General features: G+C 42.4%; 2 protein-coding genes and 1 pseudogene across 3 annotated transcripts; 2 read left to right on the top strand and 1 right to left on the bottom strand.

Annotated features, from left to right (window-relative positions):
- Positions 1-2,407: 2,407 nt before the first annotated feature.
- Positions 2,408-13,225, top strand: LOC311146236 (plexin domain-containing protein 2-like; the record flags this gene model as incomplete). Its single annotated transcript, XM_084182740.1, has 14 exons — positions 2,408-2,495; positions 4,829-5,001; positions 5,714-5,857; positions 6,093-6,162; positions 6,310-6,432; positions 6,640-6,758; positions 6,866-6,965; positions 7,101-7,196; positions 9,359-9,440; positions 9,609-9,669; positions 9,767-10,007; positions 12,260-12,298; positions 12,545-12,708; positions 12,995-13,225. The coding sequence occupies 14 exons, from the start codon at positions 2,408-2,410 to the stop codon at positions 13,223-13,225; spliced, it is 1,731 nt and encodes a 576-aa protein (XP_084038866.1).
- Positions 13,226-15,713: 2,488 nt separating this feature from the next.
- Positions 15,714-49,038, bottom strand: LOC311146281 (rab effector MyRIP-like; annotated as a pseudogene). Its single transcript has 14 exons — positions 49,034-49,038; positions 47,210-47,311; positions 39,599-39,820; positions 35,296-35,432; positions 31,356-31,433; positions 29,558-29,643; positions 29,019-29,099; positions 28,818-28,967; positions 28,295-28,394; positions 27,659-28,011; positions 24,014-24,181; positions 23,705-23,866; positions 16,616-16,711; positions 15,714-15,737 (listed from the first exon to the last, which is right to left on the bottom strand). The product of its transcript is annotated as a rab effector MyRIP-like (transcript).
- Positions 49,039-58,944: 9,906 nt separating this feature from the next.
- On the top strand, positions 58,945-64,146 carry LOC311147034 (atypical chemokine receptor 4-like). Its single transcript, XM_084183641.1, has 2 exons — positions 58,945-59,000; positions 62,226-64,146. Exon 2 carries the CDS (start codon positions 62,245-62,247, stop codon positions 63,328-63,330), a length of 1,086 nt encoding a protein of 361 aa, XP_084039767.1. The 5' UTR covers positions 58,945-59,000; positions 62,226-62,244; the 3' UTR covers positions 63,331-64,146.
- Positions 64,147-72,089: the final 7,943 nt, after the last annotated feature.

Raw genomic sequence — 72,089 nt, forward strand, 5'->3', positions numbered from 1 at the left:
AATAGGTCTGTCTAATAGGCCTGTCTAATAGGTCTGTCTAATAGGTCTGTCTAATAGGCCTGTCTAATAGGTCTGTCTAATAGGCCTGTCTAATAGGTCTGTCTAATAGGCCTGTCTAAAAGGTCTGTCTAATAGGCCTGTCTAAAAGGTATGTCTAATAGGTCTGTCTAATAGGCCTGTCTAATAGGTCTGTCTAATAGGTCTGTCTAATAGGCCTGTCTAATAGGTCTGTCTAATAGGCCTGTCTAAAAGGTATGTCTAATAGGTCTGTCTAATAGGTCTAATAGGTCTGTCTAATAGGTCTGTCTAATAATAATAATAATAATATGCCATTTAGCAGACGCTTATATCAAAAGCGACTTACAGTCATGCGTGCATACATATACATTTTTTTGTGTATGGGTGGTCCCGGGGATCGAACCCACTACCCTGGCGTTACAAGCGCCGTGCTCTACCAGCTGAGCTACAGAGGACCACGTAGACCAGGTATGTCTAATAGGTCTGTCTATTAGGTCTAATATGTCTGTCTAATAGGTCTGTCTAATAGGCCTGTCTAATATGCCTGTCTAATAGGTCTGTCTAATAGGTCTGTCTAATAGGTCTAATAGGTCTGTCTAATAGGTCTGTCTAATAGGTCTAATAGGTCTAATAGGTCTGTCTAATAGGCCTGTCTAATATGCCTGTCTAATAGGTCTGTCTAATAGGTCTAATAGGTCTACTAGGTCTGTCTAATAGGCCTGTCTAATAGGTCTGTCTAATAGGTCTAATAGGTCTGTCTAATAGGTCTGTCTAATAGGTCTGTCTAATAGGTATGTCTAATAGGTATGTCTAATAGGTCTAATAGGTCTAATAGGTGTGTCTAATAGGCCTGTCTAATAGGCCTGTCTAATAGGTCTGTCTAATAGGTCTAATAGGTCTGTCTAACAGGTCTAATAGGTCTGTCTAATACGCCCGTCTAATAGGCCTGTCTAATAGGTTTGTCTAATAGGTCTGTCTAATAGGTCTAATAGGTCTGTCTAATAGGTCTAATAGGTCTGTCTAATAGGTCTGTCTAATAGGTATGTCTAATATGTCTAATAGGTCTAATAGGTCTGTCTAATAGGCCTGTCTAATAGGCCTGTCTAATAGGTCTGTCTAATAGGTCTAATAGGTCTGTCTAACAGGTCTAATAGGTCTGTCTAATACGCCCATCTAATAGGCCTGTCTAATAGGTTTGTCTAATAGGTCTAATAGGTCTGTCTAATAGGCCTGTCTAATAGGCCTGTCTAATAGGTCTGTCTAATAGGTCTAATAGGTCTGTCTAACAGGTCTAATAGGTCTGTCTAATACGCCTGTCTAATAGGTTTGTCTAATAGGTTTGTCTAATAGGTCTGTCTAATAGGTCTAATATGTCTGTCTAATTTTACACATTTTTAGACTAAATGAAGTAGAGTATGTAGAGTACAGAGGGCTTGCATTGCAGACTGGTCTCTCTCTCTCTCTCTCTCTCTCTCTCTCTCTCTCTCTCTCTCTCTCTCTCTCGCTCGCTCTCTCTCTCTCTCTCTCTCTCTCTCTCTCTCTCTCTCTCTCTCTCTCTCTCTCTCTCTCTCTCTCTCTCTCTCTCTCTCTCTCTCTCTCTCTCTCTCTCTCTCTCTCTCTCTCTCTCTCTCTCACACACACACACACACAGAGGTTGGAAAGCACTCTTAGCCTTGTGAGATATGTCACACTCATCCAATCCAAGGAATTCTCACAGGAACTCGCTCTCATGCAGGTGAGAAAACACACACACAGTACACACACAGAGAGAGAGAGAGAGAGAGAGTGAGAGAGAGAGAGAGAGAGAGAGAGAGAGAGAGAGAGAGAGAGAGGGAGAGAGAGAGAGCGGGGGAGAGAGAGAAAGAGAGCGAGAAGGAGAGAGAGAGAGAAGGAGTGGGAGTACCTAATCTACTCAGCACGGTGGCAGACTCACTGTTTTGAGGCGTGTGCACAAAGTTTCCAACGCTTATGCACTGTCTCCACCCTCAACTTATTATAATGGAGATGACCATGCAAGATGGAGAGAGACAATAATAACTTCAGCATCGCACTCAAGTCATTGTCAACAGACGTATTATCTTAGACCTACTTAGCCCTATCAAGTGATCACACAACCTTTCCAAGACGAATAGAGTTAGCCAATTCGGATTCTTAATTCTTGTTAAATGGGCATTTCCCGGCGACGGGAAGTATTGCTATTGAAATGTTTAGTAGTTTATGTTAAAAATGCAACTACTGGATTTTATTTCATACCCTGCTCAGCGTTTTTGTTTGAGAAGTGGACAACCTTCTGATGCAATAGTACAGCCTTGATACTTCAAACCAAAAGGCCCTATCCAGATGAATAGTTGTCAAACAGAGTTTTTATTTGATAGTGTGCCTTGGGGTGATGATGACGAAGACTCTCAATTTTATCACCGGAATATTTCTAGTTTTCCAGTATCAAATAAGTAATGTGGAATTAATGCATGCAAGTGGTAAGTCATTATTTAAAATAGTATTTATTTATTGTAAGTCATCAATTAAAATAGTATTTATTTATAGTAAGTCGTTATTTAATATAGTCTTTATTTATTGTAAGTAATTAGTTAAAATAGTCTTTATTTTTTGTAAGTCATTATTAAAAATAGTCTTTATTTATTGTAAGTCATCATTTGAAATTGTCTTTATTTATTGTAAGTCATTATTTAAAACAGTCTTTATTTATTGTAAATCATTATTAAAAATAGTCTTTATTTATTATAAGTCAGCATAAAAAATTGTAATCATTTATTGTAAGTCATTATTTAAAATAGTCTTTATTTATTGTAAGTTATTAGTTAAAATAGTCTTTATTTATTGTAAGTCAGTATTTAAAGTAGTCTTTATTTATTGTAAGTCATTATTTAAAATAGTCTTTATTTATTGTAAGTCAGTATTTAAAGTAGTCTTTATTTATTGCAAGTAATTATTTAAAATAGTCTCTATTTATTGCAAGTCATTATTTAAAATAGTCTTAATTTATTGTAAGTTATCATTTGAAATTGTATTTATTTATTTTAAGTCATTATTGAAAACAGTCTTTATTTATTGTAAGTCATTATTTAAAACAGTCTTTATTTATTGTAAGTCAGCATTAAAAATAGTAATCATTTATTGTAAGTCATTATTTAAAATAGTCTTTATTTATTGTAAGTTATTAGTTAAAATAGTCTTTATTTATTGTAAGTCAGTATTTAAAGTAGTCTTTATTTATCGTAAGTCATTATTTAAAATAGTATTTATTTATTGTAAGTCAGTATTTAAAGTAGTCTTTATTTATAGTAAGTCATTATTTAAAGTAGTCTTTATTTATCGTAAGTCATTATTTTAAAATAGTCTTTATTTATTGTAAGTCATTATTGTTCTCTCTGGTGTGTTTTGTTTTTTGAAGCTCAGCCATGTGCACTAAGATTTCTGTATAGCCTTAATGTTTTGGCAAGTTATTCACCTTTTAAATAAATCAAAATATTGAATAAATTACTGTAAACATTAGACCATAAAAGTACAGGATAAAATGCTGTGATAGGCTACATCACTGCAATACTGAATCCTTAAAGAGTGGACACGGTTGTCTGGCATATAATAGAATACTTCCCAAGGGACCTTCCTAAGATAAGAGGAGAAAAGTTTAACTTAACAAGATAACAGGACTTGCTACAGAAATGTCACTTTACTGACATGCATGTAGGTTTATTACTGCTTTAGTGTCAGTTCATGGCTCATTAAATGGGCAATATGCAATTGCTACATTCATTATTGTACCCATTTATATACCCATTGATTCTTGAAGAATATAACTTATAAATGCCTCATGAGCTTAGTTCAACTGTCTTACCCCATCAGCACCCAAAATATAAGCTTGTTTTACTCTTTTGTTTGTAAGCAAAGTAATTGTAAACAAACACTGTATAGCCTCAAAACATGATTAAAACTGTTAATTTGATCTCATGGATGGTCAGTCCTTGCATCCATAGCTCTGTCTAAGAAGTTGACAGTGGCTACATTTCTCCAGCCCCATCCCTAAGCTATTTACCAGGGTGCCCGCTTTCTTATTGTTTGAACTGCAGACTGCCCATTAAACCAGTTCTTTAAGGTGTTCTATATGTCTCCAAACCACAATAACAATTCTAAGTCTGCTGTTGATAGTAGAACACTATGTGACACACTCTATGAAACTCACAACATGTCTTCCTCCATCATAGCTGCCCCCATAACCTCTGGGTTGGGCCTGCTAGTGTGAAGAATGTGCGGCAGCCTTTCACTCTCTCCTGCGAAAAGAGGGGGGAGTTTAGATGCACTGCTGTCCCTGGCAGGATGATTGAGTGGGGGTGGATGTTTGTTTTGCCCAGGGAAGAGACGTTAGTATGCTGTCTGTGTCTGTCTCATGTTGACACTGGCATGCAGGCAGATGTAGGCTAGTATATAAAGATGGGTTTAGTTCCAAGGACTGTCTCTGTCTGAAGACGTTCAACATGTCATTGTCACCCTCACATAGGAGATTCCTGGGCCCTTTTCAAACACTGGTGAGATGAAACATAACCAGCACACTATGTCATAGGGAGCCCCTTCTACTCTCCTCAGGGGTCTCCCATGCTGGTGTGCAGGGGCTGGCCCTCTCTAGAGGAGTGTCAGATCTGGATCAAATACATTATGTGTCAAATACTTTGAAGTGTGCGGTTGATTTAGCTTGAGCGAAATTCAGGGGGGTTTGCACTTTTGCATTGGTTCCATTGTATCAGGCTAAATCAAGCACACCTCATGTATCTGAACGTGTTTTTGTTTGGTCCAGGTCTGGAGAGTGTGTCTGAGGACCAGGCATCCTCCAGCCAGAGGTGGAGGAGGTGGCTGGCCACCCCCAGGCCGGGGGCCTCGAGCTGGGCCAGTGACGACCGCCACGGCCACTACAAGGACCAGGATGACCTACTGACTGAGGAGAGACATGACAACAGCTCCCAGATTGAAGTAGGAACAACAACAATAACAATAACAACAACAACAACAACCATTTTAAGGGCCAGGTGTTTTCCATCATGACCAGGCCAGTAAAAAACTCTGAGCCCTAGTTAATTAGACCCCAGAGTGTTTCTTGGCCAGGTCTTGTGTTTAGGAAAAGTCAGGACCCTGTAATGTTTAATAATGTTTCTTGTTCTAACTGTCATATTGACATGATATAGCCCCGTGTAGCTCAGTTGGTAGAGCATGGTGCTTGCAACGCCAGGGTTGTGGGTTCGATTCCCACGGGAGGCCAGTATATAAAAATAAAATGTATGCACTCACTAACTGTAAGTCGCTCTGGATAAGAGTGTCTGCTAAATGACTAAAATGTAAATATAGAACTCTACACACTCTATATCTCAATGTCAGAATCAAGCTTGAAATTATCTCTCATTGTTCAGCACATATTCAGGACTTATAGTGTATACCATCGAACACAGTGTTTCCCAACAGTACACATTTCTATTGTAACCCTGGACAAGCACACCTGATTCAACTTGTCAACTAATCATCAAGCCCTCAACGAGTTGAATGAGGCATGTTTGTCAAGGGCTACAACGAAACTGTGTACTGTTGGGAGTACTGGAGGACTGGAGTTGGGAAACACTGATTTATTCTTACATGAATGTTGTTTATCCCAGGAAACACTGAATTCTAACATGAATGTTGTTTATCCCAGGATATGAACCATAACTACTACACCTCTAAGATATACGGGGCTGCAGAGACTGCTGGTAAATCTCTGTGGGTGGACATAGACCAGCTGGACCCAGGGAAGGGGAAGATCCACGGCCTGCTGTCCAACACACACAGACAAGCAGCGGTACGCAGCCTTAGGGCAGGGGATATCAAACCATCAGGGATAACGGCATGCTCCTGTTTAGTGCATGCTGTCATGACAAGTCAGCACCTAGCTCTTGCATTTATCAGGAGTCGACTGTATGTTTACATACTACACTGTATGACTTTTACAATATAAGTGATGATTACTCATACCTTGTGTCACCTTGTCTTGTCACTGGAACTCAACTTTGTGTTTGTGGTTTTTCTTCTTTCAGAGAGTTCATCTGTCCTTTGACTTCCCTTTCTATGGTCACATACTGAGAGAAATCACAGTGGCAACTGGTGGTACGTCAAACTCTGATGTATGAGAATGAGTATGTGACCATTAGCACCATTATAAGAGACCTCCACCATCACTTCCTGAAATAAGAGCTGTGTGTGTGTGTGTGTGTGTGTGTGTGTGTGTGTGTGTGTGCGCACGCTCTCCACCAGGTTTCATCTACACAGGAGATGTCATCCACAGGATGCTGACAGCCACTCAGTACATCGCCCCTCTGATGGCCAACTTTGACCCCAGTATGTCCACAAACTCCACTATCAGTTACTTTGACAACGGTAAGACATATAGACATAGAGCCAAACAGGCAATTGTGTCTCTATAGATGCTAAGCCCTGCTCAGTCAATCAAAGGTTTTTTAGAAAAGTCAATGACAACTAACCTTATCCATGTGCAGTGAAATAACATAGCTACTGTCTTTGTGTATCAATCACAACGTTGGTGGTTTTAACCAGCCTGTGTGTGTTTCTCTGTCTGTCCTCTAGGCACAGCCTTGGTAGTCCAGTGGGATCAGGTTCACCTGCAGGACAGTGTCAGTCAAGGTCCATTTACCTTCCAGACTGCTCTGCACAGCGACGGACGCATCGTCTTTGCCTACAAAGAGGTGACGCCCCTCTTCCTCGCTAACTGTTACTTATTCTAGAGAAGTAGAGTTATTTGCCATTAGCTTTAATTGTAGTTCATTTGTACACCTCATTGTCCTGTGTGTAGGTTCCCATTGACATCAGTGAGATCAGGTCATTGAACCACCCTGTCAAAGTGGGCCTCTCAGATGCATTTGTGGTGCTTCATGAGATTGAGCAGATACCCAGTGAGTACCATCATACTTCACTACTCTACTGAGAGTGTCTCTGTGTCGTCGTTCCCCCCCCTCATCCCTGGTCCTCCAGTATGATTAGACCTGACTGCAGTCTGACCACCATTGACAACCTTCTCATTATGCCAGATGTTCGCAGGAGGACCATCTATGAGTACCACAAAGTGGACATCCTCAAGTCCAAGATCGCCAACTCTACAGCGGTTGAGATGCTTCCTCTGCCCAGTAAGTCTATAGCCCCGTTAATACCTGGTTCTAACATGTGTCCTGTTTCCTGATATTGTCCACATTCTGATTTTGCCCACATTTTCAGACTTGCGTCTACACATAGTGTTAAAATAGTGTCTCTTATCTGTCCACTGTGTCCACTGTGTGACCTGATTTCCTGGTCTCTCCCTGTATGCAAATCATTTGACAGATATTTTAAGACATACAGTGCTATCGGAAAGTATTCAGACCCCTTCCCTTTTTCCACATTTTGTTACGTAATGTATTATAATGACAAAGTGAAACAGGTTTTTTTGACATTTTTGCACATTTATTCCAAATTAAAAACTGACCCTTTGCTATGAGACTCAAAATTGAGCTCAGTTGCATCCTGTTTCCATTGATCATCCTTGAGATGTTTCTACAACTTGATTGGAGTCCACCTGTGGTAAATTCAATTGATTGGACATGACTATATGACTGTCTATATAAGGTCCCACAGTTGAAAACAAGCCGTGAGGTCGAAGGATTTGTCCGTAGACCTCCAAAACAGGATTGTGTCGAGGCACAGATCTGGGAAAGGGTACCAAAAAATGTCTGCAGCATTGAAGGTCCCCAAGAACACAGTGGCCTCCATCATTAAATGGAAGAAGTTTGGAACCACAAAGACTCTCCCTAGAGCTGGCAGCCCGGCCAAACTGAGCAATCGGGGGAGAAGGGCCTTGGTCAGGGAGGTGACAAGAACCCAATGGTCACTCTGACAGAGCTCCAGAGTTCCTCTGTGGAGATGGGAGAACCTTCCAGAAGGACAACCATCTCTGCAGCACTCCACCAATCAGGCCTTTATGGTAGAGTGGCCAAATGGAAGCCACTCCTCAGTAAAAGGCACATGACAGCCCTCTTGGAGTTTGCCAAAAGGCACCTAAAGGACTCTCAGACCATGAGAAACAAAATGATCTGGTCTGATGAAACCAAGATTGAACTCTTTGGCCTGAATGCCAAGTGTCACGTCTGGAATAAAAACCTGGCACCATCCCTACGATGAAGCATGGTGGTGCCAGCATCATGCTGTGGGGATGTTTTTCAGTGGCAGGGACTGGGAGACTAGTCAGGATTGAGGGAAAGATGAACGGAGCAAAGTACAGAGCCATCCTTGATGAAAACCTGCTCCAGAGCACTCAGAACCTCAGACTGGGGTGAAGATTCACCTTCCAACAGGACAACAACCCTAAGCACACAGCCAAGACAACATATGACTGGCTTCGAGACAAGTCTCTGAGTGTCCTTGAGTGGCCCAGCCAGAGCCCGGACTTGAACCTGATCTAACATCTCTGGAGAGACCTGAAAATAGCTGTGCAACGACACTCCCCATTCAACCTGATAGAGCTTGAGAGGATCTGCAGAGAAGAATGGGAGAAACTCCCCAAATACAGGTGTGCCAAGCTTGTAGCGTCATACCCAAGAAGACTTGAGGCTGTAATTGCTGCTAAAGGTGCTTCAACAAAGTACTGAGTAAAGGATCTGAATACTTAAGTAAATGTGATTTTTCAGTTTGTAATTTTTATACATTTGCTAAAATGTCTAAAAACCTGTTTTTACTTTGTCATTATGGAGTATTGTGTGTAGATTGATGAGGGGAAAAAACAATTTAATCAATTTTAGAATAAGGCGGTAACGTAACAAAATGTGGAAAAAGTGAAGGGGTCTGAATACTTTCCGAATGCACTGAATATTGATGCCATAAGTCAATGGTGCTTAACAAAATATAGAATAAGTGAAGGGGTCTGAATACTTTCGGAATGGACTGTATATTGATGCCATAAGTCAATGGTGCCACCTGTCAATGGTTTTAGAGGGCTGTATAATGATGATTTGAATGGTTTCACTGTCCAGATCCGACTACACTTGTAAGATATCAAGACTACCTCTGGAGGTGTTCAGGAAGATCTGATCACAATCAGACCACAATGCGTCTTTTAATTGTCTACACCTGTCCAAAAATGTGGGCACAATCAGAATGCGGATTAGATCAGGGCAAAGGACACATGTTAGAACCAGGCATAAACGGGGCTTAAGTCTACAGGGTTCTTTACAGTTAGATCTATGGTAATGATTTGTGCTGGGCTAGAGCAAAAATGTGCAACTTTTGGGGTACTAGGATCTCGCTTTTTTTCTCTCAGCTTGTCTTCAGTTCTCCAGCTGTGGACCCTGTGTGTCATCTGAGATCAGCTTCAACTGCAGCTGGTGCAGCAGACTACACAGGTAAAAGTCAAGTCCAGGTCAAGTTTGTTGTTGCCATTTGTAGGTACAGAATGCATACAGTGGAATTTTGCTGTGACATGAGTTCATAGAGAAAAGTAACAACCTATCGCTACCATATGAGTACCACGTTGTGTCCTAATGGTTGTTCTGTTCTGTTATTTATAACAGGTGCTCCAGTGGCTTCGACCGGCATCGTCAGGACTGGATAGATAAGGGCTGTCCTGAAGAGGTATTGAACAGTTCACTATTCACTTCATTTGTTTTCTTCTGCCTCAAGGAAACTATTTCAAAACTGGAAACTAATTCACGCTGTCTTGATTTCACAGGGGAAAAACCAGAGCTGTGTTCAGATGGTTCACACCAACACCAACACCACAACACCTTACAATGTTCCTAATGCTCACACTACAACCACTCCAGTTGCCACGACAAGAACAGTGCGACAACGGACTACCACCTCCATCACCACGACTACCTCCACTACCACCACTACCACTACCACTACTACAACCAGACCCATACCCAATGTCACCACTGCCCTCCCCTTCACCAGTGCTCCTACGGTGGGTAAGTAGTAGTACCACTACCTGGCCTTTTTGATCAAGACACGTTTACCATTTGGCGCCATGGGGATGCTAGGATGAGTGAGTGACATTTACCAAACCCTTTTACTATGACTTAACATTTACCAAGCCCTCGTGGGTTTACAATGACTTCATATTTTAAAAGACTGAAGTGGTGCAAGAAATAGTGTAAACTCGTTCTAGTTCACTCCTGCTTACACAATCCAATGCTTTGAAACCACTTGATGGGAAGTGAACAAGTGCACACCTGGAAGTGAACAAATGCACACTTCGGGTAGAAGGATATAGAATGGGAGTTGGGCTGCGGTTTGTGTTTGCTTTAGTTGCTCAGGAACGTAGAGATGACGAGGGTCCGGTCTGCAGCTATTTCCCAGCCTGCTGTCAGATAATTGTGCAGCCGCTTATACAACGCAATGACAAATACTGCACACTGGCACCATACTGCACACGCTGACCTTATCTGCTGAATGATGCTTCTCACTGGGTATCTGTCTATGTCGGACTGGGGAGGGTGGAAGGTACACTACCAGTCAAAAGTTTGGACACACCTACTCATTCAAGGGTTTTTCTTTATTTTTACTATTTTTTACATTGTAGAATAATAGTGAAGACATCAAAACTATGAAATAACACACATGGAATCATGTAGTAAACCAAAAAGTTTTCAACAAATCAAAATATATTTTATATTTGAGATTCTTAAAAGTAGCCACCCTTTGCCTTGATGACAGCTCTGCACACTCTTGGCATTCTCTCAACCAGCTTCACCTGGAATGCTTTTCCAACAGTCTTGAAAGAGTTCCTACATATGCAGAGCACTTGTTGGCTGCTTTTCCTTCACCCTGCGGACCAACTCATCCCAAACCATCTCAATTGGGTTGAGGTCAGGGGATTGTGGAGGCCAGGTCATCTGATGCAGCACTCCATCCCTCTCCTTCTTGGTAATATAGCCCTTAAACAGCCTGGAGGTGTGTTGGATCATTGTCCTGTTGATAAACAAATGATAGTCTCACTAAGCCCAAACCAGATGGGATGGTGTATCACTGTAGAAGGCTGTGGTAGCCATGCTGGTTAAGTGTGCCTTGAATTCTAAACAAATCACAGACAGTGTCACGACAAAGCACCCCCACACCATAACACCTCCTCCTCCATGCTTTACCACCGCGGAGATCATCCGTTCACCCACACCGCGTCTCACAAAGACACGGTGGTTGGAACCAAAAATCTCAAATTTGGACTCCAGACCAAAGGACAGAGTTCCACCGGTCCAATGTCCATTGCTCGTGTTTCTTGGTGTCCTTTAGTAGTGGTTTCTTTGCAGCAATTCGACCATGAAGGCCTGATTCACACCGTCCCCTCTGAACAGTTGATGTTGAGGTGTGTCTGTTACTTGAACTCTGTGAAGCATTTATTTGGGCTGCAATTTCTGAGGCTGGTAACTCTGATTAAGTTATCCTCTGCAGCAGAGGTAACTCTGGGTCTTCCATTCCTGTGGTGGTCCTCATGAGAACCAGTTTCATCATAGCACTTGATGGTTTTTGCGACTGCACTTGAAGAAACTTTAAAAGTTCTTGAAATGTTCCATATTGACTGACCTTCATGTCTTAAAGTAATGATGGACTGTTGTTTCTCTTTGCTTATTTGAGCTGTTCTTGCCATAATATGGACTTGGTCTTTTACCAAATAGGGCTATCTTCTGTATACCCCCCCACCATGTCACAACATAACTGATTGGCTCAAACGCATTAAGAAGGAAAGAAATCCCACAAATGAACTTTTAAGAAGGCACACCTGTTCATTGAAATCCATTCCAGGTGACTACCTCATGAAGCTGGTTGAGAGAATGTCAAGAGTGTGCAAAGCTGTCATCAAGGCAAAGGGTGGCTATTTGAAGAATCTCAAATACAAAATATGTTTTGATTTGTTGAACACTTTTTTGGTTACTACATGATTCCATATGTGTTATTTCATAGTTTTGATGTCTTCACTATTATTCTACAATGTATAAAATAGTAAAAATAAAGAAAAACCCTGGAATGAGTAGGTGTGTCCAAACTTTTGACTGGTACTGTATGTTCTCATCGTATACTGTTTATGAACGCATACATGCCTATATGGCTCTGGGGTAAACATTAACTACAGGCCTCAGAAAGCTGGTGACCAGTTTTGATTTAATTGGGCCCTTGGTGTCCAAACAAATCATTTACACATCCATATGTATTTTTCTTCTTTCAGATGACACAAAGATTTCCCTGCACACAGTAAAAGAAGCGTGTAAGTGGTTGCCAATCTCTTGCATGGTTCCAACATTCTCATGAATAAAACATATGATCACGATAGGCAGGGTTTGCACTTTTAAGACTATTACATTGGTTCCATTACACTGGCAAGCTAAATAAAACACACCTAAAGCATTTTTATGAAAACAAATATTATTTTGACCCAGATATGAGCAACAACCCAGCAAACAGTGAAGATTCCTCCAACGTTAGGTATCGTCCGTTACTTCTCCCCCTCCAGCTGCTGAAGTGGACGAGCCAGAGGAGGAGCAGAGAGACGTGCACCTACAGACTGGTCTCCTGGTGGGCATCTCGCTGGCCATGATTGCCATGGCAGCAGCTGTCATAGCAACGGTGTACATGTACAACCACCCGACCTCCAGCGCCAGCCTATTCTTCATTGAGGTAAGTAGGCCTACTGCCCCCTGCTGGCACTCACAAAGATTAATATGCCTTTATTTACACCTTGATTTGGTAAGGGAAGTCACTGAGAGCACATCTAATTTGATGTATTTTGTTAAAGGCTTAACACACTGTGACATTTAGGTCATTGAAGACCTTCATCAGACAGAACATCAGACCTTGTTTATGCCTACATGGAGTAGTTACACATTTTAGGGAAGCTCCTCTAATACGTATTTTTTTAGCACAAACCTCCTTTCAGTTCTTCTACCTGTGCTTCCGAACCCAGAGGCGGCCCGCACGCTGGCCGGTCATGAAGATGAAGTTCCGTCGCGGCTCTGGGAATCCTGTGTACGCCGAGGTGGAGGCTGCAGGGTTGGAGAAGGACAGTCTGGTGGTCATCGACCCCAAACACACCTTCATCATCTCCGGCCACGACCGCAGGGAGAGCTTCATGGACGGCAAGGACGGCTTCATCGTCCCCAACCAAAGAGAACGCTTCCTGTCAGACCATTGCTGACCGGACCTGACTGGAACTAACCGGATCGGAACTGGACCGGATCTGACCAGAACTAACAAGACCTGACCATTCAGGAGGCTTTGGGGGAAACTAGTATTTTATACTGTGGAAGGAGAATGTATGCTTTCGCTACCTTGCATTCCAACTAAGGTGCATGAATAGAGGAACAGACTGGATTTGTGAGAGACCGTATTCAGATACTTAGAGGACAAATGGACGTTTGTAGGGGGAAAAAACGTATATATTGTTAAAAACCAACATGTTTCGGCCTTCTTCAGTTGTACCGTGGAAGAACTGTGTCAAGTGGAATTCCTTGAACCAATAGATGGCCTTTTATTTAGCACATAAAAACCTCAAGGTTCAGAGCTGCTGAGGAGGAAAAACTAGCTGATTTCAAAAACAATTAAATACATAAGCTAAGAATGTCATCGGCATGTTTAACAGGTTTTGTTTTCCTGGTGGAATGCACTGCTACAGCTGACTGGAGATTGAAATGGCAGTGCCTCAGGAGAATCTCGGGCCTATGCAGAGTGACTGAACTCAACGACAGCTTCAGGACATGCTTGAACAATGTATTGATGATTCTCTACTGTAAATATGCTTTACCTGCTGTCATTTTCATGACATTTGAAACATTTCTAATTCGTGTGAGAATGCTGTGATTGCAGAGGACTGGACACATAATACATTGAACTGGACAGATGAATTTACCTATACCTCTCAGGTCATTTAGTAGTGTTTACTAAATGCAGGCAGTGGAGGTAGGATGCTGTTGAATATCTATGGAAAACAAAGGCAGGAGCACTGCTTGGGTGAAACAAGTGGATGTTAGAGGGTGCTCTTGGAAGCACTCATTGCATTTACGTCATTTAGCAGATGCTCTTATCCAGAGCGACTTACAGTTAGTGAGTGTATGCATACGTTATTTCATTTTTTTCATATGGGCCCCCCGTGGGAATCGAACCCACAACCCTGGCGTTGCAAACACCATGCTCTACCAACTGAGCTACATCCCTGCCGGGTCTCCCAGTCGCGGCCGGCTACGACAGAGCCTGGATTCTAACCAGGATCTCTAGTGGCACAGCTAGCACTGCGATGCAGTGCCTTAGACCACTGCGCCACTCATTAGAACATAAAGGTTGTGTTTAGACAGGCAGCCCAATTCTGATATTTTTTCCACTAATTGGTCTTTTGACCAATCATTTCAGATCTTTTCACATCAAATATTTTTCAGCACTGATCTGATTGGTCGAAAGACCAATTTAGTGAAAAAAATGGCTTGTGTAAACGCAGCCAAAGAACTGTTGAAGTTTGTTTCCATAAAGATGGCCTTTATTTCTCCAGAAAGAAGCCCTGGGAAGATCTCAATTGCATACTCCTCGTGTCCTCTCTCCTCATCTCCTTCTCAAAAACCCAGGACGCGAGGAGCATGCAATTGAGAGGTCCCAGGCTCCATCAGGACCGGAGGAATGTTAGACACTGGTGCCACTTCCTCAGCTCAAAAACCCAAACAAACATATTTTTCCATCTCCTTAAGGTTTGCAAAGCTCTGTGTGTGGATGAATCTCAAGATTGATTACTTCACGGCTTTAGTTCATGACTTTGTTCCCACAATTGTAATTGTGGAAGACAACTACAGGTAGCCTACACAGTGAAACATCTGTCTGTAGGAGCACAATGATAAGCCAAAAGTAATTAAATTGTTATTTTATTGTACATAAATTACAACGTAATATCAAACATCAGATGTTCAAGGTTACAAAGAACTAACAACCATATGAGACTTTCTGTCTACCTGAAAGTATAATATTCTGTATGACCCATATTAATACAGTATAAGACTAATCATTGCTGATTGTTTTTTTAAATTAAGGATGTTATTTAGCACGTATTTCAATAATTGTCTCTTTTGTAATGATTGTTCCCATAACAATGATAGACCAGTGTCTTTTATAAATATTTATCAAACAGGTTAACTGTTAAAAACATGTTAAAACAAGCAGTAGTATAAATCATAGCTTGCCTTTCAGCCAATAGCCACACAGCTTGTTAGTTACATCTCATTCGTCATAACAACGTTCTCGTTATGCTATATAAAAATGGCTCTGGTCACCGATTGGTTGAAAGGTCCAATAACAAAGAGATGATTGACATTTCACTCAACAGCATATTTAAGATAAAGATTCTATAAAACCACTGCTTTGTTTCTTAACTTAATTCATTTATTTTTTACATCAAATTTACATAAAGTATGTAGCTACTATTTTCATCTCTTATTATAAAGAAATGTACAACTCTCGTCTTTATCCACAGTGCCAGAAGTAGTGGTAAAACTGTCAGTCTGTACTCTGTAGTGTCCTGGTGGTTGGTTAAAGGCAGATAGCACCCCTCTTACTGGACACTGATGGTACCATCCTGACTGGACAAGGGGCTCAAGGCACTGGTGTGGGGGGAGTTAAGGGGTCATGGCAGGGGTCAACATGCCTGGTCAGTCCGGCTTAGGTTTCTTTATCTGAGAAGAGATAAGGCATGTGGGTCAAAATACAAAACATGAGACCACACACTATTGAAAACAGGAACTAATGTGAATGTAGTAAATGTGTGACTATCTTGGCATATACAGGTAACTGCAAAAATAATGGAAAAACTTGAGTGACTGAGGGATAAAAAATATACTGAAAGCAGGTGCTTCCACACAGGTGTGGTTCCTGAGTTAATGAAGCTATTAACGTCCCATCATGCTTTGGGTCATGTATAAAAATGCTGGGCAGGCCATTATCTTTTGGCACGAGTGGTCACTGAATGGTTTGATGAGCATGTAAACCATATGCCATGGCTGTCTCAGTCACCAGATCTCAACCCAACTGAACACTTATGGGGTCATGGCAGGGGTTATTCTGGAGCGGCCCCTGAGACAGCATTTTTCACCACCATCAACAAAACACCCAAAAATGTAATTTCTCATGGAAGAATGGTATCGCATCCCTCCAATAGAGTTCCAGACACTGGTAGAATCTATGCCGAGGTGGATTGAAGCTGTTCTGGCTCGTGGTGGCCCAACGCCCTACTAAGACACTTTATGTTGGTGTTTCCTTTATTTTGGCAGTTACCGCTATATGGCATATATAATTACATACTGTATGTATGTATATCTAACCCTTCAAGGGTGGAGCAGGTAGCCGCCTCCTCGTTTGACGTGACGAGTCAAATGTTTGTGGCTGCAGAGAGTCACGTGACACTTGATTAGTTTATTAGAAAATCACACGGTATGTGTTTGTTAAACATTTTTAGTGAGTGACAAGTTGGGACCCTGAGTTTTTCCTGACCCCAAACTGCTGATCAGGAAAACCTCCTGGTCCTAGTCCTAAGTGGCCTGGTCTGGTCCAGTACCTTAGGCTGTTTCTTGGGCTTAGAAAAGCGGTTCTGTGGGACTATGTTGAGACCTGCGATCTTCAGAGCTGCGATCCTGGTTGTGATGTCCGACACCTACAACAAAGTAGAAATATTAATATTCTCTGACTCAGATCAACTTAAAAGGACTTAAAAAACACAATTTAATGTGAATGTTTTAATGTCAATCATAAGGACAACTTTCTAATTCTTTCTTTAAAACATTTTCATTATGTGACAATCACCAACATTCAAACATACCATTTTCTATTTCTAATTTCACCATTCCCGAGGTAAAACCTGAAGTAAAATCCCCTTCTTTCTCCTTTTTTCTAAGCAAAAGACTGCGTCTTAAATGCCACAAAGGGCTCGGGTCAAAAGTCTTGCACTCCCATCAGATTTTTTTATTTATTTCAATATATTATACTTTGCTCAAATGCATGTAATGCCTGATAATTCCAGAAATGCATGGCTATGACATCTAGTTTACAGGGTGGCCAAAGTGGTTCCTAATTCAGCATAAGACATAGTTTGGCCCTTCAGAGGATTCTTAAATTACTCTTTATGTATTGATCAATGGAGATCATTTTTTTTGGCAACCAACCCAAAACCTTGGAAGTGATATAATTTAAATTGTTATGGTGAGTAAAAAAAAGATATACAGTATTTTGAGTTCACCTAATTTTAACATTCTGTCATAAAGAGCACATGTTCAATAAAAAACTATTTTCCCATCTCAAGAGACTTAAAAATACAAAATGCGTGGTCAGTTTCTCTCTTCAGCTTAATTAAATAATGACAAATTATAGTCACTACATGACCGATAATGTATGGCCATCACTGTTGCAGTTGTTAATATGTATATTATTTTTATTTAACTTGTTCCCCTCAATGGTCATGCTGCCCCCTATGGTCATTCCCCCACACCCCCTCAACAGTCTATACTCTGCCTCCACCCCAATGGACATTTATTTATTCATCACTGCTACAGTTGGTATGATGTATGTAGTGTTATTTCTATTGTTGTTGTTTATTATTACCATTTTCATTATTTTATTTCACTGAGTCCTGCATGTTGGAGCTCGAAGCCTATGATTTTAACTGTACCCTGCAATCACACCTGCAACCCTGTACATGTGACTATTAAACACTCTGAATCTCTATCTAAATCATGTTTTTAGTAATTTTCGTAGTAATTGAAATGCATTTAAATGTATTTTAGTGCTTTTGGTATGTGTCAAGTACAATAAAAATACATTTTGACAAAATATATTGTAGTTGTGGCAGCCTATTAGAGGATCTGGAGGAGTGGCTTGTTGGAGGCGTTATAATATGATTTAAATATTGCCATACATTTTAATGTAAACATATATTTCTTACAAATACAATCAAATGTAATATATTTCAAAAGACATTTCCAAATCCTTTAAAAAATATAATCGATAAATATATTTTGAAATATAGTCTAAAATGTAATGTATTTTGAAATACATTAAATACATTTTCCGATGCATTTAACACATATTGTGATATACATTTTACATACATTTATATATACACATTCAAAATACATTCCATAATACAGTGGGGAAAAAAAGTATTTAGTCAGCCACCAATTGTGCAAGTTCTCCCACTTAAAAAGATGAGAGAGGCCTGTAATTTTCATCATAGGTACACGTCAACTATGACAGACAAAATGAGAAGAAAATATCCAGAAAATCACATTGTAGGATTTTTAATGAATTTATTTGCAAATTATGGTGGAAAATAAGTATTTGGTTTCTCAATACTTTGTTATATACCCTTTGTTGGCAATGACACAGGTCTAACGTTTTCTGTAAGTCTTCACAAGGTTTTCACACACTGTTGCTGGTATTTTGTCCCATTCCTCCATGCAGATCTCCTCTAGAGCAGTGATGTTTTGGGGCTGTCGCTGGGCAACACAGACTTTCAACTCCCTCCAAAGATTTTCTATGGGGTTGAGATCTGGAGACTGGCTAGGCCACTCCAGGACCTTGAAATGCTTCTTACGAAGCCACTCCTTCGTTACCCGGGCGGTGTGTTTGGGATCATTGTCATGCTGAAAGACCCAGCCACGTTTCATCTTCAATGCCCTTGCTGATGGAAGGAGGTTTTCACTCAAAATCTCACGATACATGGCCCCATTCATTCTTTCCTTTACGCGGATCAGTCGTCCTGGTCCCTTCGCAGAAAAACAGCCCCAAAGCATGATGTTTCCACCCCCATGCTTCACAGTAGGTATGGTGTTCTTTGGATGCAACTCAGCATTCTTTGTCTTCCAAACACGACGAGTTGAGTTTTTACCAAAAAGTTATATTTTGGTTTCATCTGACCATATGACATTCTCCCAATCCTCTTCTGGATCATCCAAATGCACTATAGCAAACTTCAGATGGGCCTGGACATGTACTGGCTTAAGCAGGGGGACACGTCTGGCACTGCAGGATTTGAGTCCCTGGCGGCGTAGTGTGTTACTGATGGTAGGCTTTGGTACTTTGGTCCCAGCTCTCTGCAGGTCATTCACTAGGTCCCCCCGTGTGGTTCTGGGATTTTTGCTCACCGTTCTTGTGATCATTTTGACCCCATGGGGTGAGATCTTGCGTGGAGCCCCAGGTCGAGGGAGATTATCAGTGGTCTTGTATGTCTTCCATTTCCTAATAATTGCTCCCACAGTTGATTTCTTCAAACCAAGCTGCTTACCTATTGCAGATTCAGTCTTCCCAGCCTGGTGCAGGTCTACAATTTTGTTTCTGGTGTCCTTTGACAGCTCTTTGGTCTTGGCCATAGTGGAGTTTGGAGTGTGACTGTTTGAGGTTGTGGACAGGTGTCTTTTATACTGATAACAAGTTCAAACAGGTGCCATTAATACAGGTAACGAGTGGAGGACAGAGGAGCCTCTTAAAGAAGAAGTTACAGGTCTGTGAGAGCCAGAAATCTTGCTTGTTTGTAGGTGACCAAATACTTATTTTCCACCATAATTTGCAAATAAATTCATTAAAAATCCTACAATGTGATTTTCTGGATTTTCTTTCCTCAATTTGTCTGTCATAGTTGACGTGCACCTATGGTGAAAATTACAGGCCTCTCTCATCTTTTTAAGTGGGAGAACTTGCACAATTGGTGGCTGACTAAATACTTTTTTTCCCCACTGTACACAGAATGTCATATATTTTAAATGTATTTCTTTTCACCGAATGGGCTACATAGAGAATAGAGGGGCATTTTGGACACTAGCTAGCTAGCTACAGTGCCTTCAGAAAGTATTCATACCCCTTGACTTATTCCACATTTTACAGCCTGAATTCAAAATGGATTAAATAAATAAAACATCTCACCCACCTACAAGCAATACCCCACAATGACAAAGTGAAAACATGTTTTTTAGAAATGTTTGCAAATTTATTGAAAATGAAACACAGAAATATCTAATTTACAGTGCCTTGCAAAAGTATTCATCCCCTTGGCGTTTTTCTTATTTTGTTGCATTACAACCTGTCATTTAAATTGATTTATTTGTATTTCATGTAATGGACATACACAAAATAGTCCAAATAGGTGAAGTGAAATGAAAAAATAACTTGTTTCAAAGAATTCTAAAAAATAAATAACGGAAAAGTGGTGCATGCATATGTATTCACCTCCTTTGCTATGAAGCCCCTAAATAAGATCTGGTGCAACCAATTACCTTCAGAAGTCACATAATTAGTTAAATAAAGTCCACCTGGGTGCAATCTAAGTGTCACATGATCTGTCACATGATCTCAGTATATAAACACCTGTTCTGAAAGAGTCTGCAACACCACTAAGCAAGGGGCACCACCAAGCAAGCGGCACCATGACGACCAAGGAGCTCTCCAAACAGGTCAGGGACAAAATTGTGGAGAAGTACAGATCAGGGTTGGGTTATAAAAAAATATCTGAAACTTTGAACATCCCACGGAGCACCATTGAATCCATTATTAAAAAATGGAAAGAATATGGCACCACAACAAACCTGCCAAGAGAGGGCTGCCCACCAAAACTCATGGACCAGGCAAGGAGGATATTAATCAGAGGCAACAAAAAGACCAAAGATAACCCAGATGGAGCTTCAAAGCTTCACAGCGGAGATTGGAGTATCTGTCCATAGGACCACTTTAAGCCGTACACTCCACAGAGCTGGGCTTTATGGAAGAGTGGCCAGAAAAAAGCCATTGCTTAAAGAAAAAAATAAGCAAACATGTTTGGTGTTCGCCAAAAGGCATGTGGGAGACTCCCCAAACATATGGAAGAAGGTACTCTGGTCAGATGAGACTCAAATTGAGCTTTTTGGCCATCAAGGAAAACGTTTTGTCTGGCGCAAACCCAACACCTCTCATCACCCTGAGAACAGATGTTTTTCATCGGCAGGGACTGGGAAACTGGTCAGGGTTGAAGGAATGATGGATGGCGCTAAATACAGGGAAATTCTTGAGGGAAACCTGTTTCAGTCTTCCAGAGATTTGAGACTGGAACGGAGGTTCACCTTCCAGCAGGACAATGACCCTAAGCATACTGCTAAAGCAACACTTGAGTGGTTTAAGGGGAAACATTTAAATGTCTTGGAATGGCCTAGTCAAAGCCCAGACCTCAATCCAATTGAATCTGTGGTATGACTTAAAGATTGCTGTACACCAGTGGAACCCATCCAATATGAAGGAGCTGGAGCAGTTCTGCCTTAAAGAATGGGCAAAAATCCCAGTGGCTAAATGTGCCAAGCTTATAGAGACATACCCCAAGAGACTTGCAGCTGTAATTACTGCAAAAGGTCTTATTTCTTGTTTGTTTCACAATAAAACATTTACATCAAAACTGCCCTCTACCATTTAGGAACATTCACTGTCTTCTTGTTAGTAAGCAACTCCATTGTAGATTTGGCCTTGTGTTTTAGGTTATTGTCCTGCAGTGTCTGGTGGAGAGCAGACTGAACCAGGGTTTCCTCTAGGATTTTGCCTGTGCTTAGCTCCATTCCGCTTCTTTTTTATCCTGAATAACTACCCAGTCCTTAACAATTACAAGCATACCCATAACATAATAATAATGTGTTGCATTGGATTTGCCCCAAACATAACACTTTGTATTCAGGACAAAAAGTTAATTGCTTTGCCATATTTTTTTGCAGTATTACTTTAGTGCCTTGTTGCAAACAGGATGCATGTTATGGAATATTTTTTATTCTGTACAGGCTTCCTTCTTTTCACTCTGTCAATTAGGTTAGTATTGTGGAGTAACTACAATTTTGTTGATCCATCCTCATTTTTCTCCTATCACAGCCATTAAACTGTAACTGTTGTAAAGCCACCATTGACCTCATGGTGAAATCCCTGAGCGGTTCCCTTCCTCTTCGGCAACTGAGTTAGGAAGGACGCCTGTATCTTTATAGTGACTGGGTGTATTGATGTAATTGTAATTAATAACTTCCCCTTGCTCAAAGTGATATTCAATGTCAGCTTTTTTTATTTTTACCAATCTACCAGTAGGTGCCCTTCTTTGTGAGGCAATGGGAAACCTCCCTGGTCTTTACGGTTGAATCTGTGTTTGAAATTCACTGCTCGACTGAGGGACCTTACAGATAATTGTGTGGGGTACAGAGATGACGTAGTTATTCAAAATTCATGTTAAACACTATTATTGCACACAGAGTGAGTCCACAGTATGTGGATTTGGCTATTTCAGCGACACCCGTTGCTGACAGCCATACAATCTCCATAGACAAAAATTGGCAGTAGAAAGGCCTTACTGAAGAGCTCAGTGACTTTCAACGTGGGACCGTCATAGGATGCCAACTTTCCAACAAGTCAGTTCGTCAAATTTCTGCCTGCTAGAGCTTCCCCGGTCAACTGTAAGTGCTGTTATTGTGAAGCGGAAACGTCTAGGAGCAACAACGGCTCAGCGGCAAAGTGGTAGACCACACAAGCTCACAGAACGGGACCACCGAGTGCTGAAGCGCATAAAAATCGTCTGTCCTCGGTTGCAACACTCACTACCGAGTTCCAAACTGCCTCTTGAAGCAACGTTAGCACAATAACTGTTCGTCAGGAGCTTCATGAAATGGGTTTCCGTGGCCGAGCAGCCGCACACAAACCTAAGCTCACCATGCGCAATGCCAGGCATCGGCTGGAGTGGTGTAAAGCTCGCTGCCATTGGACTCTGGAGCAGTGGAAACGCATTCTCTGGAGAGATGAATCACGCTTCACCGTCTGGCAGTCCGATGGACGAATCTGGGTTTTGCGGATGAAAGGAGAACACTACCTGCCCCAATGCATAGTGCCAACTGTAAAGTTTGGTGGAGGAGGAATAATGATCTGGGGCTGTTTGTTATGGTTCGGGCTAGGCCCCTTAGTTCCAGTGAAGGGAAATCTTAACACTACAGCATACAATGACATTCTAGACGATTCTGTGCTTCCATCTTTGTTGCAACAGTTGGGGAAGGACCTTTCCTGTTTCAGCATGAAAATGTCCCCGTGCACAAAGCGAGGTCAATACAGAAATGGTTTGTCGTGATCGGATTGGAATAACTTGACTGGCCTGCACAGAGCCCTGACCTCAACCCCATCGAACACCTTTGGGATGAATTGCAACGTCGACTGCAAGCCAGTCCTAATATCCCAACATCAGTGCCCGACCTCACTAATGCTCTCATGGCTGAATGGAAGCAAGTCCCCACAGTAATGTCCCAACATCTAGTGGAAAACCTTTCCAGAAGAGTGCAGGATGTTATAGCAGCAAAGGGGGGACCAACTCCATATTAATGCACATGATTTTGGAATGAGATGTTCGACGAGCAGGTGTCCACATACTTTTGGTAATTTAGTGTATTTAGGCTTGCCATAACAAAGGTGTTGAATACTTACTGACCCAAGACATTTCAGCTTTTCATTTTTAATTAATTTGTAAACATTTCAAAAAGGCCAGTGACAAAAAAATATATATTTGATCCATTTTAAATTCAGGCTGTAACACAACAAAATGTGTAAAAAGTCAAGGGGTGTGAATACTTTCTGAAGGCACTGTATGAGACACAGAGGACGTCCAGACTTGAACACACACCTGGAGGTCAGACTGCTGCACCTGGGCAGCAGCCGTTGCCACCTGCTCCTCCAGGTAGTACAGCTCCAGGTCTGAGGTGGCACTGCCGATGGCCCGGGCACACTCCTCCAGGTCGCCAAGCTCCGCCTCCAGGCCGTAAGCCGTGCCCGCCACCACGTACACCTGGTGGGCACAGTTCAGTTGGCACAGACAGACTGACTGACTGTGGTCATTTCAGTTGTATAATATTAACAGAGGTTAGCATCACACACCATTCTTAAACCCACAATGAATATAAGATATGTTGAAAGAACAGACAGACAAACTGACGTTCTCCTCCAGTTTGCTGAGTTGTTCGTCCAGCCTCTTTGTGTCAGTGTTGGGGGACAGTGAGGTGGTGTAGTCATCCCCCTCTACCCCCTGGAGTAGGTCCTCTGTCGCATTTAACACCTTCAGCACCTCAGTGGTGATACTGCGCAGTGACACCGCCGAGTACCTCTATACACACACACACACACACACACACACACACACACACACACACACACACACACACACACACACACACACACACACACACACACACACACACACACACACACACACACACACACAATTGATTGGATTTACACAACTTTTAGGCAATCCCCAAAAGCCTTCTGTTTCTGTGTGTAACACATCCATTAACGTGAGTATAACAGTTTTGAATGAGCAGAGAAGAGCCAAAGAGCAAAGAGAAAGAAATAGTGTTTGATTGATTGATTGATTGGTTGATTGGATTCATAGCGCTATCCCAGTTGCTCTTGGTAAAGATCAAGATATCAGTTAGTTTGTGATGTCAGCTGCTGTAGCAAAGCAGAAAGGAACTGGAGTGTGTCTTCTAGGTTCTTGTCATTAAGACTATATATATATATATATATATATATATATATATGACTATATATTAGGACACAAAGCAATGGAACAAGGAAGGACGGAGGGAAAGGAAAGACAAGAAAGGAAAGTAGAAGGGTCTAGAGTAGCAAGCACAGAGTTAGTGTTACAGCTGTTGGTTGCTTTAGGTTATAAATGTCAGAAGAATTACACAGCCATATACTGTATTTTTTTAGCTAAAGCTAGGTGGCACTCTCTTCTGGCTCCTTAGCTCTGTTGACTTCTGTTTCTATCTCTTCCTTGTCGGTATTCTTCCCAAAATGATCCTCTTCTCTTTCTCCAAGAATCTCTATCTCCTTCTTGCTTGCTTTATCCTCCACCTTCCCACCTTCATATCCCCCTCTTTCTACTCTCTCGCTTTTCTCTTCTTCCATCTCTTGGGACGTCTCGTTCTTTGTCTGGTCCGGTTCCTTTCTCTCATCTACATTCTGTGGTCGGGGACTTGTACGCGTCTCTGTTTCAGTCTGATCCTCTTTCTCTCCAACCTTCTCTCCATCTCGCTCCACGGCGCTTTCTCCTGTCATATCTCTTTCTCTTTCATTCTCACCACCCTCTTCTGTCCCTTCAACCCTTTCTCCAGGTTTGACTCCTGTCTTATCCAAAGTGCAGAACCTGCCTGATAGCTGCTCCAGCATTAACATCTTATTCATTAGATATTCATCTACCTCTTCCTTTAACACTTTTTCTCCAACTTTAATGTTATTCTTTTCCTCTCCTCTCTCTTCTCTTTCTGGGTCCACCACCATCTCTCCATCCATCTCTACCTTAGTTATGTCTCCTACACTCCTCTCTGCTCTCTCCTCCTCCTCTTCCCTCTCTCCTCATTCTCTCCCACTCTGTCCAGTTCATATTCCGTAGAGGAGAATTGGGAGACTGGCCAGGAGGTCTCTCAAATTAGAGCTCAGTTCCTCTTTATCTCCCGTCATCTCCCACAGAGCCTCCGCGTCTATCTCCTCCCTCTCTCCTCCCTCTCTCCTCCATCTCTCTCCTCCATCTCTCCTCCATCTCTCTCCTCCCTCTCTCCTCCATCTCTCTCCTCCCTCTCTCCTCCATCTCTCTCCTCCATCTCTCCTCCATCTCTCTCCTCCCTCTCTCCTCCATCTCTCTCCTCCCTCTCTCCTCCATCTCTCTCCTCCATCTCTCTCCTCCCTCTCTCCTCCCTCTCTCCTCCATCTCTCTCCTCCCTCTCTCCTCCATCTCTCTCCTCCCTCTCTCCTCCATCTCTCTCCTCCCTCTATCTCCTCCCTCTCTCCTCCATCTCTCTCCTCCATCTCTCTCCTCCCTCTCTCCTCCATCTCTCTCCTCCCTCTCTCCTCCATCTCTCTCCTCCCTCTCTCCTCCATCTATCTCCTCCCTCTCTCCTCCATCTCTCTCCTCCCTCTCTCCTCCGAGTCTTTCTCCTCCCTCTCTCCTCCGAGTCTATCTCCTCCCTCTCTCCTCCTCCATCTATCTCCCCCCTCTCTCCTCCTCCATCTCTCTCTTCCCTCTCTCCTCCTCCGTCTATCTCCTCCCTCTCTCCTCCTCCGTCTATCTCCTCCCTCTCTCCATCTCCTCTGTCTCTCTCCTCCCTCTCTCCTCCGCGTCTCTTTCCTCCCTCTCTCCTCTTCAGTCTCTCTCCTCCCTCTCTCCTCCTCCGTCTATCTCCTCCCTCTCTCCTCTCCCGTCTATCTCCTCCCTCTCTCCTCCTCTGTCTATCTCCTCCTTCTCTCTCCTCCCTCTCTCCTCCGTGTCTCTCTCCTCCCTCTCTCCTCCTCAGTCTATCTCCTCCCTCTCTCCTCCTCCGTCTCTATCCTCCCTCTCTCCTCCATCTATCTCCTCCCTCTCTCCTCCTCCGTCTATCTCCTCCCTCTCTCCTCCTCCGTCTATCTCCTCCCTCTCTCCTCCACGTCTCTCTCCTCCCTCTCTCCTCCTCCGTCTCTCTCCTCCCTCTCTCCTCCTCTGTCTCTCTCCTCCCTCTCTCCTCCTCTGTCTATCTCCTCCCTCTCTCCTCCTCCGTCTATCTCCTCCCTCTCTCCTCCTCCGTCTTTCTCCTCCCTCTCTCCTCCGCGTCTCTCTCCTCCCTCTCTCCTCCACATCTATCTCCTCCCTCTCTCCTCCTCCGTCTCTCTCCTCCCTCTCTCCTCCTCCGTCTCTCTCCTCCCTCTCTCCTCCTCTGTCTATCTCCTCCGTCTCTATCCTCCCTCTCTCCTCTTCCGTCTCTCTCCTCCCTCTCTCCTCCTCCGTCTCTCTCCTCCCTCTCTCCTCCGCGTCTCTCTCCTCCCTCTCTCCTCCTCCGTCCATCTCCTCCCTCTCTCCTCCTCCGTCTCTCTCCTCCCTCTCTCCTCCGCGTCTCTCTCCCCCCTCTCTCCTCCACATCTATCTCCTCCCTCTCTCCTCCTCCGTCTATCTCCTCCCTCTCTCCTCCTCCGTCTATCTCCCCCCTCTCTCCTCCTCCTTCTCTCTCCTCCCTCTCTCCTCCTCCCTCTCTCCACACACTCTATCCAGTTAATCCTCTGTGGATGAAAACTGCATGGCATTGACCTGTCTAGCCAGTCTACACAGTTTGGATGTCAGCTCTTCCTTCTCTCCCTCACTCTCTCTTTCTCTCTTCTCCTCCATCTCTTCATTGCTGAGACCCACTCGGTCAAGCTCATCCTCTGTTGATGACAACTGTGTGAATTGGCTAGCCAGCATATGCAACTTGATGGTGAGCTCCTCTCCTCTCCCCCTTCTCCCTCCCTCTCTTCTGCTCTCCTCCTTCCTCTCTTCCTCCCATTCCTCCTCCCACCTACCCACTCTGTCCAACTCATCTTCAGTGGATGTGAGCTCTGTGCCTCTGACCTGACTAGCCAGATTGATAAGTGTCGACCTCAGCTCTCCTCCTCCATCGCCCTCCCTCTACTTTGTCCTCTTCTCCTTTTTACTCTCCTCCGCTCTCCCTCCCGCTATCTCCACCTCCATCTGCCATAACCTCTCCTCCTCCTGATCTCTTTCTCTCTTCAGGAAGGCGAGATGAGGCTTCTGGAGTTTTGACCCTTGACATTCAACCTGACCTTCTCCTACCTCAGACTCGAAGTTGAGGGTGTCGGTGCTGGCGTGGTGGCCCAGCGAGTGTGATGGGATGCTGGGCTGCTGGCCAGCAGAGGCCTGGGTGTCTGGAGCCTCTGACCCCTGGTTGTTGTTGGCGTTGGAGGTCATTTTCCTGCTTATCTCCAGCAGGGCAGCACCCCAGGCCCCTTCACCCCCCTCAGCGTCGTCAGAGCCCATTTCATTGTAGGCGGATATCACACCGAACTCCCACTCCAGGACACTGAATACCAGCAACTTCCACTTGGTCAGCAGGCTGGGCCGAGACAGCTGGGTGCTCTGCAAGGCGATCCAATTCCCGTAAGGGCTCTTCAGCACTGAGGATGCACCTCACACACACAAGGGTAGATAGATGCCACACACACACACACCACCACAGACAGACATGTAAACACACATACACACACATGCACAGATGCACGCACACACACACACACAGCAGATAGACAGGCGGAAACACAACCACAAAGGAGGAAGCCTTTAGCCACCAGTCTTTAGCTAGAGTACATCACTAACAGGTAACTCTGAAACGTATTACATAAGGTGTGTGTACTAAAGACATTTGTAAAGATGTGTGTGAATAGTAAATTGCAGTGGCCAGCAGGCTCTTACTGGAGTCGTCCAGGTGGTCAACACTCTTCCAGCTGGCCAACCCTGCCGCTCCTCCCTCCTCCTTCAGCCCCTGCTGAGAGTCCTGGGAAACCCCAGAGCACTGCATCACAACGTTGTCATCCAGAAGGAAAGCAGAGGGAGACCGCAGAGGTAAATACACAGAATTAAATATGGGTAAAGAGAGGTAAAGATAACCAACATATGTCACACTCCATATATATGTTCTGGTCTTATGTGACAGACTGGGTTTTTAACAGTGTTAGCCTGCTAAGCTAAAGCCTGGTCATCAGCTAACACAAGTCTTCATGTTGGGCAACCCATAGTCTCGAGTCACCATTCGAGTCACCATGTCTCGTTTATCACTCGGCTTTCTGAACAAACATGAAGAAGCCTGGCTATCGAGGTTCAACACCTGGGTTCTCTGCACACCACAAGACTGTGTTAGCCCTCTGAACTAAAGCCTAGGCAAGGTTACCGATCACATAAGCGTAGTTCCCTGAACCACCTTACGCTCCATGCTTACCCATAGAGAGGCCTTGGCACGGGCTGATGTGGTGATCTGGGAGCTGGGGCAGCTTGAAGCCAAGGGCTGGTCACCACTCTGGTTGTTTGGGGGCCAGTCCAGGTCATAGTCTGGCTTCATCTCAACCAGGTTCTTCCTCCGTCGGATGATCTAGGATGGAATTGAGTTGAGTTGAGTTTAATTGAATTGAAATTAAATTACTTTCTGTACGATGGTTGTGGCCAGTTCCTCAATCAGCTCCTCCCTGAGGTCCCGCAAATACCTCGCCTCGCTCTGCATATCCTAGAGAGAACAACAACCAAGTCAGATAGACAGTCGATAAGATGATGACTCTTTTAAACATAAACTCTAAATATAAAATAATATCCTGTAAACTGTTTTAAAAAGTGGTTTTGGATATGAAACATTTTACAGATTAAAGGAGTGAGTAGGTGCAGAAGATGACTGTGTCACTGCTCGGCTAGTCTGTTACAAGAGGTACAGTACTACTGCATGCTACGATATTTAAATGGACAATAATGTAGAAGTGGGTTTGTTTAATTAGGGCAGTACAAAATAAATTGAATTGTATATGAATGATCTGCACATTTAATCTGCATTTGAGCAAATTAGAATGAATACAAATCTTGTAATGCAAAGCTTAATCAATCTTCAGAAGTCTTGCTTTCTCCCTTTACCCGCTGAATCATATGAGTGACAGACAGACAGACTGACCGACTGACCCCCGCAGAATATGTTACCTGATTGTCGGTGTGTCCCTCTGCCTTGTAGATGGCCTCCCCTGCCACCCTCAGTGCCACTGTGAAGGTCTCTGCCATGCTGTGCTCTGAGAAGAGAAAGTGGGTATAATAGAGAGAAGTCTCTTCAGATTAAAGTCTTGCTGAACACACACCAACCACCAGAGGGTGGTAGTACTTAGTTTTTGTTTTTAAAGATTTGTTTTCTTTTACATTTACATTACATTTACATTTTAGTCATTTAGCAGACGCTCTTATCCAGAGCGACTTACAGTTAGTGAGTGCATACATTTTCATACTGGCACCCCGTGGGAAACAAACCCACAACCCTGCCGTTGCAAGCGCCATGCTCTACCAACTGAGCTACACGGGACGTAAATGGAGGATCATTTGATTTCCAGTTTATAAAGAAACGTTTTTTCAAAATGATTGACGAGAAATGTATGGTCCAGCCCTCATAAACCATGTCTTCAAATATGCTGATAGACGGATTAAATGTACATTTACATTGTAAAACTTCTGACAGCCAAATTTCTAACTCCGCCCATAACTTTTGGACTTTATAGCACCCCCAAAAGGCATGAGTCATTGTTAATTTTACACCATTGTGCTGTAGAATTTGTGAATTGTGTCTATTATATAATACATTCTATACATTAGTTTTATACTGGATTAAGCTTACATTGATCGTTAACTGTAATTGCGTTAGTTACACTGAGTATACCAAACATTAAGAACACCTTCCTAATATGGAGTTGCAACCCTCCTCCTTTTGCCCTCAGAACAGCCTCAATTTGTCGGGGCATTGACTCTACAAGTTGTCGAAAGTGTTCCACAGAGATGCTGGCCCATGTGGACTCCAATGCCTACCACAGTTGTGTCAAGATGGATGGATGTCCTTTGGGTGGTGGACCATTTTTGATACACACGGGAAACTGTTGGGCGTGAAAAACCCAGCAGCGTTGCAATTCCTGACATAAACTAGTGCACCTGGCACCTACTACCATACCCCGTTCAAAGGCACTTAAATCTTTTGTCTTGCCCATTCACCCTCTGAATGGCACACCTACATAATCCATGTCTCAATTGTCTCAAGGCTTAAAAATCCTTCTTTAACCTGTCTCCTCCCGTTCATCTACACTGATTGAAGTGGATTTAACATGTGACATCAATAGGGGATCATAGCTTTCACCTGGATTCACCTGGTCAGTCTATGTCATGGAAAGAACAGGTGTTTTTAATGTTTTGTATACTCAGTGTATGTTCCAACATTCCCTCCATCTTGTGCCAATATCTGTTCTTTTTAAGTCTTGGTTCCAATAGTTTATATTTTTTTCATAGAGATTGTCAGTTGGATAGGCTCTCTGTAAGGTTTTGTATATCTTCCCTATCATATGAACATCCATTCCTGGCTTAAATAGGATTTCCTCAACATTGCTCTGATGTCTATTATGTCTAAAATATTTCAGATCTACATTTCGTGTTATAAACTTTTAAGTTGCATGTATTTGAAAATGTCTACATTGGACAGCCCAAAATGGCTTTTTAATTCTGTCACTTAGTGTTTTGTTGGTCTGTTTTTCAGTCTATCTGCTCTTTCAATAAAGACATTAAATACTTGACGAAAGAGGAAATGAGGTATAATTATTTAACTACAGGTACCGTTGATGTGAGCGAAAATAGCTGTAAGTAGCAGTAGAAGTATTGTTGTCCTTTAGTTTACTCCAATCAGGGGAGGGATGGTAGGGCATATATAAACAAAGACATTAAATACTTAAGAATGGGAAAGACAGAAGCCTACCTTCACTCTGTCTGCAGAAGGCTTTGTCGCTAAAGACACTGCCCTCATTGCCGATGCTCTCCTCATACGTGCTGCCCTCTTCACAGAGACACAACACCCAGGACAGGCATGGGTCATGTTCAGCAGGCCACAATGTAGCAAAACAGTTTGAACCAGGAAAATAAAATGGGTGTTTCATATTGGACAACTTCAGGTAGGACTTCATCTGTTTCATATCTCTTTTTCCAGTTGTGTGTCTACTGAGCACACGCAGAGCATTCAAACACACAGAAACACATCAAAACAACAATAATTTTCCACAAGTATTTTGAGCATGACAGTGAACAAATACTCTCATAACATGAGCACACATTGCTCGATTAAACAATGATACTGTAGCCTCAGAGTAATTGCAGTCGAATCAGCGGTTTGCTTGAGCAGGGGTATTCTCTGTACATAGTCATAGATTCTCAGTCTGTTTGAGCTCTACTCACGTCCTCTAGATATGAACACAATGCTGTGGTTGTTATATAACTGCATTATAGGGTGTGTATGAGGCTGTATCAGCCTTATCCCTGTACTGTCGCAGGTCCAGTGTACAAGTAGTTCAGAGGTGGATGGGGGAACAGTAGGGTAATCTCCATTCCTTTAGAAGGGGAAGGTGGTTGAGGGACATGAACTAGATTTGAGAACAAATAAGTCTCATTCTGTTTTCTTAGAGACTCTATTGCTAACTGGCTGTGTATTGGGGGTCCACACACCATGAACACACACACTATTTCCTCCACCTCTCTCCTCCCCTCATCTCTTTGTCCCTTCTCTCCTTCCTCACTTTCTCATATATGCAGTAAATGTTTGTTACATGCATAGTCTCCTCTCCCCCTCTCCTCCCTCCCCCCCTTCTCCTTCCCCTCTCCTCCCTCTCTCCCCCTCTCATCTCCTCCACCTCCTCTCACCCTCTCCTCCAACTCCCCTCACCCTCTCCTCCCCTGACTCAATCAGCAGCCTCCAGCCTGCTTCCCCAGGCTCTCTTTGTGCTCTGCAGAGGACCTTGCTTAAGGCCCTAATGCCTAGGCTTTAGCTCAGTGGACTAACAAAGTATTGTCGTGACACACAGATGCCCTAAAGTTCCAACCCAGTCAGTCACACTTGCTATGCTTCACTAGCAAACCTCAATTCAATCAAATCCTATGGCCTAACCAGGCTGCCTGCACAAGCCTCTTTGTACTGCCAGAAAGTACATTTTGGATGACTTAACTTTGAACTTTGAGCTGACATTCATTGTTGTTCACTGCTACAAATTGGCTATGCAGAACTATGCTACCATTCTCCTTCTTGTGGTATTTAGAGAAGTCCCCGAGCATATTGAGTCACTAGCCTTTGGCTATGTGTGTGAGAGGAACATGTTTTGCTGGACAGCTTACACCAGCAGTGACGCCTAAAGCCTCTACAGACAAATTCTGCAAGAATTAGAATCTCAAGGAGCCATTACATAGTGGAGTTTATGCATTAGTGATACCTAATATTGATTATTCTATTGATTACCTTTACTGAACAGTGGAATTACAAGCAAAGGCTTGGAAATGACTACCAAGAAATAACAGCATGCTGCTCTATCACGTCTAACACAGTAGAGCATCCTCCTCTCATCTGGTAAATCAGGTCCAGCGAGAGAGAACGAGAGAGAGAGAGAGAGAGAGAGAGAGAGAGAGAGAGAGAGAGAGAGAGAGAGAGAGAGAGAGAGAGAGAGAGAGAGAGAGAGAGAGAGAGAGAGAGAGAGAGAGAGAGAGAGAGAGAGAGAGAGAGAGAGAGAGAGAGAACGAGAGAGAGAGAGAGAGCGAGAGCGATAGCGAGAGTGAGAGAGAGAGAACGAGAGAGAGAGAGCGAGAGAGAGAGAGAGAGAGAGAGAGAGAGAGAGAGAGAGAGAGAGGACCCCTGCTACTGCAAATAGCTCCTGGCCAAAACAGCCCTGACTGTCCTCTCCCTGAAGGTTCTGGATGTTAGGAGGCTTTGTGAATATGGTAGAGGGCATTATTACACATGTACTATGTTGTCAAGCACAGACACTAATAATAGCACATGTCTGATGCATTCACATAGCCTACCTACCTACACACGCATACACTCTTAGAAAAAAAGGTGCTATCTAGAACCTTAAACGGTTATTCAGCTGTCCCCATAGGAGAACCCTTTGAAAAACCCTTTTTGGTTCCAGGTAGAACCCTTTTGGGCTCCATGTAAAACCATTTCAACAGAGGGTTCTACACAAAACCCAAAAGAGTTCTACCTTGAACCAAAAAGGGTTCTACCTGGAACCAAAAAGGGTTCACCTATGGCGACAGCCAAAGAACCCTTTTGGAACCCTTTTTTCTAAGAGTGTACATTAGGGCTGTAACGGTACTGTTTGGTACGGGGACATCGGTTTGGTCCGCACTGTGAACCCAAATGAATTTTTAAAAAGTAAATGAAAAATAAACACTAGGCCTATAGGCTATGCATGCCTATGCTGCGATGTATTCCATTGCCTCGTAAGTAAATCTGAGCTGAAAAAACATGCTGGGCTATTCCGTAAAAACAAGGTTGTAAAAATAATTCTAAACTTAAAACACTGCAATGGGGATGGGACAAATTCTCTGACACTGAAACTAATGGATCCTATCTGTACTTTTCCAGGCAAAACCTTCTCAAACCTCAGCAACACTGATAAGCTTTCACTTCTTTGACCCTCTATTGGGACCCTAGTGATGACTCCCCTCAAACTAGCATAAGCACCAGGGACATGGCTTTTAATATTCTTCCCATTAAGCTTTTCCATTTGCAGAATCATCCCTTGCTGAGCCTGGCTACCACAAAATATTTGCAATCTATAATTTCCAATGAACCGGGCTAGTTTGACTTCACCTATCTCTTTCTCTACGATATTGGTTAATCGGATAGGGTGTAAATGAGGCCCTATGGTCTCATCAAACACCATCACAACTTTCCACTCCAACACATCACTACTCTTGCTTCCTAGCTTGGCCCACTTTATGCTTTCTATACTAGACACTCCACTGCTTTTAGGATCATCCTCGCTCTTCTTCCTGTCTTTCCACTACCAACCATTCAGATCCTTGACCCTCATCCTCCCGATCCATATCATCAGAACTGACACCCATATTGTTCACATTCCAGCACAGCCTTTGCTTCTCCAACCTTTTTTCCATTTCCTCCACTTCGTCCGCACTACTCGCTGCAATCTCCAACTATCCGCCATATGTTCCTGCAAACCGTCCAGACGACCCACTGCCTCTTCCAACTCTGGTCAAGACTCTTCAACGTTTAGCCAGCCATCCTCTCCCTCGCGCTTTATCAGCTCTAGTTAATAAAATATTTTACAAACAGACTTTTCTGCTGCTTCCCTCACTCGGATCCGACCACTTCTATACAGAACTGGTCGTCCTCGGGTCCGTTCAGAATGGGTTTCTATATTGAAAAATGTATTTATGCATATTTGTCCGGATGGGAAAGCCCCAGGTCCGTTTCGGAACGGGTCCAACTTTTTAGACCTCTACTTGAGGCCCAACACAACAATCCCCGTCACAACAGACAATGCCAGGAACATTGTGAATGGCTGCTTTTTAATTTGGCGTATTTTGCCAAATAAACTGAAATTAATTACAGTAATTGTTGGCATTTCATTTTCCTGCTGTACCGTAACCGAACCATGACCCCAAAAACCGCAATACTCACCGAACTGTTACACCCCTAGTGCACATGTTCAAACACCCATACACATACGCATACACACTGTGGAACAGCCCTACAGCACCACACACACACACAGCCTGTCCTGAATGAATCTAGTGTACACCATATAAGGCTGCTAAGATATGACACTAGACACAAGCAGAGAGCCTTCACACTATTATGGTCGACGCTAATGTCCCAGTAACAGCAGTACCAAACACCAGTCCAGTACCTGTGAGTTCTCCCAGCGTTCCGTGCTCCGCCAGGTGTTTTCTGTATATTGTCTTCATTACCTTGGCACTAACAAACTTCTTGAAGCGACACTTCACATTGTTGTAGTACCACTCCAGGGACTGGGTCTTTAGAAGCCTGGCACAGATAGAACATAGAGAACAGAGAGAGAACACAGAGAGAACAGAGAGAACAGAGAGAACAGAGAGAACAGAGAGAGAGAGAAGATAGAGAACAGAGAGAGAACAGAGAGAGAACAGAGAGAAGAGAGAGAGAACAGAGAGAGAGAACAGAGAGAAGAGAGAGAGAACAGAGAGAGAGAACAGAGAGAGAACAGAGAGAAGAAAAAGAGAATAGAGAGAGAACAGAAAGAGAACACAGAGAGAACAGAGAGAACAGAGAGAACAGAGAGAGAGAGAGAGAACAGAGAGAACAGAGATAGAACAGAGAGAGAACAGAGAGAGGACTGTTGAGATGCCAGTTATACTGTACATACTGTATTTAGCAGACCAGTGTTGACATACCATTTTATACAATGTTTCTTTCTACAGTTACTGGTGGTGTTTGCACTTTTGGGAGTATTCTATTGGTAGGATATTTTGTGCAATCCACTAACAATGTGTAGAGCGTATGTCGGTGTTGAGTGTGTGTTACCACATCCTCTGAGTCAAGGGGTCCATGGCCCTGAAGGCAAGACACACACACACACACACCCTCATCTCACCTTGTTGAACCTCTGCCAACTTACTGTGGGAGACCTCACTCTTCTGATTGCAGACATTAGTGGTGCGTGGTTCAGTTGTTTTTTCACCAGCACCCGCCCGCAATTGCTAATAACCCATCCGCAACCGCCCGACTATATGTGATATATTGAAAATCTGAGGCCCGCACCCAACCCTAACCCGCAAATATAGAAAATGCATTAGGTTACAGTCAGATGGCCCAACAATGTTTTTGACAGGGGGTGCAGGATTTTATTTTGCCTGATTTAGATATGTTGCTTATAATTTCCAGCATTTTGTATGGCTATTTGTTAGTCAACTTGTCTATAATTAGATACATGTAGCTTCTCTTTTGTCATTATATGTTGCCCTAGAAGACTAAATGAACCCTTGCTTAACAGAATAATGTAATAGATCGACAGAATGAATGCTTCAATCTAGTTGACATCTGTCAAGTTTTCTCTGTCATCTTTCGAGGAGCAAAGACATTTAGGGACTGGGGAAAAAATACAAGAACAAAAAAAAAACGGGAAAAATGTTCTGTGCAAAATGTCCAAATGACATCAGTTTGACCGGTTGTAATGAAAAAGAAAGCTGTGAAAACGACCCAACGTGTTTCTGATAAGATTTCAGTTCGGCTTTGATGCATATTTTATGTTGTTGAAATATTATCAGCTTTTATTATGCTTTTATGATGAAGACAGCACCTATACAGATGGTATCTAACTGAGCATTGCATTCTCTGATGCAGAAAGAAAGAAATCATATTTCTCCACTCCTGTTCCCAAGTCAAAATTTTGCTTGCATTTAGTGTATCATTTCACTGAAATAAATGATTAGTTCTACAGGAGTTATTATTAAGGCTATTTGAGAGGTATAGACCTACAGTCAGTGTCCAGTTTTCAGTTTCCATTTAACCCATCTTAACTGTAGGCTACAGTTCCCTTGACATGCCATAGGCCTATTTGAAGTCCCATCTTGTGACTGTCGAATTTGTATAGCGCCTCACAATGCTTCACATATAACATACATAACCACACTGCTATCATCCTCTTTTACCACTTCACCAAATCTTTTCCAAACATTACTTTTCTGGCCCTCCCTCCTCTTTATTTTCAACTCTCCATTCGCAGCTTTTGTCTTATAGAATTAAACTTCGACAATGTCCTTTTTGCCTCCGTGGATTTACTTTAACTTTTTCTGCTCATACCCAAAAGCATCATTTGGCGATTGGCTGTGTACTGTAGGCTATTTGGCACACGTACAGTTAACTCTAACGTTTAGGCTTATGCACTAATACCAGTTAGCCTAAAATAATGAAAGAAAAACCTCAATGTAGCCTATAGATATTAATTGCACAATAATGATACATTAATGGATTTTTTGTGGTATTGTTTCTCTTTACTCAATATTTAATGACCCTAAACTCATCCGCCCCGTGGATATAACAGTAGGGACTGCGGGTTATGAGTCAACCCACGCATCACTAGCAGACATACACTGAGCGTACAAAACATTAAGAATACCTAATATTGAGTTGCACCCCCCTCAGAACAGCCTCAATTCGACGGGGCATGGACTCTACAAGGTGTCGAAAGCGTTCCACAGGGATGTTGGCCCTTGTTGACTCCAACGCTTCCCACAGTTGTGTCAAGTTGGCTGGATGTCCTTTGGGTGATGGACCATTCCTGATTCACATGGGAAACTGTTGAGCGTGGAAAACCCAGCAGCGTTGCAGTTCTTGACACAAAACGGTGCGCCTGGCACCTACTACCATGCCCCATTCAAAGGCATTTAAATATTTTTTCACCCTCTGAATGGCACACATATACAATCCATGTCTCAATTGTCTCAAGGCTTAAAAATTCTTATTCAACCTTTCACCTTCCCTTCATGTACACTGATTGAAGTGGATTTAACAAGTGACATCAATAAGGGATCATAGCTTTCACCTGGATTCACTCAGTCTGTCATGGAAAGAGCAGGTGTTCATAATGTTTTCTACACTCAGTGTATGCCGTATGCTGTATAGTGTATGCAAAGCAGCACTGGACATGGATCATAAATAATATGGCCGGGGTAGGCCGTCATTGTAAATAATATTATTTACCTTTCTTTACTGACAAGTCAGTAAAGAACAAATTCTTATTTACAATGACGGCCTATCCCGGCCAAACCCAGACGACGCTGGGCCAATTGTGCGCTGCCCTATGGGACTCCCAATCACGGCCGGATTGTGATACAGTAGTAGCTTGCTTCTTCAACACAACACAGAGGTTGTGTTCCCCGAGGACTGACATGATTTAACCATTACTGCATTACTGGACACAACAACCCAGATTAACCCTGTATTAACTGTTACATTAGTTCAACAGATACCCATAGACTTCCAGTCATTGTGCTAACGCTAGTTAGCATTGGTTAGCGAAACTACCTCTAACTTCCTTCATACTGGACACAGAGATGGTATCCACGAGTTCATCTGACTCTAGGGAAGTAGATAAAGGGCCTCATTGCCAAAATCCCAAAGTATCGCTTTAAGGTGTTGGCTTGACAGTCACTGGACCTGGGTTCGAGTCCCGGTCAAGGCTACCCCCCGAATTTGCTACAATACCTTGAACCGAATGAAAGATCAAATCAATTGGGAGAATTGTGGATTTACTTAAATCCTTTACCAAAGAGCAGTGTTACCTAAAGCAAACAAACTGCAACCAACACTGGTGGTCAGAGAGTCTTATAGGGTCATCTTCCCTCTTTTATCATACAGTATACCATGGCATTGTTGAATACTTGTTTCTGATTGGCTTGAAGGGCATTCTAGAGCATGCATTATTTCCCTATAACGAATGGTATATTTGCACGCTAACAATGTGTGCAATGTACATACACTGGTGGTATACTTAGTAAATATGTGAGTTGCATTTGCAGTTTTCAGGTGTGACAGTGTGTGTGTGTGTGTGTGTGTGTGTGTGTGTGTGTGTGTGTGTGTGTGTGTGTGTGTGTGTGTGTGTGTGTGTGTGTGTGTGTTTGTACATGCCATAGTGAGTATAAACTAAGCTGACACAGGCTGTCAACAGGTGTCACAGTCGGTGACGCCTGAGAGAGGAGACTGTGGAGATGACATGTTTATAACAACTATCAGTACACCCTGTGGCTACCTGACGTCTCCAATACTAAATACATCTTAGTCACTGAGGTCTGAGGCTCAACACAAGCTTACATAGCTGATAAAGATCATCACTGTCATTCACCCCTTGGTAAATAGGATATAAGGTACACGTACGCACACACACACACACACACACAAGCACGCACACACTTAATCATGCACAATCATGCACACTCATGCACACTCATGCACACACACACACAGTCTTGTACAACTAACCTTGTGGGGACACACAATTCAGTCCCATTCAAAATCCTAACCTTAACCCCAAAACCTAACCTTACCCTTACCCTAACCCTAAAACTAACCCTAGATCATAACCCTAACCTAAACCTAATTTTAAATCCCCTAGAAATAGCATTTGACCTTGTGGGGACTAACAAAATGGCAGAAACACACCCCTCCACACTGACCTGCCCTTCTGGCACGCTGAACAGACCCAGGCTTTGTCTTTCTTGCTGTAGGAGCTGCAGGTGTTGCAGACGTTGTACTGGCAGTCCAGACACTGGCGCTTGAGGTTGACCAGGAAGGTGAAGGGAGAGCTGCAGCGGATGCAGCGGCGCTCGTTGAAGCGATGCTGCCGGGAGAGCAGGGAGCAGCGACTGCCCTCCTTGTAAAGCTCCTGCTTCAGGTCACTGAGGGAGGATGAAAGAGAGCGAGGGAGGATGGGGGGGGGGGGAAGGAAAGGAGGATGAGAGATAGGAGAGAGGTGGAGGAGGGTAGGTGGAGGAGGGTAGGAGGGTGGGAGGGTGGGAGACGGGCTGAGATGAGAGAGAGACAGAGAGAGGAGAGAGAGGATGAAAGAGAGAGAGCAAGAAGTAGAGAGAGGGAGAGAGAGAAGGAGAGAGAGACAGAGAGCGCGAGAGAGAGAGAGAAAGGAGAGAGAGAGAGGTGGGAGGGTGGGAGACAGGATGAGATGAGAGAGGAGAGGAGAGAGAGAGAGAGAGAGAGAGAGGTGGGAGGGTGGGTGGGAAATGAGATGAGATGAGAGAGGAGAGAGAGGATGAAAGAGAGATATTTACCTTTGCAGAGGATATTCCCCTAAACCGATCATCCATGAGACTCAAACTATCCACCTCTGCTTGATTTTTCACTAAAATAACGACATCATCAGTAATAGCCCTAGAGACGTCCAAAAAATCCCAAATCAGAGAAATGTTATCCCCTATCTGCCGGCTGGGAACACAGTCAGACTGGTGCTTTTGTATGATTTGCCCCATCACCTCCCTCAGCCTGTTGGACAAAGCCTTCAACAGGATCTTATAATCAGTGCACAATAAAGCCACTGGCCTCCAGTTCTTCACCTCCCTAGGATCACCCTTTTTTGGCAGTAGGGTGAGCCCTCCTGCAGTAGGGACAGCCCTCCTGCAGCTTATCGGTAGTAACCCTCCAGTCAAACTATTGTTAACTACTGCTAGCCAATCCTCTCCCAACATAGCCCAAAAAGACTTAACAAAGTCAACGGGAAGCCCATCAATGGCTGGTGCCCTTCCATTTTCAATGCCTTTTAATGCAGTGTATAGCTTCTGCAAAGACAATGGTTGCTCTAGCTCAACCTGAGCTTCTGCAGCCACCTGTGGGAGCCCATCAAGGAACTGCTGTGTCACTGTTTCACTAGGGCTAGTTAGCTCCTGTCCAACAGCTGATTTGAGGGAATGAATAATTCTTCTTTGTCCATTATTTTTCTCTAAACCAAAGAAACATTTCAGATTCCCTGAAACTTACTTTACACCAATGCCCCCTGTGATCTGATACCCAGCAGGTCTGCCAATGCTGCTTTTTTCCTCGAGGGCCTGAGTATGGCCTCGTCTCCTGTGGTCTCAACCAACAACAGGAGTTCCACTATTTCAAACTCTAGGGCTTTCATTGATCTGGTGATGTCTTTGGTGACATTACATTTATACATTTTAGTCATTTAGCAGACGCTCTTATCCAGAGAGACTTACAGTTAGTGAGTGCATACATTTTTCATACTGGCCCCCCATGGGCCATACACATTCATTGTGTATTGATTACAGAATTGTTGAATCTGGATTTTCTCTATATCCCACCACTCTTGAAGGGATACAAAACGGGTCTTTTGAGACCTCCACCTCTCCCAGAAAAAACAAAAACATTTCCTGAAGTGAGTATCACTCTATAAAGTTGTATTAAAATGCCAGTATGCACTTTTGGGTTTTACAGTGTTAATGAAACTGACAGCGTTAATTAAACTTATTTCTGTTATTAAACAATAATCTGAAAATCCCACTGGGGTTATCACACTTGATTTAAAGACCTGAGATTGATGCTCAAAACAATAAAACCTAGCTAATCTGGCCAGAGACATGGTGTTCTCTCTCACATGAGCCCATGTGTACTGTCTCGTGCCTCCATGTTGACTCCGCCAAATATCACACAGTTCATGTGTGAGGCGTTTTTTAAAAGTCCTTGAGGCTATATGAGGTTCTTTGTGATTTCTATCTAAATCACTGACTGTGCAGTTGAAATCCCCAGCAAGAAATAACTAATCCTCAGTATTACATTTCTCAATGGTATTTGATAATGTCTCTAAAAAACATACCCTCTCAACTGCCACCACTGGGGCATATACATTTATCAGACACATAGTGATGTTTTCATACCTCACTCTAACTTTTAATAACCTCCCCTCAACTACCTCTTCAACCTCATATGACAAAGGCAAAAACCCTTTTGAGAACAGGATGGCCACACCCTCACTTTTTGAGTTTTTATGACTACACACTACTGTTCTCGATTATCGTAGATTTATCGGTGGTGACAGTGTTTCCTAGCCTCAGTGCAGTGGGTAGCTGGGAGGAGGTGCTCTTATTCTCCATGGACTTTACAGTGTCCCAAAACTTTTGGGAGTTAGTGCTACAGGATGCAAATTTCTGTTTGAAAAAGCTAGCCTTTGCTTTCCTAACTGATTGTGTATATTGGTTCCTGACTTCCCTGAAAAGTTGCATATCGCAGGGGCTGTTCGATGCTAATGCAGTACGCCACAGGATGTTTTTGTGCTGGTCAAGGGCAGTCAAGTCTGGGGTGAACCAGGGGCTATATCTGTTCTTAGTTCTGAATTTTTTGAATGGGGCATGCTTATTTAAGATGGAGAGGAAAGCACTTTTGAAGAACATCCAGGCATCCTCTACTGACGGAATGAGGTCAATATCCATCCAGGATACCCGGGCCAGGTCAATTAGAAAGGCTTGCTCGCTGAAGTGTTTTAGGGAGCGTTTGACAGTGATGAGGGGTGGACCCATTACGGACGCAGGCAATGAGGCAGTGATCGCTGAGATCCTGGTTGAAGACAGCAGAGGTGTATTTAGAGGGTAAATTAGTCAAGATGATATCTATGAGGGTGCCCATGTTTATGGATTTAGGGTTGTACCTGGTAGGTTCCTTGATTATTTGTGTGAGATTGAGGGCATCTAGTTTAGATTGTAGGACGGCCGGGGTGTTAAGCATATCCCAGTTTAGGTCACCAAGCAGTACAAACTCTGAGGATAGATGGGGGGCAAGCAATTCACATATGGTGTCCAGGGCACAACTGGGGGCTGAGGGGGGTCTGTAGCAAGCGGCAACAGTGAGAGACTTATTTCTGGAAAGGTGGATTTTTAGAAGTAGAAGCTCAAACTCTTTGGGCACAGACCTGGATAGTATGATAGAGCTCTACAGTAGATTGCAACTCCGCCCCCTTTGGCAGTTCTATCTAGACGGAGAGCCAAGATTCAGACACTGCTAGAACATCAGGGTTGGCAGAGTGTGCTAACGCAGTGAATAACTCAAACTTGGGGAGGAGACTTCTGATGTTAACATGCAAGAAACCAAGGCTTTTACGGTTACAGAAGTCAACAAATGATAGCGCCTGGTGGATAGGAGTGATACTGGGGGCTACAGGGCCTGGGTTAACCTCTACATCACCAGAGGAACAGAGGAGGAATAGAAGAACTGGTCTTCTATTACACCGTTTGGGCGATACAAACAAAATAGCAAATCCAATTTGTTTCTTGTCCATCAGAATCACCCTGGCTGAATCAGGGAGGAGAAAGAAAGAGAGAAAGAGAGAAAGAGCGAGAGAGAGAGAGAGAGAGAGAGAGAGAGAGAGAGAGAGAGAGAGAGAGAGAGAGAGAGAGAGAGAGAGAGCAGATGACACAGGGGATAATCTTAACAGATTAGATGCTCAGGATGAAAAAATTAAAGGCATGAATAAACAAAGATTACGTAATGAAGTAATACTGCACCACGGATGCACTGGCCTGCCAGAGTGCTGGGTCTGACCCCATTACAGCAGAGGCCAATATAAAAATTACACATTACACTGCTGCAATATTGTAAGTATCTAGGTCTTTTTTTGTGGAGATCACTGCAGTTTCATTGAGGTCAAATGGTCATATGGAGCCCTGTTTCTTATGGTAGATTCCCAGGCTACTGTAGTAATGTAGGGAGTTAAAATACCGTACACACAAAGACAGCAGTGCAGTTCCACAGCAGGAGGACTTTCTAGCTGAAGGCAGAAAACAAGACTCCTAGTGACCTGAGCTATGTCAAACACAATTATCCTCAGACAACTCTGGCAGTCTACTGAAAACAACTTCACTCCTACACACTCCCAATCAGTTGTGTGTGTGTGTGTGTGTGTGTGTGTGTGTGTGTGTGTGTGTGTGTGTGTGTGTGTGTGTGTGTGTGTGTGTGTGTGTGTGTGTGTGTGTGTGTGTGTGTGTGTGTGTGTGTTCATGTCTGTGTGTCCCATAATCGTCCAAATGCAGAAGACACAATGTTTCCTTGTCTGACCTGCCAAGCTCATGGGTTTGTCCTTAGATGCTCTTTGTATTCAGTATGGGCCCACTTGCTGGCCAACAGATTTTCTTGTGGAGTTTGCATTCAATAGGGTTTTCAGTACATTTATCTTAAGCCATTCCTTTAAATACTTCTACTTTTAATTAAAATGTTGTTGACAGATTCACTAGAAGAGATCGAGAGAATGGCTTCAGAATATAGGGATCAATGAAAGAAAGCCATTTAAATATATGCAATATCATCCACTACTGCTAGTGACCCTCAGGAACAAACAAATGGACGTGACAGAGGAAAGAAAGGAATGGAATGGAATTATGCTAAATGTAGGCTACAAATTGAAGGAAACTAACACTAAAGTGACAGTTATAAATGTATGTGGGTATTACTGATGGTGGCTCCCAATAGGGGATGATATGATACATGATACAAATTGTAAAATAAAACGGAGAAAAGCCAGGGTCTCCAAACTTCATCCTTGTAATTTATGAGGGCATACAATAAAAAAATCGGAATAACAGCATAGCTATTTATAACATACTTCACTGTGGGAAAGGGGGCCACAATACATGTCATGTTGATATGATTTTCAGTTTGCTTCCATATGACTGGTTTCACATTCGTCTCCAGGGATCATAAGGAAAAATAATCTAAAACATTTGCATTGTGTATTTACAATCGCCTTCTTCAAACGGATTACTCATTTACCTAGCTCTTATCAATATCTCTTATCAATATATAAATAACAGTGCATGGACCCAAGGGGCAAAAACTGGTTGAATCAATGTTGTTTCCACGTCATTAAAATTTTTTAAAATAAAATAAATGTGATGGCGTTGAATAAATGTGGAAAACTGATTTGAATTGACAAAAAGTCATCAACATAAGGGAATTTCGTCTTTCTTTTACCCAACTTTTAACCTAAATCCAATGACATGGTGACATTGTTAGTTGATTTCACATTGAATTCACGTTAGTTGACAACTCAACTGAATGTAAATCAAAACTAGACGTTGAACTGACGTCTGTGTCCAGTGGGGAGATTCTATTGGAAAAAATAAAGAGTATACGCTTTTTCCACTTAGAACCGGTAGGTTCGCACAACCTTATTCATGGTTTCTTCGCACGTAAAAGGTGGTGGAATTATTAGGGAATTAAGTCAAGGTCAGAATACGGCGTATTTGTAGACACACCTCCGCCACGCCTTCATTTCTTAGATCTCCACCTAGAACAAATAGCAGGTAAATAGTGCATACAAATTGAATTACGTTCCATTTACATGCGCTTAACTCAGGTCGGATTCCCCATCTATGTGGAATGCACAACCTGCACGTGAATGCATGAACCAGAGGCACCCCCGCACATTGACTCGGTACCAGTACCCCCTGTAGCCTCGTTATTATTATTTTATTGTGTTACTTTTTAATTAATTGTTCACTTTAATTTATTTAGTAAATATTTTCTTAACTCTATTTTCTTAAAACGGCATTGTTGGTTAAGGGCTTGTAAGTAAGCATTTCACGGTTGTATTCGGCACATCTGACAAATACATTTGTGAGGTGCTGTGGGCCAAGTAGTGTGTGTCCACTGGTGCCACTGTAGAGCCGATGCCAGCCATGCCAGGCTTGCTCAGGTAAGGACATTATTATTCCACACAAACAGAACTGACAATAACAATACCCTCTTGAATTATGTGTCGGGCTAGTGGTTTTTTCCAAGCACATGACCTGCCCAGGAAAAACTATAGGCTCTAGTAACAGCCTACAACTAGCCAGGGCCCAGAGGTTTTCCTAGTCAGGTCGCATGGTCAGCTCCCAGCTCTAATTATGAGTAATTAAACCATGTTTCTCATGCCTCAACCCCAAACTGAGAATTCCTGCAACCACCCCAGTTCAGTAAACCAACAACTAATTGCAGCTGACCAATCAGTGGGGAGCTATCAGGGCCATGGTAACAATCACAGGCTAAAGTAATTGCAGACATTTGCCAGCTGGCTAACGAATATGACTAAATTAAGATTGAAACATGGAGCAGTGTTAAAGTTGGACAGGAGTCATCCTACCAGGCTTTAATCTGATTGGACAGGAGTCTTCCCATCAGGGTTTAATCTGTTTGGACAGGAGTCCTCCCACCAGGCTTTAATCTGATTGGACAGGAGTCCTCCCACCAGGCTTTAATCTGATTGTTTAATTAAGCTGAGGAGGCTGGAGAGGGTGCTAGGGCTTCTTAGATGTGTGTGTGTGTGTGTGGTAACAGGTCATCTCTAGGGACAGGAGTTTTTCCAGGTCAAATTAAATAGTCAGGAAAACTACAGTCACAGACGACAGACATCCAATTATCACTTGAATTGTGCGACGTCCCATTATACAAGTAGGGTATGTACAGTGTATAAGTATTCATTTTTATTTCCACCTTAGATACTCCTAGTATTTTTGTTACTATATGAATGATGGAGGCCACTGTGTTCTTGGGGACCTTCAATGCTGCAGACATTTTTTGGTACCCTTCTCCAGATCAGTGCTTCGACACAATCCTGTCTCGGAGCTCTACGGACAATTCTTTCGACCTCATGGCTTGGTTTTTGCTCTGACATGCACTGTCAACTGTGGGACCTTATATAGACAGGTGTGTGCCTTTCCAAATCATGTCCAATCAATTGAATCTACCACAGGTGGACTCCAATCAAGTTGTAGAAACATCTCAAGGATGATCAATGGAAACAGGATGCACCTAAGCTCAATTTCATGTCTCATAGCAAAGGGTCTGAATACTTATGTAAAAACGTTTTATGTTTGTATTATTATAATTTTTTACAAACATTTCTAAAAACCTGTTTTCACTTTGTCATTATGGGGTATTGTGTGTAGATTGATGAAGATTTTTATTTATTTAATCCGTTTTAGAATATGGCTGTAACGTAACAAAATGTGGAAAAAGTCAAGGGGTCGAAATACTTTCAGAATGCACTGTATATAGATATATTTCCACTGTAAATTGCATTCCTCACTGTAAATGTACTTACCCTCTAAGTATCTATGTTAACTGTATTTCTATTGTATATAATGTATGTAGTGCAAACTCCATGTCTGTATTCTGTCTTGTGTACTATGTTTATTGCTGGCAGCACCAGCTCATTAAGTCAAATTCTGGGTATGCGTAAATGTACTTGGCGAATAAAGGTGATTCTGATTCCGATCCAACTATATGGTGCAAAGGTCCAAACTCACCTGAGGCGCTCGTCCTCTTTCTTTCAGAGCCTCATGTCCCTTTGCACTACCTGTAGAACGTGCTCCGCCTCATCGTCCGTCAGGTCAGACAGAAATACCTTCCTATCCAGTCCTTACCTAGTATAATTTGTCTCCCTGTGTGCAAGAAATTCAGCAAGACAGACTGAACTGTTCCGTAATGCACACTTCTTTAAACCTCTCCTTTTACAGAAGACTGAATTATAATTAGTCTCTTTTCACTTAACAGTGAGATGCCTTTACTTGAGTGAAAGAATAGAACCATAATCATCCACAAATTAAATATGACCGTAGGCTCTGACACTCTCTTAAATCAAGATACCATTGTCTAGATTTGTTTCAAGTTCTTCATTTCCGCAAAGACAGAATACAGATTACGGTTGGTATTTTGCATGTGCAGGAAACACTAAAGAAAATATTTAAGGTGAACAATGGTGAATGAAAAGCTCAACTAATGCTCAGAGCTGGAAAACAAGACTGAATACAAGATTACAAGTGTGACTGATTGAAAGAAAATAAGTGCGGATGGAATTAAGGTATGCTGTACTCTCAGATTGAACAACACATTGAGCTGTCTGACTCTTCAGGAGCAGCCAAACACCCACCAGACCTGGGTTCAAATACTATTAGAAATCCTTAAAATAATTTTAGCGTTTGCTTCAGCCTGCTGGCAGTGCCAGATGGGCGGGGTTTGCACTTTTGCAACTGTTCTATTGGTTCCATTGCGCCAGTTAAGGTCAATCAAGCCCAGCTAAAAAATTTGAAATGATTTTAAATAGTATTTACACGCAGGTCTGATACCCACCACTGGCTTGTTAATAACTCCTGATTAAAGCACTAACTACAGCAGGTGATTAGTACTCTGGTCAAAAGTAGAGCACTATATAGGGAATAGGATGGCATTTGGGACGTAGCCTAGGACTGCTCTCAGCACAGCAGCACCCTAAACCCCATGGTGAGAGAACACACATTTCAATATGTGTGTGTGTGTGTGTGTGTGTGTGTGTGTGTGTGTGTGTGTGTGTGTGTGTGTGTGTGTGTGTGTGTGTGTGTGTGTGTGTGTGTGTGTGTGTCTGTGTGTGTGTGTGTGTGTCTGTGTGTGTGTGTGTGTGTGTGTGTGTGTGTGTGTGTGTACAATCCTGCTTATCCATTCAGTGTCCCTGCTTTTTGAACATCTTCCAGCCCAGGAGAAGAAAATATTCAAACAGAGCCATAGGTGTACTGAGATAACAGTGAGAGCCTATGTTTACAACAGTACAGTGACAACACTATAAAACAGCGTTGCTTGCTTATGAGAGAGAGAGAGAGAGAGAGAGAGAGAGAGAGAGAGAGAGAGAGAGAGAGAGAGAGAGAATAGAGAGAGAGAGAGAGAGAGAGAGAGATGGACTGTACATTAGTGAATAATTTGTTATTAGGCTATACCAGTATTACCTTGTGATGATGGTAATGATGAACAGTTAAATCAAATGGATATTGATGAATGGGCTGTTAGGCTATTCTGCTTCCTCATCAGTCATATCCAAACTTACCATAACTTTGACAGGATGTAATAATAAAAAATGTATTTGTCACCAAAAATCTATCTTATATCGAAACATGAAATGTAGATAAATAAGTAACTCACCGGATCCGTGTGCTAGGCTACTTCTTCTCAGGTTCACACCGGTACAGTGAGCAAATCCCCGGTCTCCGGCCCGATGTTGTGCAAGTCAGCTGCCATGTGCTCATTGACATGATTTATGAAAGCCAGAAACACTGTAGGCTACATGATCATATCTGTGTAAGTTAAGTCCATTTCATTCTCACTTCATGTTAGTCTCTTCAGAATGTCGACTGTCTTTTTAGGCAACTCATGCATAGGCCCAAAGCTAGTAGCCTATGTTTCATTCTATGTAGCCTACAGTAAGGAAAGGGCGGCATCTGAACTGAACTGACAAGAGCAATCGAAGTTGCGAACACCTGTGCTGTGCACTGATGGCGAAAGAGTCTATCAATCAGATCACTGGATATAAACTGTTATTTTCCTGCTTGGAATGAACGCGGTACACAGTAGACTAAACGCCAGTAATATCACAAGCACTAGCCTACTGTAGTTTCATTGATTGACAAAAGTTAATAATAAAGCAACACATTTTCCACTGGGTGTGAATAAAGGCATTATGTTCTAAGCTTCCTTCATCCATTTCTAAGGAGCAACTAAATCTGGATTTTTTAAGTTAAAACTTCTCATGGAACAATGTTTAACACTCCATAATCATATTGGCCAACTAAACCTGTGGGCACATTCCATGTGGGCACATTCAATCACATTTTATGTAAGTCATGATGATCAACTCAAAGCTCACAGAGGTTTTATTCCTGGTATTCCTCTCCCATTCAGATAGCCTGGAGCCTGAACTCTTTGCTCCTCATAGCCTTAGGCTACTGAACCCAACAAGAAAACAATGCAAAAGGAGAGAGAAAACAGGTGCTCAATGGCAGGAGATGGTGAAATAAAATACAATTCATAACCAGGAAACTTCACAGTCTGAAAAGAAAAGCAATCTCCTGCTGGAACAGTGAATAGTCACATAGCTCCTGCTGGAACAGTGAATAGTCACATATCTCCTGCTGGAACAGTGAATAGTCACATAGCTCCTGCTGGAACAGTGAATAGTCACATAGCTCCTGCTGGAACAGTGAATAGTCACATAGCTCCTGCTGGAACAGTGAATAGTCACATAGCTCCTGCTGGAACAGTGAACAGTCACATAGCCCCTGCTGGACAGTGAACATTCACACTGTGAGATTTCCTGGGGGAAGGAGGCTTTTTGTAGCCTGGTCCCAGATTAGTTTGTGCTGTCTTGCCAACTCCTATGGTCATTAGTGTGAAACAGGTCTGGGACCAGGCTTTTTGAGCAGGAAGTGAGTGTTTGGAGGATAAAGCTGCTGGACGATTGTTTTACGTGAAGCCGACTCACATGCCTTGCTTTACTGTGGGTTATAAAACAAAATTAGGGATTATCTTTTTTGTCAGCTGTCCAGCCAAAATGAAAATGTTAACGGTCTTGATGAAAATAATAAATTATGTGACATTTTATCAAGTAACAATAATGTAAATTCCTGCTCCAAAGCCTGCCACCTTATCCTCCAACGGAGACAGTTTGTTATAACTGCCTAATTGTCCTTTTATCCACTGTTTATGCATACATGTGTATAGTTGATGTAATGCATTATAGATGATACCTGTACCATGTTTGACTATGACTGTTTTCAGTGTCTCAAAACTCAATTTGAGTGGTCCTCAATGTGTTTAAAAATAAGTTGTATTTTGTATTATTGTATCATTGTGGAGTGACACTTAAATACATTTTAAATGTCGTATAGTGCACTACTTGTCTATTCCCTTTATAGTCCACTAATTAGTGCACTACATAGGGAATTGAATAGAGAGAGAGAGAGAGAGAGAAAGAGAGAGAGAGAGAGAGAAAGAGAGAGAGGAGAGAGAGAGAGAGAGAGAGAGAGAGAGAGAGAGAGAGGAAGAGAGAGAGAAATGAGAAGTAGGTGTGTTGCATGCATGCATGAGTGTACAAAATGTGTTTGTGCGTTGTGCATGCGCATGTGCACCCGTGTGATAAAAGTATAAAGATGTTTGAGTGTGTAACCAGGTCCCAGTGCATCAGCATGGAGCAGGCTGTGTGGCTGCTGGGTCTCCTGTGTCTGCAGGTCTGTCTGCTCTCCACCACGGCCCTCCCTGGACCAGACAGACAGACAGCAGCCTTGCAAACCAACCAAGACATGGTAAGACATTCCAATCCTCTGTTCTTTAATGTGTTCCACATACACTACCGGTCAAAAGTTTTAGAACACCTACTCATTCAAGTGTTTTTCTTTATTTTGACAATTTTCTACATTGTAGAATAATAGTGAAGACATCAAAACTATGAAATAACACATATGGAATCAAGTAGTAACCAAAAAAGTGTTAAACAAATCAAAATATATTTTATATTTGAGATTCTTCAAATAGCCACCTTTTGCCTTGATGACAGGTTTGCACACTCTTGGCATTCTCTCAACCAGCTTCATGAGGTAGTCACCTGGAATGCATTTCAATTAACAGGTGTGCCTTCTTAAAAGTTCATTTGTGGAATTTCTTTCCTTCTTAATGCGTTTGAGCCAATCAGTTGTGTTGTGACAAGGTAGGGGCGATATACAGAAGATAGCCCTATTTGGTAAAAGACCAAGTCCATATTATGGCAAGAACATCTCAAATAAGCAAAGAGAAACGACAGTCCATCATAACTTCAAGACATGAAGGTCAGTCAATATGGAACATTTCAAGAACTTTGAACGTTTCTTCAAGTGCAGTCGCAAAAACCATTAAGCGCTATGATGAAACTGGCTCCCATGAGGACCGCCACAGGAATGGAAGACCCAGAGTTACCTCTGCTGCAGAGGATAAGTTCATTAGAGTTACCAGCCTCAGAAATTGCAGCCCAAATAAATGCTTCACAGAGTTCAAGTAACAGACACATCTCAACTTCAACTGTTCAGAGGAGACTGTGTGAATCAGGCCTTCATGGTCGAATTGCTGCAAAGAAACCACTACTAAAGGACACCAATAATAAGAAGAGATGTGCTGGGGCCAAGAAACACGAGTAATGGACATTGGACCGGTGGAAATTTGTCCTTTGGTCTGGAGTCCAAATTTGCGATGTTTGGTTCCAACCGCCGTGTCTTTGTGAGATGCAGTGTGGGTGAACGGATGATCTCCGCATGTGTATTTCCCACCGTAAAGCATGGAGGAGGTGTGATGGTGTGGGGGTGCTTTGCTGGTGATACTGTCTGTGATTTATTTTGAATTCAAGGCACACTTAACCAGCATGGCTACCACAGCATTCTGCAGCGATACGCCATCCCATCTGGTTTGGGTTTAGTGGGACTATCATTTGATATAGTTGTTGTGTGTGTCAAAGATAATAACAACTCCTTATCTTATCTGAGGGTACAGTTCCGGTGCTAGAGAAGTTACATTGCACCATGGTGTTGTCGAAGCAATTGCCATGGTAACATGGTGCTGTTCTCCCCATACCAAAACCAATGTACATTATTCATCAACACAAGAGAGCTATCTAAGCCTACTTTAGCTAGGCCAGCCAGGCTTTCAGTCCCCTTCAGTGAGAATAAACCTTATTTATGACATTAACTCCACTAAAGTATGACAATATGCAATCACTCTCAACAGGAAGGCTCATCTCCAGTCATCCCAGGATCACTATCGCAGGTGAGAAACAATTAACCCACAACTTTGTGTTCAGAAAACAAATTTGATAAGAACCGCTGTTCTTGTTTCTACTCTCTGATCGTTCTCTCCTCTGTCCTCAGAATTCATGGGCTAAAAGGCAGGAGAAAGAAAGGAGTGAATGCAAGAAAAATAGAAAAATGTGTCGCTCCCGTATAGGAGCCATGGGAGTCATGAGTAGTCCTCCGAGCTCAGTAGGGTAAGAAATGGCTAACACAAACATGATGAACCAAAGAGGCTGAGAAAAGTGAATTGGGAGATGGTTTGGTGACCTGACAGATTCAAATGACATGGACATTGTGTTCTTCTCATATAGTATAACAACATGCAATCACAAACCCCTGCTTGCCTCTAGTCTCCGACCCAATATCGTACATGCCTATATAAAACACTTCCAATCACTTTTTATTATTGATTTTGTCAAATTCGATATGCAGCACTCAAAGAGGTCCTGTCTTTTGTGTTCGTTAGAAAAATTATTTCCACTCTCTGATGCTTCTCTCCTCTAGCCTCAGAGTTCATGGATTAAGACGCACGACTGTAAGTCACTTTGGATAAAAGCGTCTGCTAAATGGCATATTATATATATTATATAAGACACAGGAGAAAGACAGGAGCGAATGCCCCAAAAATCCAGAAATGTGTCGCTCCCGCATAGGAGCCATGAGTCTAGTATCCTCTTGTGGAATAACAATATCTAATTACTCTCAACAGGGACACACCACCATTCCTGCCGCCGAGACCTTATCCTCCTCCTCCATTTCAGGAGAGAAACAAACAAAACAGTGAAGAAGCATACTGTTAAATGAATCACTGTCAATAAATTGTATTTTATATGCAGCTGTCAAAGAAGCCCTGACTTTGTGATCAGTTACAATTATTTGATAGGAATCCCTCTCCATTCACCTCCACTCTCCATTCAGGTGGTCCTCTGTAGCTCAGCTGGTAGATCATGGCGCTTGTAACGCCAAGGTAGTGGGTTTGATCCCCGGGACCACCCATACGTAAAAATGTATGCGCACATGACTGTAAGTCGCTTTGGATAAAAGCGTCTGCTAAATGGCATATTATTATATTATACGTAAAAGCCCTGGATACTTGGCTATAATGTCCAACCATGTTCCTGTCTGTGTAGTGAGAGACAACTCCACATTTGTGAATGAGCTAGAGGTGGTGTGGTGTACATGAAGGTATATGTTTCTGACGGAGTTGATCCTTTGCTGCCATATGTTTACTTTTTTTATCTGTGCATTGTTCAGCCTTACAAATCCTCAGCATAGAAGGAGAAGCCTGTACTGAGATGCAGGACAGGCCATGGAGAGGAACCGCCTTCTGAAACTGGCTTTGTTTTTTGGACTACATGGTCACAATGTCTATGTCTGTCTGTATTCTCTAAATGTAATGACATAAAAAAATTAAAGAATGAAGTGGTATATATAGTAAAACTTTGAATAACTCTGTTTTCAGTTTTTCCCGCAATGCAATTAAATATAAAACTCACCCATGCTGTGGACATGGACTATCAAAGGCAATTAATTAATTCTGATTGATTGATTTGAGAACTCAACTCATGGTCACCAAACTGTAGGAGGAAGGATATGTTCCTGGAATTGACTCTGTATTTTAATGTTATTCAAAGTCTTAAAACACAGTTAAAACCAAGAAACAATCAGTTAAAGACACACATCCAGTGTCTGTATTTCAGTAGTTTACCATTTCACAATATTCTATATTCAAATGCTCAATGATATATTTTACAGTAGAAAAACTTTCAACAGTTTTATATCTCTGTTCTAGATATAGAAATGTTATGTTCCAGGATAGTGTGATGAGTGTGATAGAAGGAGTCAGGCGCAGGAGGGTAATTACCGAATACAGAGTTTATTCCTTTGTTACACAAAATACGCTGGAATAGCGACAAACGAAACAGGCACAGGGGAAACTATCTCCCCTGGCAATACACTCACGGTATCTCCAACAATACATAGGCATAGGGGAAATATCTACCCTGGCAACAAAATGGTACGAGTAGCTCCACCGAGCTATACTACTCTCACATACAAACAATCACCCACAAGGACAAGGGGGCAGAGGGAACACTTATACACGGACTAATGAGGGGATTAGAACCAGGTGTGTGTGATTGACAAGACAAGACAAATGTGATGATAATTGGGGCGGCAGTGGTTAGTAAGCCGGTGACGACGAATGCCAAAGCCTGCCCGAACAAGGAGGGGAGGCAGCCTCGGCGGAAGTCGTGACAGATAGGAACACAATTCAAGCTATTTTAATGTTACAACTTCCTCACTATTGTAGTTACAGTGAGAAGTTTGACACAATCAGAAACTTATTACATCCCCAGATCTTAGACTTTTTTGACAGGTCATCATGGACGTGTATATCTCCACTAGTTTCCATCAACAGTTAGAACTTAAGTAGATTTAGGGAGGCAGTGAGATAGTATAAAGATGTTGATAACAGAGTTATAAGACCAGCTGTCAAACATTTGAACAGAGCAATGAATCACCTCAGTGCTGTCTCTAGGCAGTGCCGCGTTAGCCTGGAACCCAAGCTGATATGCTCCGTTTCACCAGTGAATCAGTTTGGATCCCAGGCTAGTGCCTTGTAGCGACTGGGCCAAAGAACAGAACCTCATGGGAAAAATAATTACAGAACCAGATGTTTTAGCCAAACCTTGATGGAACAGGACAGAAAGATGGAAAATCTTTCATTTCCCTCATAACTACAGACTTGATCCAACATCAACATTACGTGTGTACTGAAAGTGACTGGATGCTCGAAGTCTGTGAATCCTCTGTATCCTTCTGTGATTCTAGCTTATAGGCTTCAACATCCATCCATCAGTAATGACAATGATTGCAATAATATTGTAATGCACGGCTTGACTATTCTTTTATCATTCCACTGTACTTTATATTCCTATAAAAAATGATAATTCATGAAGTCACAGAAATTGTGTTTGTTGTCCATAGCTTATGCCTGCCCATACCATAATCCCACCACCACCATGGGGCACTCTGTTCACAATGTTGACATCACCAAACTGCTCGCCCACACGACGCCATACACGCTGTCTGCCATCTGCCCGGTACAGTTGAAACCGGGATTAATCCGTGAAGAGCACACTTCTCCAGCGTGCCAGTGGCCATCGAAGGTGAGCATTTGCCCACTGAGGTCGGTTACGACGCCGAACTGCAGTCAGGTCAAGACTCTGGTGAGGATGACGAGCACGCAGATGAGCTTCCCTGAGAAGGTTTCTGACAGTTTTTGCAGAAATTCTTCGGTTATGCAAACCCACAATTTCATCAGCTGTCCAGATGGCTGGTCTCAGACGATCCCGCATGTGATGAAGCCGGATGTGGAGGTCCTGGGCTGGCATGGTTACACGTGGTCTGTGGTTGTGCGGCCGGTTGGACGTACTGCCAGATTCTCTAAAACAACATTGGAGGTGGCTTATGGTAGGGAAATAAACATTACATTCTCTGGCAACAGCTCTGGTGGACATTCCTGCAATCAGCATGCCAATTGCACACTCCCGCAAAACTTGAGACATCTGTGGTATTGTATTGTGTTGTGTGACAAAACTGCACATTTTAGAATGGCCTTTTATTGATATGCCACACCTGTCAGGTGGATGGATTATCTTGGCAAAGGAGAAATGCTCACTAACAGGGATGTAGACAAATTCAACATTTGAGAGAAATAAGCTTTTTGTTCATATGGAACATTTCTGCTATCTTATATTTCAGCTCATGATACATGGGACCAACACTTTACAGTGAGGGAAAAAAGTATTTGATCCCCTGCTGGTTTTGTACGTTTGCCCACAGACAAAAAAAATTTATAAATTGATTTGCATTTTAATGAGGGAAATAAGTATTTGACCCGTCTGCAAAACATGACTTAGTACTTGGTGGAAAAACCCTTGTTGGCAATCACAGAGGTCAGACGTTTCTTGTAGTTGGCCACCAGTTTTGCACACATCTCAGGAGGGATTTTGTCCCACTCCTCTTTGCATATCTTCTCCAAGTCATTATGGTTTCGAGGCTGACGTTTGGCAACTCGAACCTTCAGCTCCCTCCACAGATTTTCTATGGGATTAAGGTCTGGAGACTGGCTAGGCCACTCCAGGACCTTAATGTGCTTCTTCTTGAGCCACTCCTTTGTTGCTTTGGCCGTGTGTTTTGGGTCATTGCCATGCTGGAATACCCATCCACAACCCATTTTCAATGCCCTGGCTGAGGGAAGGAGGTTCTCACCCAAGATTTGACGGTACATGGCCCCGTCCATCGTCCTTTTAATGCGGTGAAGTTGTCCTGTCCCCTTAGCAGAAAAACACCCCCAAAGCATAATGTTTCCACCTCCATGTTTGACGGTGTGGATGGTGTTCTTGGGGTCATAGGCAGCATTCCTCCTCCTCCAAACATGGCGAGTTGAGTTGATGCCAAAGAGCTCCATTTTGGTCTCATCTGACCACAACACTTTCACCCAGTTCTCCTCTGAATCATTCAGATGTTCATTGGCAAACTTCAGACGGACATGTATATGTGCTTTCTTGAGCAGGGGAACTTGCGGGCGCTGCAGGATTTCAGTCCTTCACGGCGTAGTGTGTTACCAATTGTTTTCTTGGTGACTATGATCCCAGCTGCCTTGAGATCATTGACAAGATCCTCCCGTGTAGTTCTGGGCTGATTCCTCACCGTTCTCATGATCATTGCAACTCCACGAGGTGAGATCTTGCATGGAGCCCCAGGCCAAGGGAGATTGACAGTTATTTTGTGTTTCTTCCATTTGCGAATAATCGTACCAACTGTTGTTGGAGAGGTGAGGATATATACCAATTGGGAATCAGGGACTTTTAAGGACCACAGAGAGTCAGGACACCTGTTTAAAATCTCATCCGAAAGACAGCACCCTACACATGGCAATGTCCCCTTCACTGCCCTGGGATCTCCTTAGACCAGAGGGAAAAGTGCCCCTACTGACCCTCCGACACCACTTCCAGCTGCATCAGACTTCCCATCCATGGACTGATCAGCACCGACCCTGCTTAGCTTCAGAGGCAAGCCAACAGTGGGATGCACGTTGGTATGCTGCTGGCTATAAAATGTTGTTTTCTCCAAACATGACAAAGACTGTGAAAACTTTCACAAAGTAATGATTTGCACTTGTGTAGCCTACAACTTAGTGTTAAAGCATTGACATCCCTGTCAGATTCACACACACACATTCATTCATCACTTCCATATTACAACCACACCTTGGTTCGTTGTAACACAATATTTGTTTGTTATTTCTCTAGTTTTTCACTGCACTAACATCTGATTGTGTTTTCGCTATCACCGCTTAATTTATTAAATTACTTTTTGAAAGAGCTCATGCTGTAATATCTAATGAAATCAATCAGGTCTTTCTTTTTGTGTTGTGTTTCACCATCACTCAACATCCTCTTCTCCAGGCCTACTATAATCTGTTCATTTACATGACAGAAGATGTTGAGAGAGTTTGTGGCAGCACACAAAGTTACGACTTTGCTTAATATTGTTTGTGTAACAGTAATTACAAGACTGTAAGCTCTGTGATGGAAATGTTAATGTTGGTGCTTTTCTATTCTATACATTTCTATGTTCTATTCATGTGCTGTTCTATAAACCAATTCCTGTGTTCATGCAAGTGGCTGACTGATCGAATCCTCACTATCAGTAGCTGAAACCTTGCAGTACGCCCAGACCTTGTTTTGAGAACAAAAGATATCTCAGTTTCAAGGTCTCAGCTTAGAGAGAAGCCTAGTGAGTGTTGGTCTGTCACATGTAAAAATGTATGCACGCAAGACTGTAAGTCGCTTTGGATAAAAGCGTCTGCTAAATGGCATATTATTTTTATTTTATATTTTTACATGTTATGAACCAGTATTGGTCGGTCACATGGATGTAACAAAACGGTAATGATTAATGAATTATGCTAAATCATGCAAATATCACTTATTTGTGTATAGCCATATAAGACGACTGATGGGACTGCCCCAGCAGAGCTCCTGATTGACATGTGTACTTGGTGCATTGAGTTGGTTGGAACCTCTCCAGCGCGCTGACAATAAAGGATGATTCATTTAATATTGACTTTGAGTGTCCCTGGTGGTAATTTCCACAACATGGTGGTGAATTTCCACGACAGCCCCATATAATTTTTAACACAGTTATGGTAGTTAGGAGGATGCTGTACTCTATTATGATTAAACAAAGAGGGTGTGTTAATAGGGACAAATCACTCTCTCTCATCCTCTCTCCCCACTCATCCTCGCTTACTCTCTCATTCCCCCCTCTTACTCTCTCTCTCATTCCCACACTCACTCGCTCTCAAAAAGTAACACCCTCCTTGTTATGTGCTATGAGTCAGAGTTCCCAAAAGGAGGATCCGGAGCAGCAGGTAAACACTAGGTTACTGCAGGAGAAGAGTCAAGCAAAGGAGGTAAGCCTTATTTATTTTTGAAGGATTTGCTGATTTGTGGAAAAAATGTTCCATGCAGTGACATTGTGAAGGTGGTTTGTAGTTCATGTGTTCCTTAGGAAGCAAAAGCATCTGTCTACAGATGAATATATGGTTGGATGTGGTGAGAGGTACATTTTGCGATACAGTACAAAGAAACAAAGACAGCTTTTGCTGGGCATAATATGTTGTTTCCAAATGCGTAGATGAAATCCAGGTGAACGTGTAGGCTCTCTTTCTTTTAATTTCTTTCTTTTTAGTGTCTGTCAGTATTGGTCCAGCACCAGTGAGAAAATTTGGGATGGGCATAACACTCACATACCCTACTGAATGATACAGATACAGTTGAAGTCAGAAGTTTACATACACTTAGGTTGGAGTTATTAAAACTCGTTTTTCAACCACTCCACAAATTTCTTGTTAACAAACTATAGTTTTGGCAAGTCGGTTAGGACATCTACTTTGTGCATGACACGTAATTTTTCCAACAATTGTTTACAGACAGATTATTTCACTTATAATTCACTGTATCACAATTCCAGTGGGTCAGAAGTTTACATACACTAAGTTGACTGTGCCTTTAAACAGCTTGGAAAATTCCAGAAAATTATGTCATGGTTTTAGAAGCTTCTGATAGGCTAATTGACATCATTTGAGTCAATTGGAGGTGTACCTGTTGTTGTATTTCAAGGCCTACCTTCAAACTCAGTGCCTCTTTGCTTGACATCATGGGAAAATCAAAAGAAGTCTGCCAAGACCTCAGAAAAATAATTGTAGACGTCCACAAGTCTGGTTCATCCTTGGGAGCAATTTCCAAATGCCTGAAGGTACCACGTTCATCTGCACAAACAATAGTACGCAAGTATAAACACCATGGGACCACGCAGCGTCATACCGCTCAGGAAGGAGACGTGTTCTGTCTCCTAGAGATGAACGTACTTTGGTGCGAAAACTGCAAATCAATCCCAGAACAACAGCAAAGGACCTTGTGAACATGCTGGAGGAAACGGGTACAAAAGTATCTATATCCACAGTAAAAACGAGTCCTATATCGACATAACCTGAATGGCCGCTCAGCAAGGAAGAAGCCACTGCTCCAAAACCACCATAAAAAAGCCCGACTTCGGTTTGCAACTGCACATGGGGACAAAGATCGTACTTTTTGGAGAAATGTCCTCTGGTCTGATGAAACAAATATAGAACTGTTTGGCCATAATGACCATCGTTATGTTTGGAGGAAAAAGGTGAGACCTTGCATCATGCTGTGGGGGTGCTTTGCTGCAGGTGGGACTAGTGCACTTCACAAAATAGATGGCATCATGAGGAAGGAAAATTATGTGGATATATTGAAGCAACATCTCAAGACATCAGTCAGGAAGTTCAAGCTTGGTCGCAAATGGGTCTTCCAAATGGACAATGACCCCAAGCATACTTCCAAAGTTGTGGCAAAATGGCTTAAGGACAACAAAGCCAAGGTATTGGAGTGGCCATCACAAAGCTCTGATCTCAATCCTATAGAAAATCTGTGGGCAGAACTGAAAAAGCGTGTGCGAGCAAGGAGGCCTACAAACCTGACTCAGTTACACCAGCTCTGTCAGGAGGAATGGGCCAAAATTCACCCAACTTATTGTGGGAAGCTTGTGGAAGGCTACCCGAAACGTTTGACCCAAGTTAAACAATTTAAAGGCAATGCTACCAAATACTAATTGAGTGTGTGTAAACTTCTGACCCACGGGGAATGTGATGAAATAAATAAAAGCAGAAATAAATCACTCTATCTACTATTATTCTGACAAATAACGTGGTGATCCTAACTGGCCTAAGACAGGGAATTTTTACTAGGACTAAATGTCAGGAATTGTGAAAAACTGAGTTTAAATATATTTGGCTAAGGTGTATGTAAACTTCCGACTTCAACTGTATTACAGGTTTCCTATAACAGTACTTGTCTATTTCTATTTCTCTTAACTCCCCCTATAGGTTGTAAATGCATGTAAATATCCATGAGACACAGGAGTTGAACCCCACCTTTCTGCCTGTATGAGTAAGTAGGTAGATTCCATTCACACGATTTACTGCCCCCAATGTTTTCGCCAACCTTATGAGGACTCAACAGAAAGAAATGGGATGAATTGCACTAATGGAATTCTAATAGCTCTCCATCTGGACCTGTGGAATGTGTGTGTGTGCGTGCGTGCCTGCGTGTGTATGTACTGGTTCAGAGTCCACATAGACCACATGTTTTTGATCAAAGCGGAGGGAAAAGCAGGGTGATAGGAAAGTGCCTCTGGCCCAAAACTCTTTCTGTCTCTGGTCTTCATATACTCACTCTCTGCTTATTGTAATTCTTGTTATTTTATGCCTTACATTTTATTTTACTGTGTCTGTGTTTCTCTAAAGTCCATTTCAATAAAAGGTGCAATTGAAAACGGTTCACTATTTAGTCCAGTTAACTAAAGGAGTTGGATCTTAATTTGACCAGTATTGTCGCAGCAAAATAATCCTGCAGCAATTCAAGATTTTAACACAGTCCATAATGTTGCTTGATCTGTGGTTAGGCTATTAGCTGGCCAACATTAGGCTACTTTCAGTGCTTGACTTGGACAGGAGCTCACCGGAGCTGATCCCAGCACCTCAAATGTTCTACTGCTTGAGGTCCTTTTCCTCTAATAGAATATTAAATCAAAAGTACTAATTATAAACAATACCGGCACCCAAAATGAATACCAGAACGTATTTCAGTCCATGTCAAGCACTGGCTACATGAAAAGTGCAATACTGTTAATGTACCCGTGTGTTAGTGCAGGCTTTGGTGAATTTATTTAAATCATGAAGCTCATCTGCATTTCCTGCGGTGCAGGAAAATTCTCAGCAGCAAAAAAAGTTTCAAAATAAGATCCTACACCTGTAGGATCATTCCAGCAATCAGAAAGGATCTAGCACGAAATCACTAGTAGATTCATTCTCTCCTCTGTAGCTCAAAACCACATTTTGTTTCGACACCAACAGTTGTCCCAACACGTGGTTAACAATGACCCCGGGACATTGAGGTTTTTACATTATTTCTATTTTCCTTTCACTTTCAATAAAGTTTGATTCAATTTGAATTTGCTGCACAAACCAGGTTGAACATGGTGAATTCCATTAAGACCCTCTGTACTACTGACTCCCAGTACGCCATCCTAATCCTCCTGCTCTGTCCTACAGATACAGATATCCCTCCACCATGGATCTGATGGAGGACTACGATTACCATGACAACCTCACCCTGAACTACAGCTACGACAACTACCACACCGTATGTGAGAAGGCTGGCGTGCGCTCCTTCGCTGGCCTCTTCCTCCCTGTTGTGTACTCAGTCTGTGTGGCGGTTGGGCTAGCCGGGAACTCCCTGGTGCTATCCGTCTACGCCTACCATAAACGTCTAAGGAGAACCATGACGGACGCCTTCCTAGTCCACCTGGCCGTAGCCGACCTCCTCCTCCTCCTCACCCTGCCCTTCTGGGCTGCGGAAGCGGCGCGGGGCTGGGAGCTGGGCCTGCCTCTCTGTAAGCTGGTCTCTGCCTGCTACACCGTCAACTTCACCTGCTGCATGCTGCTGCTAGCCTGTGTTAGTCTGGACCGCTATCTGGCGTCAGTCAGAGCGGAGGGAAGGAACCAGGGAAGGCTGGGCAGGGTCTTCACCAGGGCCCACTGTGGGAAGGTCTGCCTGGGGGTGTGGGCTGTGGCTTTCCTCCTGGGTCTTCCAGACCTGCTGTTCTCCACGGTGAGGGAGACCTCCGGGAGAAGGGTCTGTTTGGCTGTCTACCCGCCCAGTCTGGCCCAGGAGGTCAAGGCCTGCCTAGAGATGGTGGAGGTGCTCTTGGGGTTCCTGGTGCCGCTCCTGGTGATGGCGTGGTGTTACTTCAACGTTGGGCGTGCGTTGGGGCGACTCCCAGTGGAGAGTAGGGGGAAGAGGCTGAGCGCTATCCGGGTGTTACTGGTCGTGGTGGGGGTGTTCGTGGTCACCCAGCTGCCCTACAATACGGTGAAGATGTGCCAGGCGATTGACTCTGTCTACACGCTGGTGACCCACTGCGGTGTGAGTAAGGCCCTGGACCGAGCGGCGCAGGTCACTGAGAGCCTGGCTCTGACCCACTGCTGTCTCAACCCACTACTCTATGCCTTCCTAGGGTCCTCCTTTAGAAAACATGTACTGAAAGCAGCCAAGGTGTTTGGAGATAGGACAAGGAGAAGGGAGGAGCAAGCTGTGGAGATGTCCTTCAACAACTCTCACGCCACCTCACAGGAGACTAGTACCTTCTCCATATGAGCGGGGGGGGGGGAGGGGGGGAGAAAGTGCCTCACCTTGGTATCACTTAAGATTTGATCACATGTAGCAATTATATTCAGTATTGTTAAATATCTGCTGCTATGGAACTATTGAGTCTAACCAGGGGAAGCTAGCCTGGTCCCAATGTGCTGTCTTGCAAAATCCTATGTCCATGGCAACAGATGGAATCAGGCTAAGGAGAAGCATTCCAGTTATCAGAAAGTATAAATGCTATTAGATTCATGCTCTACGCATCTTGAAACCACATTGTGTTGACACCAACCCTTCTCCCCAGAAATGTGGTTGGCAATGACCCCAGTGATAGTGAGGTGTTTACAATCCTGCCTTTTTAGAACAAAACAGCAACATACCAGATGTTACAATGAAGTTAATTGCCGCACTTGTCAGTGAGGCTGCGCTTGTCAGTGGCGCCAGGGTACATTGTAATCTTATGATATAAGAAAATTGCTATTAGAAGTTGGATGATACTGCTCTTTTTGTGAAACATTTCAAATGTAAACAGCAATGAAGCATCTCAGATATTTTACAGTGAGTCTCTGCTCAAGAGAGGTTACTTGTGCCAATAGCAGTCCCCTGGGATGGGTGATGATTTAAATCTTATTTACTCATCCCTCTAAATTTCAGCTTTGTATTGGGGGGGGGGGGGGGGTGCTATGTGGGAACTCCTTCAAGACTGTTGGAAAAGCATTCCAGGTGAAGCTGGTTGAGAGAATGCAAAGAGTGTGCAAAGCTGTCATCAAGGCAAAGGGTGGCTATTTGAAGAATCTCAAATCTAAAATATATTTTGATTTGTTTAACACTTTTTTCCATATGTGTCATTTCATAGTTTTGATGTCTTCACTATTATTCTACAATGTAGAAAATAGTAAAAATAAAGAAAAACCCCTTTGTTATGGCAAGCCTAAATAGGTTCAGGAGTAAAAATGTGCTTAACAAATCGCATAATAAGTTGCATGGACTTTAATAATAGTGCTTAATATGATCTTTGAATGACTACTCCTTCTCTGTACCCCACACATAGTCAACTACAAAGGCCAGGGAGGTTTTCCAATGCCTCGCAAAGAAGGGCACCGATTGGTAGATACATAAAGTAATAAAATGGCAGACGCAGAATATCCCTTTGAGCATGGTGAAGTTGTTAATTACACTTTGGATGGTGTATCAACACACCCAGTCACTACAAAGATACAGGCGTCCTTCCTAACTCAGTTGCCAGAAAGGAAGGAAACTGCTCTGGGATTTTACCATTAGGGCAATTGTGATTTTAAAACAAAGTTTAATGTTAGTGACATGAGAAACCTAAGGATGGATCAATAATACTAACCTAATTGACAGAGTGAAAAGAAGGAAGCCTGTACAGAATAAAAATATTCCAAAACATGCATCCTGTTTGCAACAAGACACTTAAGTGATACTGCAAGAAAATGTGGCAAAGAAATGAACTTTTTGTCCTGAATACAAAGCGTTATGTTTGGGGCAAATCCAACACATCATATCTACAAGTACCACTCTTCATATTTTCAAGCATGGTGGTGGCTGCATCATGTTATGGGTATGCTTGTCATTGGCAAGGGAGTTTTTAGGATAAAAATAAATGGAATACAGCTATAAGCACAGGCAAAATCCTAGTTCAATCTGCTTTCCAACAGACACTGGGAGACAAATTCACCTTATACACTGGAGTTGCTTAGCAAGATGACAAATTTGCAAACATTTCTAAAAACATGTTTTCTCTTTGTCATTATGGGGTATTGTGTGTAGATGGGTGAAAAAATATATTTATTTAATCAATTTTGAATTCAGGCTGTAACAACAAAATGTGGAATAAGTCAAGGGGTATGAATACTTTCTGAAGGCACTGTAAATCTGGGAAATAACAAAAGCCTAAAATATTGGCAGTGTCACATTCTTTACGTAGCAAAACAAAACCAGTAACATCCATACTGAGTTGGGCCTCCAGTTCAATAAGAAACTAAGTACGAATTGAGTTTAGAAAGACATTTCACATTGCATGGTGGAGGAAGACATTGCGTCAATGAGCACAAGCATCTCCATAACCGGAAAGTCATTAACTGTGTCCGTTTCAGTACTGAACACTATTATCACACATTACTAATTGTAGTGTTAAATAGCAAACGTATCTAAAATAGAAACACTGGCATCAATGCAATTTGATTCAGTTGTGGAAAACACTTCAGTTGTCCAAAATGACAATGCAAAGATGCACCCAAAGAAGTGCAATGGAAGGCTGGTTAGCCAACAACAACCTTATAGGGTGCACTGCATAACATAGGGACTTCCACTCAGGCACTTAGCTAACTGTGTATCTTTTTCCATCTTTCTCTAGAATGTAGCAGAGTTTTCCTTCACCTGACCATCAAATATTATGGTCTGTACCCTTGATGTATTCCACTCATTTGAATGATAAACTTCCCTCACAGCCCCCATTTGAGCATTGCGACTCCTGGTTTTAACAGAAGGCACTCCATTTTGGTCTATGAAAATTCAGACCAATAATTGTCTCACAGCAGACCAAATCATCATCCTATGGCAGATGCATTCAGCTTCTACATTCTTCACAATTCACATTTGGACAGATAGAAATGGCTGGCAGAGCCATAGCTAGAGAGGACTGGTGGATGGGAATAAGAGGCCATAATAGCTGGCTGATATCTAGGGGCTGAGAACATGTCAGTGTTCAGGGTTGATACCAAAGAGATATTATTAGGAGTGCAACCATTGGCTTCAGAATAGGCAGTGCAGTATGAACTGAGAAGAACCTCTGCTAAGTTAGGGAAAAGTAAAGAAACACCCCGCTGATTGCACAAACATGACGCTCAATAATTGAGGATCTGGACGTCGAACAGATCACAGACTCCCTCATTGTCGTCCAGGTTTAAGTAGTAGTCCATCCCTGCATTGGGAGACGGCCGCAGGAGAGGGAACACTAACACAAAAGAAAGGAAAAAACTCAAATCTCACACTGTCAGACTTTCATATCGGGAGTCTTTGCAGACAATATTGAGAACAGCTAGATATGATCTTTAGACTCTCAGCTCTAATGTTTACTATGATATGATCTTTAGACTCTCAGCTCTAATGTTTACTATGATATGATCTTTAGACTCTCAGCTCTAATGTTTACTATGATATGATCTTTAGACTCTCAGCTCTAATACTTACCATCAGATCTTTAGACTCAGCTCTAATGCTTACCATCAGATCTTTAGACTCAGCTCTAATGCTTACCATCATATGATCTTTAGACTCAGCTCTAATGCTTACCATCAGATCTTTAGACTCAGCTCTAATGCTTACCATCATATGATCTTTAGACTCAGCTCTAATGCTTACCATCATATGATCTTTAGACTCAGCTCCAATGCTTACCATCATATGATCTTTAGACTCCCAGCTTTAATGCTTGCCATCAGATTACATCAGCTCATCTATTAGGTCAGCCACACCTAAAGGACACAGAAAACATCTCTCTGTAAGGACACCACACAGCCGTTTTACTACATGTACAGACCTCAGTCAACAAGCCCCCTCCCAAACCCAAGAGTTAACCTCCCTCCCACTTCCAGACCCCCACCCTCCAACACCTCCTTCATCTGGTCTCTGGAGTCGGTTAGTTTCAGCAGGCTGCCCACTTCCCCTCTCCCCTTCACCCTCCCTCCTCTCCTTCAGCAGGTCTCCTGTATTGAGCTTCAGCAGGCTTCCCACTTCACCTCCCTCCCTCACCCTCTTTCTCCTCCTTAATCCCCATTTCCAGCATGGACTGGAGCTCTTGGCCTGAGTGTCCTCCCAGAACCCCTTGCTGCTGCTGGACGCCTGTTGCAGTGCCAACCAACGATTGCTGCGTCGCCAGGCTGGTCGTCGCCTGGGGGTTGGCATTCTACAGGAGTGGAAGAGGGACAAAAATAGTCAACAGTAGCCTGAAAAATATGAGCATAGAGAAATGCTGCAGACTTCACAATGTTCCAATTCTGTCAACCACTCCCATTGATTTTAGATACAATAACAACGATCATCTTAACCCTCTTTTTAAAAAAGTCCCTTCATTCCTTAGATTCCTTCTGATTACTACAGGCTAAGATACCCTCACCATTCACTTGTAGAATATCACAGTCATCATTACAACTTCACAAATGACCGTGAACTCTGAGTGAATGGCCTAGTAGTCCTACTCAGGTATACGTCTGGTGGGTTGGAGGAGGGTGTCAGAGCCTCATTGTGCCTCTGCAGTGGCGCCATCCTGTGGTCAGAGATGTGGTGTGTCACAGGGCTGTAATGTGTAGACGGGGCTAGGCTACATGTTACAAGTGATGTGGTCATGTAGGCTAAATGCGTATGGTTTCACCCCACATTTAGAATTGCAAAAAGAACATTGTTTGCCTCCTGCTTATTTTTGTGCTTCTGCGATATCATTAGTTACAACAGACAGCGGTGTAGCTACATGTCAATCATATCCTCCTAAATTAGACTATATAGAATTTTTGGGGGAATGCTCGTTCAAAATCGACGCAGGTTTTTTTTAATTCAGCTGTTCAGAAATATGAGGCAGACATACAGTGCCTTCGGAAAGTTCAGACCCCTTGACTTTTTCCAAATTTTGTTACAATACAGCCTTATTCTAAAATGGATTAAATAAATAAAATCCTCAGCAATCTACACACAATACCCCATAATGACAAAGCAAAAACAGGTTTTTAGAAATTTTAGCAAATGTATAAAAACAAAAAAACTGATATCACATTTACATAAGTATTCAGAACCATTACTCAGTACTGATGAGGGGGAAAAAACTATTTAATCAATATTAGAATAAGGCTGTAACTTAACAAAATGTGGAAAAAGTCAAGGGGTCTGAATACTCTCCGAATGCACTGTATATATAGGGATGAGGCAAAATAAATGACAAATAAGTCTGGCTATACAACCGATTGGCAAACACTGCAAATTGAGAAATCATGTGACTAAACTGAATAAAAAGAAGACGAAACTACACTATGAAACAAAGATAAATGACAAAGAATGATAGTAAAAAGCTTTGGAGCACCATAAATGATATTTTGGGCAAAAAGGCAAACTCCGCTCCATCATTCATTGAATCAGATGGCTCATTCATCACAAAACGATATGCAATACTACATATCCTCCAAGATGTATGGTAAGATACATCCTCTAATTCATATGATATTGTAAGATCGCTATTCCATTCAAAATGTATCCTAATAATCCTACTAAATAAAGTTTCACAGATTTACTTACAGAATCATTCGAATTGCCCTGAGACCACGTTGTAGAGATGTGAGACAGGATATGTGTTTTACTTTTCTTTATGGTCCTCTATAGAACAACTTGTCAGATGGTGAATTAAAGACTGTGTTCCTGACCTGTCTTTTCATAATATCATTGCAGGTATGGTTATATTATCGAAGAATTACCACTTTATGATCTTTGTATTGAAAACTGTTTATTATTTTATTCTATACATTGTGGCTATATGTATAAATTGTATAAATGATTGTGGAGTTCGTGATTACACACACAGAGAGAGAGAACAACTTGTCAGATGTTACATTGAAGACTGATGTGTTCCTTTCATAATGTCATTGCAGATCTACATAAAATACCTAAAAGACAGCTGTGGTGTCACTCTTCATTTCTAGATGGTTATGTGGTACATGTAAAGACATCAACCAAGTTAGAGTTACAGCTGTGGTTGCACTGGTTGACAAGTTGCTACAGTAACAGTTGCACCCTTAACCACATATATGTTGGGGATCTGCCCGGCCTATTCAGAAGATTGGTTATTATCTAATTTCATTGCATCATTTTGAATTCCATTGCTTTGGACTTCTATTTCCTTGTAGTCTTTTGTGGTGTTGTGTCATGGACTTTCTCTGTGCTATTTCTCTCATAGTGTTGCTCCTCTATGAAACAAAGAATGATAGTAAAAAGCTTTGGAGCACCATAAATGATATTTTGGGCAAAAAAGGCAAACTCCGCTCCATCATTCATTGAATCAGATGGCTCATTCATCACAAAACTCACTGATATTGCCAACTACTTTATTTTTTTTATTTGCAAGATTAGCAAACTTAGGCATGACAAGCCAGCAACAAATGCTGACACTACACATCCAAGTATATCTGACCAAATTATGAAAGACAAGCATTGTAATTTTGAATTCCGTAAAGTAGGTGTGGAAGAGGTGAAAAAAGTATTGTCTATCAACAATGACAAGCCACTGGGGTCTGACAACTTGGATGGAAAATTACTGAGGATAATAGCGGACGATATTGCCACTCCTATTTGCCATATCTTCAATTTAAGCCTACTAGAAAGTGTGTGCCCTCAGGCCTGGAAGGAAGCAAAATATATTCCCCTACCTAAGAATAGTAAAGCCCCCTTTACTGGCTCAAATAGCCGACCAATCCGCCTGTTACCAACCCTTAGTAAACTTTTGAGAAAATAAATATAGGGAAGGACATTCAACAAGCACAGCACTTACACAAATGACTGATGATTGGCTGAGAGAAATTGATGATAAAAAGATTGTGGGGGCTGTTTTGTTAGACTTCAGTGTGGCTTTTGACATTATCGATCATAGTCTGCTGCTGAAAAAACTTGTGTTATGGCTTTACACCCCCAGGTAGTCTAGTGGGTAAGAGCGTTGTGCCAGTAACCGAAAGGTCGCTGGTTCTAATCCCTGAGCCGACTAGGTGAAAAATCTGTCGATGTGCCCTTGAGCAAGGCACTTAACCCTAATTGCTCCTGTAAGTCGCTCTGGATAAGAGCGTCTGCTAAATGACTAAAATGTAAATGTAAATGTATATTGTGGATAAAGAGATACCTGTCTAACAGAACATTGAGGGTGTTCTTTAATGGAAGCCTCTCCAACATAATCCAGGCAGAATCGGGAATTCCCCAGGGCAGCTGTCTAGGCCTCTTACTTTTTTCAATCTTTACTAATGACATGCCACTGGCTTTGAGTAAACCCAGTGTGTCTATGTATGCAGATGACTCAACACTATACATGTCAGCTACCACAGCAACTGAAATGACTGCAACACTTAACAAAGAGCTGCAGTTAGTTTCAGAATGGGTGGCAAGGAATAAGTCAGTACTAAATATTTCAAAAACTAAAAGCATTGTATTTGGGACAAATCATTCACTAAACAGTAAACCTCAACTAAATCTTGTAATGAATAATGTGGAAAATGAGCAAATTGAGGAGACTAAACTGCTTGGAGTAACCCTGGATTGTAAACTGTCATGGTCAAAACATTGATACAACAGTAGCTAGGATGGGGAGAAGTCTGTCCATAATAAAGCGCTACTCTGCATTCTTAACAGCACTATCAACAAGGCAGGTCCTACAGGCCCTAGTTTTGTCGCACCTGGACTACTGTTCAGTCATGTGGTCAGGTGCCACAAAGAGGGATTTAGGAAAATTGCAATTGGCTCAGAACAGAACAATTTGTGGAAAAATCACCCTGATTAACTCTTTAGTATTATCCCAGTTTACCTATTTGCTTATGGTCTTACCTACGCCTAGCAAACAGTTTTTTAAATTATATGAGAAAAAAATATTCAATTTTATTTGGAACGGCAAGCCAGACAAAATTAAAAGAGCATATTTATATAATGAATATGAATTCGGAGGACAGAAATTATTAAAATATTAAAGCATTAGACCTATCACTAAAATCTTCAGTCATCCAAAAGTTATACTTAAATCCGAACTGGTTCTCAAGCAAATTAGTAAGATTGTCTCACCCACTGTTCAAGAAAGGCCTTTTTCCCTTTATTCAGATTACAACCTCTCACTTTCAGTTATTTGAAAAGGAAATAATCTCCCAAATATCACTATTTCTAAAACAAGCCATAGAAAGTTGGTTGCAATTTCAATTTAATCCTCCAGAAACGACAGAACAAATAATGCAACAAATATTGTGGTTAAATTCAAATATACTAATTGACAAAAAACCTTTATTTTTTGACAGAATGTTTAAAAAAGGTATAATCTTCGTAAATGATATCATCGGTAGGACTGGTGGAGTTATGTCGCACATGCAGCTAACAAAAACATATGGAAATGTCTGCTCTACCCAAAATTACAACCAAATAATTGCAGCCTTACCGCAAAAGTGGAAGAGGAAAGTTGAAGGGGGAGAAAGTAAGGAACTTGTCTGTCGGCCTTGCATTAAAGAACATAATTGGTTAAGGAAAACTGTGATAAATAAAAAAGTATATCAGTTTCACTTAAGGACCAAAGGATTGACAGCCGTCCCATATAGATTGCAAAATAGTTGGGAAGAGATCTTTGACGTACCGATCCCATGGCATAGTGTTTATGAACTGACACGCAAAACGACACCGGATTCAAAAATTTGAATCTTTCAATTTAAATTATTATATAAAATTCTTGCTACCAATAGAATGTTATTTATATGGGGGATACAATCTTCCCAGCTCTGCAGATTTTGCTGTGAAGAGATAGAATCATTAGATCATTTGTTTTGGTTCTGTCCATTTGTAGCTTGTTTTTGGACACAGGTCCAGGAATGGCTAAAGGATTGCAATATTTACCTGGAACTAACCTTGTAGATAGCATTACTGGGTGATCTGAAAAGTCATAATCAATCAATAATATAATAATACTTTTAGCAAAAATGTTTATTTTTAATTCTCAATCTGTAGAAGCAATGAGAATAGAAAGGTTCAGA

The sequence above is a fragment of the Coregonus lavaretus genome (genome assembly GCF_964263955.1).
Source record: "Coregonus lavaretus genome assembly, chromosome: 19".
Taxonomy (NCBI): domain Eukaryota; kingdom Metazoa; phylum Chordata; class Actinopteri; order Salmoniformes; family Salmonidae; genus Coregonus; species Coregonus lavaretus.

What these genes read in the sequence shown, in the direction of transcription:
- LOC311147034 (XM_084183641.1), top strand. Translation starts at nt 62,245, where the DNA reads ATGGATCTGATGGAGGACTACGATTACCATGACAACCTCACCCTGAAC.